Genomic DNA, 72,089 nt, shown 5'->3' on the forward strand with positions numbered 1-72,089 from the left:
TGCCTGGGGACAAAACAGCTCCACTTTCTCCTACCATAACCTTGGAAAAAGTTAATTCTCTAAGCCTCATTTGTAAAATGAAGACAACACATTTTCTTTAACATTGCTGTGAAGAGGCCAGGCGCGGTGGCTCACGACCGGATTGCTCAACGTCAGGAGTTCGAAACCAGCCTGAGCAAGAGCAAGACCCCAGTCTCTACTATAAATAGAAAGAAATTAATTGGCCAACTAATATGTATATAGGAAAAAAAAATTAGCCGGGCATGGTGGTGCATGCCTGTAGTCCCAGCTACTCAGGAGGCTGAGGCAGTAAGATTGCTTGAGCCCGGGAGTTTGAGGTTGCTGTGAGCTAGGCTGACGCCATGGCACTCACTCTAAAAAAAAAAGATTGCTAAGAAGATGCCTACAAAAAAGTCCATCTCATGCAAGCGATCAATCATCAGGACAAAATGCTTCCCAACAATCCCATTTTCGGGCACCCTTACTGTAATCCTTCTGTAGGGGCTCGCCCTCTGTGAGTAATCCCTCGTTTAAGGATTACTCTCGGTTCTTTAGTTCTTTAATCCTTTCCTTGGTCATTCGTCCCGTTAGCGACTGTGCGTCTCAACCGCTAGGACAGCGTTCAGAAGCCATTCTTGTTTTTCCCCGCCCCAACTCGCTCCAAACCCTTTTCCTTCAGCCTACCCCAGGTCTAAACTGTGTATCGAAGAGGCCCGATTCGTGCGAAATTTAAACATCACACTCCCTCGCCAGGGTCCGGATAACCAGAGAGACCCACAGTTAGAAGCTTTGCTATGGATTTTCGGTCTTGCCCACCCTTTGAGGAAGGAGAGGGCGGATCAGCCCCACCGCAGTCGTTCCCTGCAGCGCCAGCCGGGGCCGCGCGCAATGCAGCAAGTTGAATGAACGAAGGAATGAATGAATGAATGAATGGATGGGCTACGTCGGAGGCCGGGCCTCTGTTACGTCGCCCACCAGCGCGGGCGTGGCCGCGGCTCAGAGGCCTGCGGGCGCGGGGCCCCCACTCCCACCGTCGCGCGGCAGGCTCCGCCACGAGCGCCGGAGCTCCGCGCCGCTCCGCGCCGCCTCCCCCAAGTCCCTGCCCCGCTGCGGAGCGTCACTTCCGCCACCCCCGGCCGGGGTTGGGGCGGGGAGCGCGGGGGAGGGGGCCAGGTCCGAGGGAAGCCCGCCCGCCCGCGCCCGGACACCAGCCCGAGCAGGGACTACATTTCCCGAGGGGCCTCGGCGGCGGCGGCGGGCGCGGCAACGTCCCCCGGAAGTGGAGCCCGGGACTTCCACTCGTGCGTGAGGCGAGCGGAGCCGGAGACAAGACCAGAGGCCGAACTCGGGATCTGACAAGATGGCCGGGCTGCCCCGAAGGATCATCAAGGTAACCGCCCGGGCCGGCCTATGCCTCCCCGCTCTGCTCCCGTCGGCCCAGCGGGGCGGGCAGCGCGGCCCCTCTCTTCCTCCGGCCCGCGGCCCGCGCTGGGAGGCCCGAGGTGGCGCGGAGAGGGTCTGGCCGCGGTGAGGGAAGTCGGGTGCTGGGGAGGGGGCTCCGGGAGACTTCCGGCCGCGGCAGGGCAGCCCCGCGGCGGAGGCCGGGGGCTTCCAGGGGGCCGCCCCGCGGGCGGGGGGCAGGCCTGTTCCACGCGCCGGCGAGGGTGGGGCGGCGGGGCTGCGGGGCTCTGGTCTCGGGCGCGGGCCGGCCCGGGCCTCCGTGGCCTCTCAGACCACCCCCGGGCGGAGGTTGCGAGCGCGCGGGAATCGCAGCGGGGCCCGGACTCCAGGCGGAGGTTGCGGCCCGACACGGCCTCTCGGCCCGGGACTCGCCTCTCGGCCCAGGCGGGAGCGCGGAGGTGCGGCAGCCGCGGGTGCAGAATGAATGAATCGGGAGGGTGAGGCCGGGCGGGGCCCCGAGCCCCGGGAGGAGGCTCCGGGAGGGCCGCGCGTCCTGTCGCGGTCAGCACATGCTCGCCCCTGGCTGCGGGGTCCGGGACACGGGGGCTCGGCGTCAGGCTGCCCTCGCTTCCGTGATCTCCTCGCCTCTAAATGCGTTTCCGCGCGTTATCTCTGAGAAGTGATTTTACTCTGGTTGGCAAACTCTTTCAGCGCTGTTTCTGTTCCGAGGAAATAGTTTAGCACCGAGGTTGGGGGAGGGCCGCAGTTATGGGGATCTTGTGAAATCTTTTGCCTCTGGATTTTGTGCGCTGTAATTATTAAAACGTTCTTCGGCTCTCTCTGAATACTGTACTTTGACAGGTACATATGGAACCATGAAATTTTGGACCTTTTGATTTTGTAAAGTCTTTACATAATGTCGTCAGGTCTTCAGACGTGAGACGTTGCAGCCATGAAAACTAAACGTTAAAATTTTTTGTCAGTTCTTGTGGAAGAAATTCGTTAAACATTTTTGTTGTTCTCACGCCAGTTAAAGTGACTAAATTGCAGTATAATTTTGCTTGATAAAACCTGGTTAACGTGTATTTTTAATCTCGTTCTTCTAAAATTTGGGGGTATTTGCATACTAAGTAGAAGATCTGTTAGGCTTTGGAGGATGATGTATTGTGTAGTGCTTCATGCATTTGCAGTTAAATATATCTGAAATGGGAGGTGTCACCTGAAGGTGCTTGATTTGGAGAAATAAGACGTTTTTATAAGGTAGAAATTCTTAGAAATGAGGGAAGTAGAATAGATTTTCAGCGGGCACTGGAGTCTAATAATGTGAACTTTCGTAGGGCGAAATTTCTTGTGTTGTGGATTGTCTCCGATTCTGTCAAGGGAGGTTTAATTGTCCTAGACATTGGAATGTTCTTACAATGTGCTTTTAGTTGTTTAGTTATCACTGCAGTCACATGGCCCCCAATGATCATTTTTATTGAGACCTCTGTTGAATAATGAACAATGTGGGATGATAGAGCTGTATGTCAAATATCCTCTAGGTTTTTTTTTGTTACTCAGATTGTCGACTAAGTACTGTAATGCAAATTGACATCCCAAGATAATTCTCTAAAATACATAGTGAACTAAACATTATACATATATTTTTCCATTTTTGCTTGATTGTGAAGATATACACAGTAATATGAAAGCTTTGGATGGAAAAATAAATTCTATGGAACCCGTTTATAAATTTACAGAAATGCTTTAAGGGGATAATTTGAAGTCCTCATGATTCAATTCATTTGGCACACATTAATTTACAGTAGGCTTTTACATTTTACTACTTAAACTAAGACAGTGATAATGGGCTGTCATATATAATCTTAATTTTACAGTATCTTGTTGATAACATCTCTCTAATGAATGAATGGTACCTTTATTTGGGTTTTATTTTTTAAAAGTTAAAATTAGGTGGTTTTAGTTTGATGTTATTTATAGCTTAAAAGGGCTGTTTTCTCCAATCCTTAGCAAGGATTAAAAAAATTATAATTTTTAAGTGCCATACTTGTATTATGTAGGTTGTTCCATAATCAGTGAAAATGCTTATTTTTTTAATATCAGAATTTATTTAAAAAATTTTTCTGTCAACCACTGTACAGGTTGTATGTAGACTATCCTGAGGCGATAGGGACATAACCTTCTTTCACTGGACTGTTAATTTGTTTTATTTTTTGTGACCTTTGATTTCCAAAGGGTGAAATTTAATGTTTATTATCTTATCAGTGTTACATTCCAATCTAATGGAAATATTAAAATCAGGTGGCTTGATTGGGACAACTGTTAATATGATGCTTTCTACCTCACAGTGATCATTATTTACATTTACAGATTTCTTCAACCATTTGGTCCTTGCAGAAATTTTGTGAACTAGATAATATAAATCTAGAAACGGACTTAAAGGACTTTTCTAAGATCTTAAAACTGGCAAGAGGCAGAACTTGGTTCTTGACTGGTGTAACTTACCACAGTCTCTTGTTACTATGAAATGACATAATGTATGTACAAGTACCTTGACAACTGTAAATAATTATACAAATATAAGATGATTTTTTGAATTACTACTCACCCAATTTCTATCTCACTCAGATTCCCATATCCAATCCAATAGCAAATTCTGTAGACTCTACTTTCAAAATCTATATTAAATCAGACACATTTCCTCATCTCTATGACACCTCTGTTCAGTTCCATTTTGTTGCCTGGCCTGCTGTGTTAGCCTATTTTAGAGCAACAGCTAGGCATATCTTTTTAAAATATAGATCTTGTTATGCCCCTGCTAAAAACCCTACAGTGGAGGTTCTCAATCACACTTAGAGCAAAATCTTGTCTTTCTCCGTCCCTAGCTACAATGCTCTATGTGCATTTGGGATCTGCCTACCTCTGAGCTCATCTTATGCACTTCTTTCTTTGGGTCACTCCACCGCAGCTACACTGTTGGCTTTACTGTGCTCTGAACAATAAGTGGCTAGGCTTATTCCAGCCATAAGGCTTTCCTCCTGTTTGCTGCACTGCTTGCTTTGTCGTATTGTTCAGTTTGTGGCTCACAATTCATAACCTCAGAGAGGTCTACCTTAACCTCTGTGTAAACCAGTTTCCCTCCCCCACACTTTCTTTTATCCCATTATTCCCTTCTCTTCTGTATAGCACTTACTACTTCTCAGGGTTTATTTACTGTTTGTCTCTCTTCCCCACTTAAAGTTCCATGAAGGCAGGAACCCTTGGGTGACCCGGACATGGCTCATTAATCCTTGCACGTAGTAGACACTGAAGTATTAATTGAATGAACCCATGAGCCTTAATCTCTTTGGAAAAAAAGGTTGTTATTCTCCATCATTTGACATTGTTACTGCTTAGTATATTCTATCTGAACTGATATATTAGTTAAAAGTTAGTCTCTTCTACCCTTAAGTTCATTTAAAAAACACGTCAATCTTTTATATTGTTGACTAGGCAACACATATGTAGAGCACATTTGAAAGGCTCTAAAGGATACATAGAGAAAATTAAGACTACCCCTCATCTGTCCTTCAGCATGCTAGCACTCCTTAGACAACCACTATTTTTATTGTATATTCTTCCAGAAAGACCAGAGTGATTTAGTACATATACATTAGGCTGCTTTTCCTTTTCTTGCAACTGTTTTGATTCCCCCACCCTCCAACCACCAATACATGTTTGAGGTGACTTTTTTTTTTTTTTAAGAGCTAGGGTCTCACTAAATTGGCCAGGTTGGAGTGTGATCATAGCACATTTCCTATAGCCTGGGACTTCTGGGCTCAAGCAATCCTCCTGCCTTAGTTTCCCCATTGTGCCTGCTGTCTTTGACTCATTTTTTAAAAGGCTGGTTTGACGAACCTTGTGGCTAGGTTTTATTATAGCTAATTGCTTATTGATAACTTATATTGTTCCTAAAATTGTGCTGTACAAACAATGCCATAAAGAATAGTTTTGTATATATGACTTTTTGCACAAGTGTGAATGATACTCAGTCTTAGGATTTGATTTTACCAGAATTTTTAGTTTCCTTCTTCTGTCTTTTCTCTTGGGCCAAAGCTCTTTTAGTCTCTAAAAGTTACTGAACAGTTACTTTGTAACTTTAAGCAGAAAGGCTTAAAGTATCTCCAAAATGAGAGGTTCTCCCTAATCCTGTCATAAAGAAGAATCAGAGTTATTTTGGGGAGCAAATAAATCAGATGTGAGTTATGGCCTTGGTCAAAACCAAATCTATTTCAGTTTTACATGTTACATTGATATAGTGACATTCCTTTGCCTTTTCAAAATAGTCATGAAAATGATAAAATATAGTTACCCAAAGAGTTGATTTATTTGATTAAAACCTGCTGAGCCTGCTTATTTGATTAAAAGCCTGCTGAGATTAGGATTTCACTAATCTTTCCCAAAATTTACTTTTTATTTAGTGAGATTTAGTTTTAAATTCTTAAAAATCTAGTATTATATGATTTTGCATTGAGACTTGAGTTTACTTTTTGAAAAATATAGTTTAAAAAAATACTGGTATCGTTTTTTCCCATTGCTATTTAAAAGCCACTCATTTGGTAGGTATTCTAGTGCATAAGGTTTTTTGTTTTGGTTTGGTTTTTTAAGTAAGAAGTGATTTAGAAAACTCCCCAGTTTTTAAGCCCTGAAAATCTTTGGCTGATAATGGTTTTTCCCACTTAAAAAAGCATGAAAAACTTACTATGATGAAGAAGGACATTATTATGAAATGTAATTAAAATCACCTTTGGAAATAGATAAGCTTATATAGTAAGAATTTGACCAGAAGTAGTGTAGTTCTTATTTTTTTAACTTGTCCCATTTAAGAATTTTCTAACTACTTCCCAGGAAAATAAGCTGTATTTTTTTTACATATGACTTCTGGGGATTCTCATTCTTGCCAAGTTTATTTGTGGATTCCCTTGGTCTCCATGGGCTCCATCTTAAGAATCTCTTGGACTGCTTTTGGTAGTGATTAAACTTTCAGGCTATCAGGATACTGCTTTAATATACTGTGTACTGTTTTGATTTTGAAATGTGGACATAACTGAAAGTAAGTTAAAAATAGCAGCCAGTAGAGTATTATTTTTTAAGGTTGTCTGTGTCAGGCATTTCTTTCGGTCCAGATTGATCAGCTTCTATACGATAAAAATTTTTTGTCAAATTATCAAGCACTTAGTTTTCACCATTCTAGGTGATGATGAAATGTTACACATTTGCTTTGTTGAAGTTCAGAGTTTTTTTCACACATGTTGTGACCACTCTTATTGAGAAGCAGAGTTTTTTTTACACTTAGAGAACATCTGCTCTATCCTTTTCTCTCTCTGGTGAGGAATTTGTAGGTCGAAGTTGGATAGGCAGGATTCCTGACTAGAAATTTGATGTCTTCCATTTTTTTCCTACACCTTGTAGGATGGTTTACCTGTATGTAAATGGATTTAAGAAAAAAATAACTTATGCTACAGATCCAAGTTGTATAGGTTCTGAGCATACAACTTAAATCTGTTGTAATGAGTTTTGGATGCATATGCACTACAGAAATAAATAGAAATAAGGAAATGAGGACAGCAGCATCCAGCAAGGGATTTGAACATTACAGTTGCGGTATCACGGTTCTGATATAGGTGCCTAATTCTTATGTTATACGGTATTAGCTTTCTAAAAACAAAAAAGATCTGAGAGGTATAGTGTATGTAATTATGTTATATCAAGAAAAAGAATTTTTTTTAAGTGTGAAAAATGAGTTGGACTGTTTTTATTATAGTGTTGAAATTTTCTTTGCAAATGTAATGTATGAGGGCATCAGCATGAATAATATAAATTAGGAAATTAGCTAACTTCAGCTAAAATCTTAGCAACTTTTAATTTCTTTCCAAGTGAAGTGAACTCTGGCCTGGGGGTCTCCGATGGCAAAAACATGACTACATGGTTCAAAGAACTGGTTAAGAGATCTCAGAATCAGCAGAAAGAATTCTTAATTATTCATTCTTTAAACAGCAACATGACACCATTGGGTGCATTGTAGTATATTTGTTAAAATCCTGGATGCAGCCATTTTAAAATTCCCTAAGAGTACTAAGGCGTAGACATTTTTCTAATTCTGAATTGGCCAGTAACTCAGATGCTTCTAAATAGGATTCTGCTGTTATGTATGTATGTATTTAGGAGTTGGGTCTTGCTCTGTCACGCAGATTGGAGTGTTGATCAAAGCTCATAGTAGCTTTGAACTCCTGGGCTCAAGCGAGCCTTCTGCCTCAGCCTCCCAAGTAGCTGGGACTGCAGGCACGCGCCATCACACCTGGCTAGTTTTTAATTTTTTTTTTTTTTTGTGGAAATAGGGTCTTGTTATGTTGCCCTGGCTGGTCTAGAACTCCTGGCCTCAAACAGTCTTCCTGCCTCATCCTCCTAAAATGCTGGGATTACAGATGTGAACCACTGTGCGTGCCCACCCCAAATTCTGCTGTAATTTAAAGTACTATTCGACATTGGTTTCAGAATATAAGGTTGACATACATTGCTTTTTTAAAAAAATTGGCTATCTTATCTTCAGATTTTCAAACTCTACTTTAGTTTTCAACACCATCACATTGTGTCTATGTCAGTTCGGTTAGTTTGGGGTAAATGAATTTATATTTTCAAAGTCTTTTGAAAAATGCACAGTCTAGGAATTGAAGGCATTGTAGTTAAGAAAACACTAGGAAGAAATGTAACACTTGTTGTCTTTGTGTCATGAGACCACTGTTGATTTTTTAATTCTCTGAAACTTACTAAGCTTCTTTTATCGTTTATACTCAGGAAAAGTTATTTCAGTAAGTAGCTGTGTTTTTGGTGACTTGTAAGGAGACTAGATGAGGCAGCAGCAAATAGCTTTAGTAATCTAATAAGAGCCCACGGCCAAATTTCAATCTTCTATAACATCTTGATTTGTCTGCCTTTTTATTATCCATTTATGAGATATGTTTCAGTTTAATTAATTGGACATTTGTTGAATGCATAATATGTATTCAGCACTAAGACAGGTGAACATGATAAGCATCCCTGTCTAATGGAAAACACAGTCATGAAATAAGAAATTACAATGAGGTGTGTTTTAAAAGAGGAAATGCAGGGAATTTATCATAGTCTAAGGATGAAGGAAGGGTATCTGTCGAGGAAGTGTTTTTAAATTTGAAGATTAGGAGTTGGCAAGGCAAAGAGAAGGAGGGAGTGTTGAGTGAGTTTTGAGCAAATGGAATAGCAGGTATGAAAGCTGGAAGGAGAGAGAGAAAGCGTGCATGGCATATCCCAGAAATACAGTATGTGTGATGGATAATGCCTTGTATAATTATTATGGTCTCATCAATAATTTTTACTTATTAATTACTAGTTCAGAGAGTTGGCATCAAGAACTGTTGGGCAAACAAAGCATTTCTGGATTGTTAAATTCAGATTTCATCTGTGAATCATAATTACCAGAGTGCAGTATGACAAATATTCTTGAAGTGATGTTGGTCATACAGTTTTTATTATATAAAAATAAACATCTTTTATCGATGCTGTTATATGTACTGGGTACTCAGGTTCTAAGCATGTTATTAAATACATGAATTAAATTATTCTGACAGTAATTTCATGATATGGATATTAGTGTTATCCCTATTTTATAAATATGTGAATCTACACAAGGGGTTAGGTAATTTATAGAACTGTGATTTGAACCTGGGTATTCTGAGTCTATGGATTGTGGGTGCTTTAGATAGAATATGCCAGAACCTATCTGCCCCTAGATAATAACTGGCAATGCATATGTTTTTATTTCATTTGGACAAATGAAGTGGAAACATGTTCAAGAGCAAGATCTAAGTGCTTAGTAGCTTTCTTTCCTTTTTTTTTTTTTTTAATCAAAAGTCTCCTATTGTAGTTTATTCACAGGCACCAGACCCTGTTTAGTAATATAGTTCCACTTAAGATGGAATGCCTCTGGTCTGGATAGCATATTCCTCTCCTGCCCTTCTGTATCCTGGATTTGGGGAAGTTTGTGGTTTTGATGAGGAGAGACTAGAAAGCAGGAACTTCTCTATTTCCTGTTATTTCTTCCCAGAAAAATAGACAGTCTTGCATTGCTTTATGATGGGGGATACTTTTCTGAGAAGTACATCATTAAGCGATTTCACCATTGTGTGAACATCGTGTGTACTTACACAAACCTAGATGACATAGCCTACTACACGTCTAAGATATAGAACATAGTCTATTGCTCCTAGGTTACAAACTTGTATGGCGTGTTACCATGCTGAATATTGTAGGCAATTATAACACAGTGGTAAGCATTTGTGTATCTAAATATAAAAGGTATGGTAAAAATACAGTATAAAGGTAAAAAGTGGCGTACCTGTATAGGGCATTTATACCATGAATGGAACTTGCAGGACTGGAAGTTGCTCTGGGTGAGTCAGCAAGTGAATGTGAAGGCTTAGGCCATAGGACATTAGTGAACACTACTGTAGACTTTATATACACCGTACATTTAGGCTGCACTACACTTACATAAAATTATTTTTCTTCACTAAGGTAACCTAAGCTTATTATAGCTTTTTATAAACTTTTTAAACTTTTTGACTCTTGTCAAAACACAAACACATTGTTTAGCTGTACGAAAATATTCTTTATATCCTTATTCCATAAGCTTTTTACTGTTTTAGAAACTTTTTATTTTTTTACTTTTTAACCTGTTTTTGTGAAAAACTTGAGACACAAACACACATATTGACCTAGGCCTACACAGGGTCAGGATTATCAATTTCACTGATCCTTCCACTTCCACATCTTGTCCCACTGGAAGGTCTTCAGGGACAGTAACACACATGAGCTGTCCTCTCCTATGAGAACAGTATCTTCTTCTGGAGTACCTCCTAAAGGACCTGCCTGAGACTATTTTACAGTTAACTTTTAAAATATATAAGTAGAAGGAATATACTCTAAATTAATGGTAAAAAGTATGGTATAGTAAATACTTGGCAATAGGAATTTTTCAGCTCCATTATATTCTTATGGGACTACTGTCTCTCCTATATGGTTCTTCATTGACTGAAACTTTGATAGATGACATCTGACTGACTGTATTTGGGGTATCACTGAGTTGGACTGCAACCATTCCAATGCTAATTTTAAACAAAAACTTTTTTTTTTTACTCAGGAAGCTAAGATAGACCAGAATTATTTGGTACTCATTTTATATATTGAGTTTTGTGTTTTCAATTCAGGGAGGGTATTTGTGCCTGACTTAATTTCCTCACTCTGATTTGGGAGAGGATAAGTAAAAGTGTTTTTTCAATATAATTCCCTCTGTGTGAGCACATACAATTCTTGGTTTGGCTTTTTAAAAAAGTAATTTCTTTTCACAGTTGGTGGCACAGTGATTGATAGCTTTGAAGTTTGACGTTTCTTATCTTCTGCTATAAAAGAGCTATTCCCATTAAGTAACACTTTTTCAAATAAAGCACCCTGTCCTTACTGTTGTGATTCACATAAGACTTAAACTATAAGTGCTGCAAGCTCTATTCAGGTGCCTGCACTGACTGTGATTAGACAAGGAATACTTGGCCAAATCTTGCCTATTTTTTGTCAGAATCTTCTCCCAGGCCAGGGTGGTGGCGGCTCATGCCTGTAACCCTAGCATTCTGGGAGGCTCAGGTGGAAGGATTGCTTGAGCTGTCAAGACTAGCCTGAGCAAGAGTGAGACCTTGTCTCTACTAAAAATAGAAAAATTAGCCGGGCATCATAGTGTTCACCTATAGTCTGAGCTACTCAGGAGGCTGATGCAGGAGGATCACTTGAGCCCAGGAATTTGAGGTTGCAGTGAGCTATGATGATGCCACTGTACTCTGTCTCAAAAAAAAAAAAAAGAAAGAAAGAAAGAAAAGAAAAGAATCTTTTCCCAGTTTAGTTAGCAGAGATGCTGGAGTACAGGAACTACAAGATATTTTCTCTGAACACTTGTTTATAATCTGAGTGCTTAGTTCATGGTTGTGCGTTAGAGTTATCTGGGAGTGTTTATAAATTTAACATTGCCAGCCCAACACAGTTTTTTGTTTTAAGACCTCTGGATGATTTTAGTGTATACCTTGCAGATATAGCAGTCTTGTGTGTGTACTTGGCTTCAATGCAGAGATGGGTAGAATGTGGGTGGGGGACACAAGTAAAAGTATACAGCCAGTGCCAGCTTATGTGTAGAATATAAAGGCATCAGTGGGAACACCAAAAAGTGACAAGCTGCCTGGAGAAACCTTCAAGATTAGGGAAAGAGATTTTTAGAGGGTGACATTTGAGCTGAATTTTGAAGGATAAGTAGAAAAGTGGGGTAGGGGGAGTAGAATGTCATTCTAGGTTAGACAGACCAAACCTAGGGAGATATTTGAGTAGTGCTAAAACTGTAACATGAGTCAGCACGTCTGTGCTTGGACCATAGATACTTAGCTTCAAATGCAATCTGTTAACTTGAAAGTTTCTTTTCTTCAAAGTGTAGTTCTTGAATGCATATTTGTTACTAAAAATTCAGTCAATATGCTGACTATGTTATATACTAAAACATAGTCAAATAATAAATTATTTCTCCTTCACTTTCTTTTACTATTATAATGTCTAGTTCATAGGTAAAATGTTCAAATCTTCTGAGTATTTATTGAAGGAAAACCATTAACCTATACACTTTGGAAGGGTGAATTTGGGGGGTATAATTCACATACCATAAAATTTACTCTTTCAAAGTATATAAGTTAGTGGTTTATTTTAATATATTCACAGAGTAGTACAACCATTACTACTATCTAATTCCAGAAGATTTTCGTCACCCAAAAAGAAACCCTGTGCCCATTAGCAGTCATTCTCCACCCCTACTTCCTCCTTGGCAACCATTTATCTACTGTCTATCTTTATGGGTTTTCCTATTCAGCATACTTCCTATAAATGTGATCATATAATATGCAGCCTCTTCAGTCTGGCATCTTTCACTTAGCATGTTTTCAATTTTCATCCATATTGTGGCATGTATCAGTGCTTCATTCCATTGTAAATATTTTAGTTGAAGCTTCTTCTAAATATATTTTTTTCTAAATAAATATTTTTTAGAAATGACAGTGCTAAAGGGAAGCAGGGCAGAATTTTTAGGAAATAGGTAATTTGTATCAGCTCCCATAAAACTAGTCACATTTGTAGCCTGCACTACTATATAACATTTAAGAAATATCCTTCAGGCCTTATGAGCCATGATTTAAAAACAAAAAGTTTTCAGCGGTAGTAAATCTTTAAAGAGTAGATTTGATTGCTGGACACTATACGAAATTTGAGCCAATTCTAGTGAATAATGGGTAGAAATCAGATTTGGGTTTTATTCTTATCTCAAGGATTAAAAGACTGTGACCTAATTCCTATTTTAAAATTGGATGATTCTATGATCCAGTTGGACAGAGTTTAAAACAATGAGAGGTTGTGATCATATAATCCTAGAACTGATTTTCTCTTTTGGCTTTTAAACTGGCTCTTAGTTACCTCCAAAAAAAATGTACAAATGCTTTGAGCAGTAGCAGTAATCCACAATAAATGTATAGCTTTCCAGTATCACTAATAGGAAGGATTGTCTCGTATCTGCTATGATAGTTTTTAAGCCTTTAAGTGTTCATGTTCTCCTTGGGTTCAGACCATGGGCCATTTCTCCTTATATGTTCTGAACACACACATTCACTTACGGGCTTCAGTCCATATAGATCAGTGATTTCAAAACCTAGCCCTGAGTTTTAGTTCTCTCCAATTGCCTACTTTTTTTTTTTTTTTTTTTTTTTTTGGAGACAGTCTCTGTTTCATGGGCTAGAGTGGTATGGCATCAGCCTAGCTCACAGCAACCTCAAACTCCTGGGGTTAAGCAATCCTTCTGCCTCCCCCTCTCATGTAGCTGGGACTATAGGCATGTGCCACCATGCCCCGCTAATTTTTTCCATATATTTTTAGTTGTCTGGCTAATTTCTTTCTATTTTTAATAGAGACGAGGTCTTGCTTTTCCTCAGGCTGGCCAGTTGCCTACTATTAGTCTCCACTTACATGTCTTACAGACATTTTTAAATCAGCTTAGTTTTACAATGGAATGTATTCATTTTGCTATCTCCCTCTCTGGTGCATAAGCACTGCTAATTGTTCCTTCTCTTTATTAATTACATCACTGTTAACCCAGTTGCCTAAGATCCTTTCCCCTTCCTCCAAACTGTCTTTGTATGTGTGCTCATCCTCTCCTGTTTTTTTTTTTTTTTTTTTTTGGTAGGTGAGTAATCTCAGAATTCATCCCCTATCATTATTTATGCGTGCGCACACTTTTAATTTTCTACACTGACACATTCTAAAACACTAATGTGATCATGTGGCTCTCCATTGTATAGAATTGGTTCAAACTCTGTAACTTGGCATATAAGGTTTTTTCATTACCTGGCTCTTTCATCTTAATTATTTCATTGATATTTCCTTCCTTGTGTTCCCTCCCTCTGATACTGTTTATCAGTCAGAATGATGAATTTTCCAAATTCTGAATTATGCCATGGCTGGCTCTCTAGGAGAGGGAGTGATAATCAAGCTGGTTCTCTTAGAGTTAGATAAACTGCATATTGGACTAATGTGCTACAGGGATGTTGGATGATGTTCACAGGTACCCCAAGCAGACAAGAAGCTTAGAAGAAGCAAGACCCTTCTTGCAGTTTCCCTTTACTATTCCCTTATCTGCAGTTCAACAGAGATCTCCTGATAGAGTCCCACCTCCAGAATCATAGGTATAGAAGGAAAGTGAGAGGCATTAACTTTATATCTGACATACTACTTTCCCAGTATGGAGATTTTAAAGGTAGAAAACTGCCTGAACTAGCCCTATAATAGATAGGGAAGGGTAAGAAGCCCTTGAGATGGGACAGTACTTGACTTCAGTCCTGCAGAATTTTTTTTTGAGGATATTATTAAACACTTGTAATACACAAACTTGTTCCTTGTGGATCTAAGGCTGAAAGAATAAAATTTTAAATGAGAAGAAGTCTTGTAGTTCAAAAGCTGTGTATAAATTAAAAGCAAAATGATTGAATAGGTCAACATAAAAATGAATGATGGTACCCATCAGTTTCTAGAAAAAAATCAGTCATGAAAGAGGATATAATTAAGGATTTTTAGAACATGTAAATCAAGAATACGTGGAGATTGTTAAATATTTGTACTCTGTTCATGCCCTTCTTTTCTCTGTTACAGTGTTCTTGTATAAAAAATGGGATTTTTGTATATTGTGTTGTAAGGAGACACTGCATAGTGACAAATCTGATATTCTAACACACAAAAGATTTTTTTACCCCCAAACAATATTATAGCTATTAAGGTATGTGATAAAATGACCTAAAACATTAACGATTTGCTTTTATGTCACATTGTATAACAGAACATTAAATGAAAATACAGTAATCTCAATATACTTTGTTTTTAGTCAAATATGATTTAATTTATCCCTTTAAATTTTTAAAATTTTTAATTATTACAGGTGCATAGAATTAGGAATTTTATAAGGGATTTTTTTGTTTTGATTATGATTAGGGGAAAGATTTGCTCCCCTTGTTTCACTTTCAAAGTATATTTTTCATATACTGTAGAGAAATCTTTGTTCCAAATCAGTTGAACCTTTCTCCACTTTATTGGGGCAACCCTCAAATCTTGGGAACAACGGGACTGCCTGCTTTAAAACCAGGATGTTAAAGAAGAAAGGATTGGGGGAGAAAATGCCAAGGGAGATGCAAATGGTGTCTCAAGAGTTTACCCTTTCCTCTATCCTTGGTGACTCTTCTCTGCATCAGCTTCATGGATGCTTCTTGATATACTGTCAGAATAAATTAAGAAACACATTTTCTATTCTTAGCTCTGACACACATTTCAGTTATAAATCTTTGTTATTCCCCAAACATGGATGTAGAGATGTAAGGTATTTCTTGGTGCTGAGAATTCCAAGTTCTAGCTGTGGAAAATTGTGAAAAGAGCCCTTGACTGTAAAGTGGACTGTAGTCCATGCTTTGCCACTTGGTAGGTTTCTTTGCACGTTTCTGTAAAATATTTTCAGGGTTGTTCTGAGGATTAAATGAAACAATCTAGGTGAATATACAAGTCAATTTTTAGGATTAATCCTGGTTTCAATCCCCTTACCTTGGACTTCTAGTTAAATTTATCTAGGTTTCCGATTCATTGGCCCCTGAAAGTCCAGTGCTCTGCCTAGGATTTAACCAACTATCAAGTAGTTTAAGGTCTTGAAGTTGCCTTTTTTGTTCATGCATCTGGGATTGAATATGTTGTTAATCCAGACATTCTGCTTAGCTCTTTAAACAGTTTCTGTGAAAGAATCCACTACTTGTAAGCATTTTGTAAGTTGAGTGATTTTATTAAAGATTTAGGGGCTTATTTCCTAATTCTCTAGGGGAAAGCACTGTTTTAGGGAATGTAGGGATATGTGTATATATATGGTAGGAACACAGAATATGGGGCCAGATTTCCTGGGTTTGACTTCTAGCTTTGCCAGATATGAGCTTGGACAACCTTATTTGACCTCTCTGCTTCTTTATCTGATTAATATACTAATCTAGCCCTAGGGTGGTTGGAAGGATTAGAGTGTGAAGAACAGAGCCTAACATAGTACTGAGCCTTCTATGGTGCTGGTTATTACCATTTTCTGATTCTGCAAAGATGCTGCTTCACTGTTAACATAAAAGGAATGAACATCTTAGTGTGTGAAAAAATTGTTTGTCATTTATGTCCCACAAAATGAATAACATTAAACATAACTCTAAAGTGAAATATAGATTTTTTAAAGCACAGTGAATGCTCATATATAAACACTGGATGGGAAAATGGGATGTTTTGGGTAAATAATGCATTTCAATTTTATTAGAATTATCATATATGTCCTCTATTTTGCATGAGTTAGGCAATAAAGTTGATTTTTGTAGCTGCTAAATTGAAGTTTTATTCCTTAATCCAAAGTATTTAAGGTCTATACTGCATAACTCCAAGGGGTGTCATTCATGCAGACTATATATAGTCTGAATGGTCCTCTCCTGAAGCTGAGTGGTGTGGTAGCCCTGCTAACGGATGTTTTTTGGGAGGGAGACAACCCCTTAATAACTGAATGCTTCCTAATTTATCTCAGAGTTAGTATGCAGAGTGTGAAAAACTATTTTAATTTTTCCTGATGGTTTGGATTTTGGACAAAATTGTGTCAGTAGCACAATTAGGTTGAGAATATAAATGTGGATTGATTGTAACTTGCTTTTTGTTTGTCTCACTGAAAAATTCAACTGCTCTGCTTCCATCTGTTCTTGTCTGTCTTCCCTATTAATGGGTCGTCCTCAGGCATTGTTGTGATTGCTGCATTTGAAACCAGAAGTAACCTGAAAGAAAAACATTAAGTTAATTTCATATATATTTTTAATGAGCAAATGAAAAAAACTTGAGAAAAAAAGCAGGTGCCATTAGCAACAAATTTCTTCCTTATTTAGCTATTGAATATTGGCATAAATGTTGGGGATACAAAGTAAGCATATAGCAATAAGATTTAACCCATTCTAAAAATAAAAAAGTGTTCAGTCGATTTTAGTACTAGAGAGAATATTTTGAAATGTTCAAGGGACTTGGTTTTAGAAGTCTGGAGAGGTAAAGGATATGTATATGGTTGCATAGCAAATTGGTACAATTAAAATCGAAATTAAATTCAGGTGTGCTGGCTCTCAGCTTTTTTTTCCCTACTAGGTATACCAGGCTGCCTAGTTAAATTTAGCTCTCTAGTGTAAAATTAGCTCCCTCTTTTTGAAGCCTTTTAAACTTGGTAGAAATTCTTTGAGAGAGAAATTAGGTGATTTGTGTGTGCTCTCCTCTTTTGATCCCATTTAATCCCAAAGAGATATTTAGATTCTTAACCTCTTCAACCTTCCCTACCTCTGGTCTGTTAATGCTTTACCTTTTCTTCATTTCTTTCCCTATCTAGTTTAGACTTTGTATTTTTAGCAGGCAACGGAAACCAACTTTGGCTAGTTTAAGCAGAAATGATATTTATTAAGAATTACTAGGTACCTCACACAGTCTTCAGGAGGGCCAAAGGCAGTCAGGAACAAGCTTCAGAATTACACCGTGGTGGAGATGTCATTGTGTCAAACACACTCTGCAGTGTGTGCAGTGGGATTGCTGATGCCAAGTATAGGATGCTATCACTAGAACTCTTCCATTGCTGTCTTAGTGGTAACTACTGCTATTCTCTCCAGAATGCATTCTTCTTTCTTTGCTACCAGTGCACAGGTTTTGATTGAGCCTAAGTCACATACTTAGTTGCAAGAGAGTTAGGAAGTAAGACTTAAGCTTATACTGAGAGAGATAGGGATCCATAAAGGTGTGTGTGAGGCTGCTAATTGGTAAACAAGGATGTTTTAGCCTTGAGGTGGCCAGAAGGAATGCTGAATGCCCCTCTACAAACTTCATTTTGCTCTTAGTGCTGCTAGGTAGTCATTTTGTGTGACCATAGTTAAGTTTTTCTATTTTCTGCAACAGTTACTTCAAATTTTCATAGTCTTAAGCTCCCAACTTCAACATTATACTAAGCAAGGGGAGGTGAAAAGGAATTGTGAATGAATGGAGAAATTTTTACCATTGTTTAACAGACGCAGACAAATGGCTGAAATTACACATAAGGGCCTTAAATAAATTACCAACTTTAAATAACCATTTAAAATTTTAAGAAAGAAAAACCCGCAGTCTACATCATTTTTAATGTGTAAAAGCTGAATTCTTTTTGCCAGTTCATTGGTTTTTGCTAATACATCACTCATGATTTAGGTGTTCATCATTCAGAAGCAGGCTTTTAAAAAATTTCCCTAATTTTCATTCAAGAAATACAGAAAATCATCTACTTCACCTACTAAGTTACATACCAACTCCTAGAATCTAAAATATGCGGTGGGTTTGTTAATTAGTGCCTTAAGAAGCGACTATGGCACACAGCAGTCCCAATGACTAATCTAGGTCCTCTCTTTTTTCATTCAGGGTTCTGAGATATCAGTGTCAAATCATTCCTGAGACATGGAGTTCATTAAGACAGAAACACAGCTACATTATTCAAATCAGTGAAGTCTTATTTTTATTTTTTGAGTTGGTGATCAAGTGAGTTCAAACAATGAAGTGTTAGATCGTCCATCAAATCAGGAATCAGAGAAAATGGAGAGGCTTAGCTGCCAGGAATCTCCTAATTACAATGCTGAGTATTCAAAGGATATTTTTTTACCACCAAGAATTTGAGTGTTTTATGAAGGGGTGGTTGATACCATCTTTAGCTATAATGCCAATATTTGGAAATCTTTCCCAAAAAAGAGAAAAGGATGGAACTTTAAAGACTTTGATTTAAAGTTTTTATCCAGAAAACTTTTAAAATGTCGTTGGAAATAAACAGGAACATATCAGGCCCCTAATCTAGTCCTGCTGTTCATATAGTATCCTAACTCACACCTCCTGTACCTTCTTTGAGACCTTGACATACCAATTCTAAAATGGATCTTTCAAAGGCTGACTTATGTATACTTTATATAATATTAACAATGAAATAAACTGCCATGGACAAAGGGCCCTGTTATACTCTTCCAGTTAGCACAACAAAGTCAGGTACAAAATAAGCAATTAAGTATTTGTTAGTAAATTCAGAGGCACAAGAACATTTTAGAGCATAATAGTTTTATATGTAATATCAAAGATAGGCACGAGGGTTTGTCATATAATAGATAATTCCAGGCCAAAATGGTATATACCATAAAGCAAATAAAGCAAATTTTTCTACTTTATTTTAATGATACACTTTTTCAATTTCCAGTTCAAAAAGAAAAAAAATTTTTAAGTAACATAGCTAAATTTACCTTTTTCATGAAGCTCTTCATGATTGTGAAGGGCTGAAAATAGCCCTTCCTTAACTGCTGTGTTATTTCTGAACATTTGACCTTTACTGTTGATATAGTTTTATTTATTTTTTTTTATTTTATTTTTTTTCTTTTTAGGCCCATTCATGTACTTGTAGATATAGTTTTAAATGTCTTCATGTATAACATGGAGATTAAGAAAACAGGCCCTGAAGTCAGATTAAGGAGAGCCCAACAGCCTAGATTTGAATCTTGGCTCTGCCATTTGCTAGCTTTGGTTGGTTCCTCATTGTTACTGGAGCTTTTATTGATTTTCTGCATATCTTGGGTTAGTGCTTCATAATTGCATGTAGTCTCTGCTTTTATGGACCTTGCCGACTGGGGTAAGGGGGAATAAACACAGACTACAGTATAACCTGATGAATAATAATCCTAAAGTGGAAGTTACCAACAAACACAGCAGATTTAGTAATCCCTTTCATCAGCTCTGTGTGGTACCTTAAGCATGCAGGCATTTACTCACTAAACAAGCATTTATTTAGCACTTACCACCATTTGCTAGCTGGGGTTCCCATCTTCAAATAGTTTAGGATCTGACAAGTAAACCAGAGTTGCTGTGCTAGTTATAGTAAGCAGAGTGAGTGGTGGTCATGAACAGGAAACAACAGCCTGGTAATATATATACTTAGCCTTTCAGAAGTCGCTCTCACTCTCAAGTTTCCGTTCCATCTCACGGAACTTCTCAGAAATATTGATCTTGTTTTGGGTTGAGAGGGAAAATTAAGATGTAGAGATTTCTGCCCCAAGTCATCTGGTCACATCTCTTGACTTTTACTCCAAGTGGAATAGAAAGTACCTTCCTGCCTGTTTCCTATCAACCCAACTAGAAATACAGCTTTTCAACAACGAGATACCCTGGTTTAAAATATTCTCAGATTTAATCTTGATACTTGGAGCCTGTGAAATAGCTTCTGCCATTTTTCCTTCTCTGAATCTGCCATCCAAGAAATCTTGAGGTTTAAGTGTGTGAAAGTAGTAGAAGAAGACGGAAGGGGGGATGCCTTGAGAATCATTATTCTCATCTAACTTCAGGATGTTTTCAAGAAATTCTCATGGCCCCAGTTAGCCTATGTGGGGATTGTAAGCAGTTTAGTAGTAAGACAGGCACAAGAGACAGAAGCAGAAAGGAAATTAAAAAATCGCTTAGTTTTGCTTGGTTTGCTTTTATTGGTTTTCTTAAGCTATTTCCATTTTATTTGCTTTGGGGATCTAGATCAGGATAGGTCTTTTTCAAGGACAGGTTCAGATGGATGCTAACCTTGTTTTGACTTAGCTAGAGTAATCATATGGTGTAATTTGAAAATAGTGAACTTGGATAAAATAATTAACTTTTGTGAGCGTCAGTTTCATTTACAAAAGAAAGGATTTGAAATAAGTAGATGATGTCTTATGTCCACTAGGGGGTAGTGTGGACTGTAAAAGTTACAATTATTCCTCAGTGATTAGCCTTTGGTATAGTTGGCTTGTTTGAATTAATTTTTGTTTATCCACTTTTTTTTTTTTTTTTTTTTTTTTTGAGACAGAGTCTTGCTTTGTTGCCCAGGCTAGAGTGAGTGCCCTGGCCACAGCCTATCTCACAGCAACCTCAAACTCCTGGGCTCAAGCAATCCTACTGCCTCAGTCTCCCGAGTAGCTGGGACTACAGGCATGCGCCACCATGCCTGGGTAATTTTTTCTATATATATGTTAGTTGGCCAGTTAATTTCTTTCTATTTTTAGTAGAGATGGGGTCTCACTCTTGCTCAGGCTGATTTTGATCTCCTGACCTTGAGCAATCCACCCGCCTCAGCCTCCCAGAGTGCTAGGATTACAGGCGTGAGCCACCGCGCCCAGCCTGTATAGAACTTTTTGAGGGGGAAATAATGATGCTTTATAGTTTCTGTACAAAAATTTTATCCACTATATGAAATAAGTTAAAGTATTCTTAATGACCAAGTCAGTAACATCATTATAACATGATTATCTCATGTTTAACTGTCCTATGTGGTAGCTTCTATGTGTTAGCTACTAGCCCCGTGTAGTCAATTGAACAGTTGATAAAAAGTGGCTTGTTCAAGTTGGTATGTGCTGATATAAGGGCAATCTGGGGCTGTGACTCACCCCATTGATTGCAAGGGTTGATTTAGCTGATCTGGCTGGCTGGGTGGGTGTCCCCTTCCTCCCTCACTGCTCCATTTTATGTCCCTCCCCAGTTCGTGCTGGGTCATAGAGGAGGACCATTGGTAAAGGTATATTGAGTAGATGTGCTACCCTGCTAGAAACTCCAAATAAGCTCTCAAATTAGTATGTGCTATTATTATAAGTGTAAATTACACACTGAACATTGAAGACAATATGAAAAAAGTAAAATATATCATTGATAATTTTTATATTGATTACATGTTGAAACAATATTTTGAATATATTGGGTTAAGTAAAATATAAAATTTCAATTAATTGAAATTGATTTTACCCCCTTTTTAAACTTTTTCATGTGGTGGCTAGTAGAAAATTTTAAATTGCGTATGTGTCCTACATTATATTTCTGCTAGACAACACTACTGTAGAGAAAAGTACTCATTGGCCATTTTTATCTTGGTGTCCTCTAACTGGCCTTGTGATTTGTAAGGAAGTAGTGAAGTGAGGAAATTGAGCACAACTTTGGTTCTGTTTCTAATACCAGCTAAAATACAGTTTTATTATAATGAGATATTTCTAAAAATCATCACATCATGCAAAATCATGTAGTAAAATTCACAAGGTTTACAGATAAATTGAAGTTGGAGCATGCACTAAAAAACGTCCATAGGTGGTTAACATTTTAAAAATGGACACTTACAAATAGAGAGTAGACTTGCAGATTTCCTTAAGTAGTTTACAATTGTATACATAACGAAGAACTGACATTTGCTTTATTATAATAGTAATTCCAAAAAAGGAGCCCCTGTTTGTTAATATTTTTTAATCCATTAAAGACAAAGTGACAGAGGTTGGAGTAGACAGAGTAGGCATCGAAGCGTTTCTCAATCTTATAACGTTTTTGTGATAATGAAATTGGTGGAGTTACCAAATTATCAGACAGTTCTTAGTTAAGATGAGCTAAAAGATCTATATTTAGCATTATTAGTCATACATTTTGGTTTTGTGTTTCAGAGAATATTCTAAATGCAAAAAAGCTAATTATTGTAGACATGATGCATTGAGGATATACAGAACATAAAAGACTTTACATTTTTTCATGCTATGAACAAATTATTATTGAGCTTAAAAATGGGAAAAGTCCTGGTGAATAGAGATTAGTTGACAGAATGTCAAATGTAGTTTTCTGTAGTGTGATTCTGGGGTTTGCTCTTCAAGTCCCAATAGATGATCAGTTTGATGTGGTATTTGAAGTATTTGTGGCATGAACTATTATACTCGTTCTATTAGATGAGTTACCTTCCTTAAGACTTAATCTTGTTGCCATTTAAATCCATACCCTGCTCTTTTATGAACTTCCTTTTCTACTCTAGTAACCAATTTCCTGAGCACAGTCTACAGTACTTTCTGTTATGGATGGCCCTGAGCTCGTTCTATCTGGCATTCCTTGGGTTGCTTGTAAACATAGTAGGGTCATAAAATGTAACTAAGTGTTTTTCTGTTTGTTTTTTTTTTAAAAAAAAAAAACATTATTATTTAATAAACCTTAAGATTTTTCCTACGTTCTTTTGAGTTTCTTGTGTGAGCCTGTGGCCTTCATATGTGATCTTATTTGTGGAATACTTTTACAGTTCTTGTATTTGATATTCATAGTAACTCTGCATGAGAGGTAATATTAACTATATAGATGAGGAAGCTGAGGCTCAGAGCAATGTAAATCATTAATGTTTGCTCAGAAACAGAAGTGAAATAGTAGGAATTTGAGCCTTTTACTTCTTCAATTATATTATACCGTACTTCATTGTCTTTCTACTAAAGAATAGTATAAAACTAAAAGATATTTTAGAGTTAACCATGTGTTAAGTGTAGCAGGAATGATTTTTTTTCCTACCCAGGTTTTGTCTTTTTAGGGAAAAAAGTTGACATCAGTTTTCTGTGGGTAAGACTTTTTCAGATGCTAGCATCTGAGACTTGTTCCATTTGGTTTGGATTTCATTCTTTTTTCCTCTCACAATTTATGCTCTGGGTTTCTTTGGAAAATCAACACTGTTTAGTGAAATAATTATTCATCTGTTTGTTGTGTCAAAATCCATTAGAACTTGAGAGCATATAAAAACTTATTTCACAATGTTTTCCACACTTTAAGCTTATTCTAGAATGTGTTCTGATTAAATCTTATGATTGATCAGGTCACATGGCGTGCTTAATATGTACAATCTTTAGAAAGAATATCTGACATTTGAGGGTGAACTAAAGATGAGAAAGTGCATGCTATATCCATCTGTGCCAGTGTGTACTGGGAGTGATTTTGAAGCTATTTTGGGATATGCTCTTGGAGGCCCTTCTGGTAGCTTTTGGTAGCTTTAAATAGAGCTGCTACTACTTTGTGTTACGGGGTGGGGGCGGGGGGGGGTTGGGACTCTTGGACCCTGGCTCTCCTTTTTCCAGTCTCCCTCTATGGCTTCCAAAAAATATGAAGACCTAGGGTAAGACAAAAGAAGGACTGGAGATGAGGAGAGGCCAACATTCAAGGAATTTTATCATCCAGTTCTTTTCCCATTCCTCCACTCCTACTGTTCATCTTAATATTTTTACTTTTTTACCAACATGAAGACCAACTTCTTTTGTAGAGGACTTCTCAAGGTGAGAAGCTTCATTATTCTCTCTTGAGCTTTTTAGTGCTCTAACATTTTTTTAACTTTGAACTTATAGAAGAACATTTTGCTGAAAGTGGTTCACAGAACTTCAGTTTCTCATTTGCCCTTTTATTGCCATAATTAAAACAAAACAAACCAAAAATAAACAATAAACTAGCCTCAAATAAAAGTACCAAAGACATCAATTTAAATGGCCATGGATTTAACACATTTTGGGGAAGGATTATTGATTTTATCTACATCTCATGACTTTTTCAGTATATTACTGTGCTGAGAGAGAAATCTTATAGTATATGCACTGTAAGTTGTAGAATGAGACAATGTAGGATATATAATTTTTCTTAAGTGAAGGCAGTGTAACTAAAATATTCTCATCTTATTTTTCATACCTAAAAGCTTAAATCTAGTAGTGTTCTAAACTTTTTTTACAGATTCCCATTCAAAATGTTGAAGCATATTACTAAGAAACAGATTACATATACTGTTGTCAATTTGCATATTAAATATTAACATTTTCTGGCTAAAAGCAAATATAAGCTACACTGTTTCTTCCCATGATATGCACTTTCTGCTTTGAAAATAACCCTGCTTTAATGGTTTTAAAGATGAAATTCTCGTAGTTTATTCATAACGCCTCTCTCTTTTTTTATTTTTATTTTTGAGATGAAGTCTCACTCTGTCACCTGGACTAGAGTGCCATGGTGTCAGCCTAGCTCACTGCAACCTCAAATTCCTGGGTTCAAGCAATTTTCCTGTCTTAGCCTCCCAAGTAGCTGGGACTACAGGTGCATGCCACCACACCTGGCTAATTTTCCTATTTTTAGTAGAGATGGGGTCTTGCTCTTGCTCAGGCTAGTCTTGAACTCCTCAAGCGACCCTCTTGCCTCAGCCTCCCAGAGTGCTAGGATTACAGGCATAAGCCACGGTCCCCTCTCTTTATAATATCAAATAGATTCAGTGAGTATTTATGGAATACCTACTATGGTGCCAGGCACGTTCTAAATGCTGAGGGTACAGCAGTAAATAAAACAGACTCTGAGCTGTCCTCTGGAGTTTCCATTCGGAACAAAATAAGTGAGCTATGTAATGTGCTAGTAGTGTGGTGGAGATGAAGTGGGGGGGGCAGGGAGTGCGTGGGGCAGGATGCAACGTGGTTTGCAGTTATGGAGGCTTCACTGAGAAAATAAGTTTGAATGAAAATCTTAGAAGCTGAGGGAGCAAGCCATAGAGAAATTAGGGGAAGAAGAGCAAATGGAAAGCCCTTGAGGTGAGAGGATGCCTGCCAGGTTGAAGGAATTACAAGGAAGCTAATTTTTGACTGGACTAGACTGGGAGGGGTATTGGGGAAGAATAGCTGAAGATGAGTCACAGAGGTAGGTGGAGTGAGGGAATCGTATAGAGCCTCTTTTGGGGAGTCCATCAGAGGGATTTGACTTTTAAAGTATCTGTGGAAAATTGACCCAGAATGGGGAGCGGGGTAGAAAGGTCAAGCAGGGAGAACAGATTAGGAGGCTGTTACAGTGTGCCAGGTGAGAGCTGATGAGAGCAGTAGAATGGTGAGAAGCACCGAGTCATGGGTAGATTTTGAAGTTTTCCAAAATAAGTTGCTGACCAAGTTAGACGTGTGGCATACAGTAAGAGGTGAAGAGGCAAAGCATATGGGCACATGTGTAGGAAAAGCGTACAAATGCTACTGTGGGAGCTCATAGAAGTTTCATTTTCTCATGAAATAGGAAGCCGGGTGTCAGCCAAAAGTTAGGATGAACATTGGAAATGTTGGAGGTTTGAAGAGAAGGGAGAAAGAATGATAGAGTTATGTAGGAGAGAGGGAGAATGATGAAAAAGAGAAACTAATAGTATGATTGTTGGAAACATTAAGGGTCCCTTTTAGGTTAATTATTTATATAGACTAATCAGCATGGTTATATATATTTCCCTGGCCCTGTTTAGATGCCTAGGCTTGTTCTTATCTCCTCGTTCCATTATGTTTTTCAGAGGGGAGATTTTCAGTAGTTTTAAAAACTAATATTACCTTTTTTTTTTTTTTTTTTTGGAGACAGAGTCTTGCTTTGTTGTCCAGGCTAGAGTGAGTGCCGTGGCATCAGCCTAGCTCACAGCAACCTCAAACTCCTGGGCTCAAGCAATCCTCCTGCCTCAGCCTCCCGAGTAGCTGGGACTACAGGCATGCGCCACCATGCCCGGCTCATTTTTTCTATATATATATATTAGTTGGCCAATTAATTTCTTTCTATTTATAGTAGAGATGGGGGTCTCGCTCTTGCTCAGGCTGGTTCCGAACTCCTGACCTCGAGCAATCCGCCCACCTCGGCCTCCCAAAGTGCTAGGATTACAGGCATGAGCCACTGCACCTGGCTAATATTACCTTTTAAACAGCATGGTTTTGATTGAGTTTAGAGCAAGTTGCCTTACCAATGTGGTAATCATAGTGTTATTTTCTTTCTTTTACTTGAGTAAAAAAATCAGTTTCACTAACCTAATTTTATTATCAACATATTTGTAGCCAGACCGTATGATACCTTGTAAATATTTGTTGCATTTGCATTGGGCTGGTTATAATTATTTCAATGGTCCCTTTTCTTTTTAAATTTTGCATTTTATAAGCTAAATTAAAACCTATTGGAAGATTGGAGAGGTTCTCTTATGTCTAATTCCAAGAGATGAACTTTATAATTTTAATTTTTTTTGTCTAGCAGAATGACATTTGTTTCACAAATGTGTTTGTTTTTCTGTTGTAGGAAACCCAGCGTTTGCTGGCGGAACCCGTTCCTGGCATTAAAGCAGAACCAGATGAGAGCAACGCCCGTTATTTTCATGTGGTCATTGCTGGCCCCCAGGATTCCCCCTTTGAGGGAGGGACTTTTAAACTTGAACTATTCCTTCCAGAAGAATACCCAATGGCAGCTCCTAAAGTACGTTTCATGACCAAAATTTATCATCCTAATGTAGACAAGTTGGGAAGAATATGTTTAGATATTTTGAAAGGTAAGTGTTATCTTTATCATAATATGCTATTATTAAGATTTCTCCTTTTTCTTTAAAGCATTCCATATTTAAAATGTAAACATTGTAATCTTGCCTTTTACAAAGACCACAGAGGTCTGTGGGAGGGAAATGCAGCAGTTCTGGGCCTGTTTTTTCTTGCTTTATCATACTGGGCCTTTTGCCTTCATAGATAAATGGTCCCCAGCACTGCAGATCCGCACAGTTCTGCTATCAATCCAGGCTTTGTTAAGTGCTCCCAATCCAGATGATCCGTTAGCAAATGATGTAGCGGAGCAGTGGAAGACCAACGAAGCCCAAGCCATAGAAACAGGTATTTTATATTCATTCTCCTTCATCCTACTTCTACTTTTGAAAACAAATTTATGCCACCATTTTTAAAACTTTTAAAAAACTCTTGACAGGGAAAAGAAAAAAAATGTATTATAATAAATCAGATCCTGCATATAGTATGTAAATGCCTCTTAACAAAAGATGTTCAAGCTCCATTGTGGCCTGCTGTTGGACCCCCAGATTTAAAAACAACCTATAATTAGGAGATCTTCTTGGATTCTTTTTATAGCTACACCTGATTTAACAGGTACCAAGTGTCTACCATTCTTCTAGCAGCATACTGGAAAACTTTTGAACTCTTTTGACCTGTTTTTTTTAATCTGTATGCAGAGGTTTGTAGCTAGAGAGTTTGGAATTAGCAAGCTTCTTCCTGCTACAGATTTTAATAAAATTAGTAGGGAGCATTAAATATCTAGAAATGAAGGGGGCAATTCTTCATCTTGTTGAATTTTGTAGAACTTCTGAATTTCACTGTAGTGTTGGTAATTAGATATAGAGACAATTTTTCGTCCCTAATCCAATTTATAGAAAATGTCATGAATTTAAAAGATTACAGTGTGACATTTCCATAATTAACTTAATAGTGTTTGCTGTTTATAGTTTGGAAAATAACATATTGAACTAAGTAAAATAATAATTACATGTTTGTTTTTGTCTACAGCTAGAGCATGGACTAGGCTATATGCCATGAATAATATTTAAATCGATCCGATCATCAAGTGTGCATCACTTCTCCTGTTCTGCCAAGACTTCTTCCTTTTTTGTTTGCATTTAATGGACACAGTCTTAGAAACATTACAGAATAAAAGCCCAGACATCTTCAGTCCTTTGGTGATTAAATGCACATTAGCAAATCTATGTCTTGTCCTGATTCACTGTTGTAAAGCATGAGCAGAGGCTAGAAGTATCATCTGGATTGTTGCGAAACGTTTAAAAGCAGGGGCACCTCTCTGTTTTTATTCATTTCCCCCATCATGGTTTAAGTATAAAGCACTGTGAATGAAGGTAGTTGTCAGGGTTAGCTGCAGGGGTGTGGGTGTTTTTCTTTATTTTATTTTTTTTTTTGAGGGGGGAGGTAGTTTTAATTTTATGAGCTCCTTCCCCCCTTTTTATGGTGATCTAATTGCATTGGTTAAAAGCAGCTAACCAGTTCTTTAGAATATGCTCTCTAGCCAAGTCTAACTTTATTTAGACGCTATAGATGGACAAGCTTGATTGTTTGAACCAAAATGGGAACATTAAACAAACATCACAGCCCTCACTAATAACATTGTGACTTTGCTGTCGAGTGTAGATTTCTCCCTTCAAAACAAAAAAAAAAAGCTTGTGACCATTTTGTATGGCTTGTCTGGAAACTTCTGTAAATCTTATGTTTTAGTAAAATATTTTTTGTTATTCTACTTTGCCTTTGTACAGTTTATTTTACTGTGTTTATTTCATTTTCCCAATGTGACAATCGTATTTAAAAATTAAAACTCTGATGAAACATTCTGTTTTGGTCTTCACCATCTGACAAATTGAATAGCAAGAGGTGGATTTTGCCAGTTTCTTTTCACTGATGCAGATTTGTGTTAAGATATTAGTGAATGGAGTATTCATAAACTGGCCCTGAGCATGCATAAAGCATCAGTATCTGAACTTTTTTTACCTCTTAGAAATTTGAAATAAATGTGTCTGTGTTGTCCTATTAGACGATCATTGGTGTCTTGCCACAATGTTTGAAAATTACTGTATAGGACAGTCATAACAAAAAAAGCAGTTATGACCGACATGTAAGGACTTTCACATGTGCCACATTTTTGCCTCAAATTTGGGTTATGATCTTTTTCTTGGTTCTTGTCTGAAAATTTCATGTGTAACCATTGGTGTCTGTTACCAGGAAAGACTGATCTGATAAATAATTCGGGGTTTGCTGAGGCATTTGTAAGTCTTCCTTATAAATCTGATGAGCAAATCTCAAGCAACCAGTTTGCATTAAGTGTCCAGAAAGGTTTCTTCCTTTGAGAGCATCAAATCCTCAGTTAATGATTCTTGCTTTCACCTCTCTAGTATTTTCTGTGGGAGCTCCTTTTATTCTTTAATTTGGTATTCAGTAATTTTTTTCTTCATTGACAGAGTTCCTCCCCTCACAAAACTGTTCTTTCCCATCTCTCTCCATATCTAATGCCTGATTCTTGTTATTTTTAAGTCATAAATGTAGCCAGTCATAAATATGTAAATGTTAACCTTCAGGTTGGAACCTTTGTCTCTTGCAGTTTAAGGTAACGGATATTGTAGCCCATCTGAATTTTCCTCATTCTTATTCTCATAATTCTGGAGTTTCTTCAGAATGTGGTGTATTTTATTGTGCTCCTATGTAAGATGAAGAATTATCTATTAAAATTACATTTTCAACATACAAAAGCTTTTGATGACTGGTAACTGGTATCCTTCCAAATAAATGCATTGCTTGGTAACAAACGTTAGTTTAATTCAGAATAAAATTGTTAATAACCCTAATATTGTAAATTTTAAAACTAATAACAGCAATTGTCATTTATAATAATTCTTGGGCTATTTAAAGGGCTCAAGCTAAGGAAGTGGGATCTCATGGACTTCAAGCAGTTAAATAAAGGTCAACATTATTTACTGTAAGTAACATTGCTCATGGTTATAGCTAGTATCACATAATAATTTATAAGCTATGAAATTCCAGATTGAGGCTGGACACGGCTCATGCCTATAATCCTAGCACTCTGGGAGGCCCAGGCGGGAGGATTGCTTGAGCTCAGGAGTTTGAGACCAGCCTGAGCAAGAACGAGACCCTCGTCTCTACAAAATATTGAAAAACTAGCCAGGTATAGTGGCACATGCCTGTATTCCCAGCTACTCAGAAGGCTGAGGCAGGAGAATCACTTGAGTCCAGGCGTTTGAGGTTGCAGTGAGATATGCCACTGTACTCTAGGAGACAGAGACTGAGAGTAGCTAACCCTAACCCTCACTAAGTGGAATTTCAGATTAAAATCTGTTGCACACACTACAAAAAATATGTCTGATGTCTGCTGAGTTATGAGTTTTAGAAGTACAGAACTGGAATTTTTCAAATTCCACTGTTTCAAATGTAGTGAACTCCTAATTTCACAGCATCACAATTCCTTTGCAGTTTTGATATGGGTCCTCATTGTTTTGGTAAGACTCGCTTTCTCAACCAGTGGGATGAAACAAGAACCAGTGGGTTGACTGAGCTTTCTTAGAACTTACAGCAGAGGTTGAAAACTGGCAGCTTCATTTGGCCTGTGGGCCTGTTTTCCTTGGCCCATACAGTGTAGTTGGTTAAAACATTTGAATTTGATGCCAGTATTTTTAAAAATTGGGAGTTTCATGTGAAAGTCTGTTATTCTGATAACTTTTGGATGATTTGAGGATCTGGCAACAGTGAATCTGACTCACCTTTGTGCATGGGAGGAGCTGAGCAGCAGCTATCCTAACAAGAGCCATGTCATTTTCCTCTTACCCAGTTACTTGCCAGTTGGCTAGAGACCCTTCCCAGGCCTGCTCTTGTATGCCTTTGATTTTATAGTCCCTGAGCTAAAGGAGACGATTTATTTTTCAAATAACAAGTGTTTAGTATGTACCTCTTGCTTGTTGGGGATCATTAGGTAAATGAATGGTACAGGGCTTTTTCTTGGGGACTTAATAGTCTGATGGGGCAGAGGGCACACAAATAGTCACAACTCTTTCATGGAGAAGGGAAGTACTTGGAGAGGCTGCTCTGGAATCAAGCCAGATGAACACCTCCAGGCAGAGGGAACAAGCAGCATGTGCAAAGCCCTGGGAGAGAAGAAAAGAATCTGAACGTGTTGATAAGTGGCCTCTTGAGTATCAACTCTGCCCATTCATTTGAGGGCTGTTCTGAAATCCTGAGGTGTTGATATGAGCTTTATGTTGTTTGATTATTTTGTTTTGTTGTAGTCTACTTTGCTTCCACAGATCACAAACTTATCCTCAGGTCTTCTCAAAGGCTACCTAATAAGATCTTAGATCTGAAGTACAATCATCTCATTATCCATGAAGGATTGGTTCCAGGACCTCTCTTGGATATCAAAATCTGCAGATGCTCAAGTATCTGATACAAAATGGTATAATATTTGCATATAACCTATGCACATCCTCCTGTATAATTTAAGTCATGTCTAGATTGCTTATAATACCTAATACAATGTAAATGCTATGTAAATAATTGTTACACTATATTGTTTAGGGAATCATGACCAAAAAAAAAAAAAAATACGTGTTCATTTTTCCCAAGTATTTTCTATCTGTGTTTGATTGAACCCATAGATGCAGAACCTACAGGTAAGAAGCCAAGAAGAGGGGGGCCAGGCGCGGTGGCTCACGCCTGTAATCCTAGCTCTCTGGGAGGCCGAGGCGGGCGGATTGCTCGAGGTCAGGAGTTCAAAACCAGCCTGAGCAAGAGCGAGACCCCGTCTCTACTATAAATACAAAGAAATTAATTGGCCAACTGATATATATATAAAAAATTAGCCGGGCATCGTGGCACATGCCTGTAGTCCCAGCTACTCGGGAGGCTGAGGCAGTAGGATCGCTTGAGCCCAGGAGTTTGAGGTTGCTGTGAGCTAGGCTGACCCCACGGCACTCACTCTAGCCTGGACAACAAAGCGAGACTCTGTCTCAAAAAAAAAAAAAAAGAAGCCAAGAAGGGCCACCTTATATAGACAATTTTTCCATGAATTGGGGGGTGGGGGAGTGAGAAGCTCTGCTGCCCAGTCCCTAAAGGTCACGGGCTGGTATCACTCTGTGGCCCAGGGCTTGGGGACTGCAGGTATATGGAACTTAAACTTTGCTCTAGAGCAAGAGCTACTTGTAAAACAATCTCAGAAGTAGCATTTAAAAATAAGATTAAATACAAGTAAGTATATATATTAATAAAAGCCACAGGTGCAATGGTTTAGCCTTGTTTTAAGGAGAATGAGAAAGGAAATCTTGTGTCCTACAAGACATAAACACAATTGAGTGGAACTAAATGGTGCAATAGAATGATAGGAATTGATTTTATTTTTCTATTTAATGGTTTAGGAATCTTTTGGCTACTCTGTCCACATCAGGTTTTGTTACAGTAGCAAAGGTTTAAAGTTGCAACCTTATCTAGAAAAGCTGCCCCCCCCAAAGATAAAATACCATGATAATAGGGTGCCTAATTCATCAGTCCATTTGAGAAATATATTATTTCATTGAAAATGTGTACTTTTGAGTTGGAGGCAACATTTATTTAGCTCTGCCTATCTTAAGGGGTTATATGAGAGTAACAAAAGCAAAACATTCATTGAGTTTAATAATTTGAGAGGTATAAATAAAAGTCTAATCCACCACCTGAACTGGTGATACTTTGTCTAGTTCCTTATCTATACACTCACCTCTGTACTAGTTACCATTTCAACATCGAAGTTGGAAATTGTATTTGTTCCAAGAGTTGGCTTTGCTCTAGCTTTATGGTACACATTGGGCAGCGTCTCGCTGGCTGCCAAACTGGGAGCTGGATTAAAATTGTTCCTATTAAGTGTGGAACTCAAAATAAAGAGTTTGGGTCCTCCCCACAACTTCATCTTTGCCACCCTTGAGCTGATCTCATTTCATTAGTACCTGCTGGTGTGGACTGGATACTGAGCCAGCAAGCCTCTACTGGAGTGACATAATTTTTGTTTCTGATGGATTGCAGAAGAAGCCTTTAGTAACGGCCTGAATATTTACCCCCTTTAATTGTTTCTTATAGCAGAGCATCAACTGAAATCTTGGAAAAGTGCATTTTTGTCCTTGTTAAGGAGCTTAAGGACATTTTTCTTCTGCAAATCATTGTATCTATGGGACAATGTTTTAGAAATTAGAGAAGATTGACCTCATGTGCTTACTTATAGAATAGCATATCGCCCCCTCCCCTTTTTTAACAGACTCATCATTCTCACCTATCACATAACTGCTTTTTAAATAGTTCCGTGATCTAAATTAGTAAATCCCAGTACTTAAGTTTCATTATAACCTAGTAAATTTACAAAGTCTTCTGGTTTAAGCTTAAGAGTAGACTATTCAAGACTTATTCAGACCTGGCAAAGGATAGGTCGTGGTTGCACTGGATTTGAAGCTGGTGCTGTTTTCCTTAAGTTTTAAGAGGAAGCAGTAGGACTATGAGTAACCAAGGGAGAAGAGCCAAATTCTTGCAATTCATGTTTATTTCTTCTATTTTAGTCTTTGTGGGTCATAGGTCTGTTTCAACTACTCACTTCTGCCAGTGTAGTGAGAAAGCATCCATAGACAATTTAAACAAATGGGCATACTGTGTTCTGTTACTTTTCACCATCAGAAATATTTTCAACCACCGAAAATGTAAAAAGCATTCTGAATTTGTGAGCTGGATTGGGCCTGTAGGCTATAGTCCCCCAACCCCTCCTTTGGCAGTAATTTCTGCTCTTGTTAGGACCAAATGAGCGTCCCCTCCCCACCCTCTCAAAAGTAATACATTACTGTCACTCATAAAGATTAGAGAAAAGGTTTGTGGTAATTTTGCTTTTTCCCTTTCTTCATATATACGTATTTTGGTAAATTATGTACAAATTGAGCGTATAGCAAGTCCAGTTTTTTTCACATTGAGATTAACATTTTCACATTGATAATTTCTCAAAACATTTTTAAAATTAGTCCTTTAAAAAAAAGTCCGAAGTTTGCACAAGCTCCTTTTAAAAAGTGACCTTTGTTAAGCCTTTTCGGTGTTATGCAAATATGTGCACAAAATGCTGTATGTAGTGTTTTTTCAATCATAGTCATAATTTAGTCCCATTTGTACATAAAATTGATACCAGTTTCATAAATTCTACAACACATCTCTGACCATATTTTGGTTGTGCAATTTGTCCAAATATTTGTTGACTATATTCCCGGAAGTGTAATTGTTAAGGAAAGGGTTATACATGCATTTTAAATGTTGGCAGGTCATAACTCAGTTGCTCTCCAAATGGTTCTATCAGTTTACACATCATTTTACCTGAATGTTTTTAATGACTGTAATATTATGTGGGTATATTACCAGTTAACCATCACCCTTTTGCTGCTGGTGGGCATTTTATTGCCATGGCTTCCATTCTGTTTATGTTGGGGCATAAACTTTTGTCCATGTTCCTGAGGAATTCCTAGTATAACTACTTGGTCAACTTGGTATACATTGATGTCCAAATAAATGTAGCTACGACAAAGTATTTCACTAACTTATTAAGGAATGAATAAGTAAAAATGAAGAAAACCAGGAAGAATTACCATACTTTTACGAATGTCCAACGCTGCTGTTTGATAAGCACCAAAAATATGATTGGAGAGAGTGGTAATTCACATATTGAGAGGTGTTTGTCAGATGTTACAAAATGCAGAAGTGTTACTTTAGGGATGGCAATTTGTTCAAATCACATTAAAGTAGAGGAATTAAAGCTAAATGCTATGTTTTGTTAACGTAGGCTTTAGGGGCCTTCTCATCTTTCAGATAGAATTTAGCTAGTGGCACCAGTCAGGAAGGTCTTAAAAAATGACGGGGAGAGGAAGTAGCACCTTTGTAGAGGGTGATATTTTTTAAAGAAATTATTGCTTTTGAAGATGGTGTAAGTCTGTACAATAAAAAAAGACCTACATGCATCACCTCTCTCTACACCACTAGAAATAGGCTCCTTGGGGTCAGAAACTTGCTGTGTAGTCAAGAGCTCTTGATCGGGCTGGGCGAGGTGGCTCACGCCTGTAATCCTAGCACTCTGGGAGGCCAAGGCGGGAGGATCGCTTGAGCTCAGGAGTTGAGACCAGCCTGAACAAGAGGGAGACACCATCTCTACTAAAAATAGAAATTGGCTGCACAACTAAAAACATAGAAAAAATTAGCCGGGCATGGTGGCACATGCCTATAGTCCCACCTACTAGGGAGGGTGAGGCAGGAGGGTCGCTTAAGCCCAGGAGTTTGGGGTAGCTGTGAGCTAGGCTGACACCATGGCACTCTAGCCTGGGTAACAGAGCGAGACTCAAAAAAGAGCTCTTGATCATTAAAATAATTTTAACACCTCAATCAGGGAGGGGAGAAGAGCAATAAATAAGACAACCACGTGCTACAGCAGCTGTCCCCAACTTTTTGGGCGCCAAAGACCAGTTTTGTGGGAGACAATTTTTTCACGTTGTGGGGGAAGGGATGCAGAATGAAGGCAGTGATGGGGAGTGGCTGTAATACCGTGCAGCTGGGTTCTTAAATTTCATGGAAAACATTTTTTCCGTGGATGGAAAAGTGGCACTACGCTCAGGTGGTGATGCGCAGCCCAGTTCCTAACAGGCCATGGACCAGCACGGGCTGCAGTGCTATGCCATTACCCAGGCAACAAGATGGAAAATATCCATCAGGACAGAACTGACATCTTAGTGGTAGACAGTTCCTTTTAACCCAGCAATTCCACTAGTAATTATAAATTATCATAAATGAAGCATACAGTTGTACTGCTCGTAAGAGATGTGTGCGATTATCAACGGGAGTGCAGTAAAATTACTTTAGAATGCCAGACAGGTTTTCACTCAGAGGATGAATGCAGTTAGGTTGAATGTTTGAACATGGTACAAAAATAACCCATGGTTGAGGAAGTAATGCACTGAAAGGTATAGCTCTCCCCTGGATATTTACTTTAAATACACATTCCAAGTCAAAATCATGTATCTTACCCAAATTTTCAGAAAGCTGATTATTTACAAATCTGTTTAGAAAAAAAGAAACACCAAGATCATTTATTTCAATTTTTATTTGATATTTCCAAATATAAAAAAAGTCAAGATTCTTACACCAATTATCTCAAATGAGACCATGCAAAGCAATTCAGTGTGTGTACAACAATAATTTTTCCCCTTAGGTTCTGCTGCTTTATACAACGGTGTGAACGACAACATTGGATGGCATCTGCCTGGTTGGAAAATGTCATCTCTTTACAAAAAACAACATGCAAGACAGTTTCTACTTTGTCTGCTAGTCAATTCACAATAACAACTTATTTTCTTTTTTTATTTAGGAGGCACATGGAACTGAAAAATTTAGCTGCCCAATTTTATTCAACTACCCCACCAAAAAAAAAAAAATCACATACGACAGTCCCAACACTCTGCAAACTTTGGAGGGTTGAGATAGTAGACACTATTTGTTATCTTTAGTAGATTCAACTATTTAGAGCCTGGTAATATTGGCTTTTTCTCTTAACAGAAATCTCCTTAGGGTCTCTCCTCTATAATTTTGTTAGACTGGGTTCCAGAAGAATAGTGAAGAACCCCTCACATGAAAATTTGAAGTGTGGAAACTGTTCTGTTGCATTATACAAATTTTTGCTAGTTGCATAGACTAAAGACAGTTGGTTTGCTAAATGGCACTGAATTAAATCCTGACCCAAGTGGCACTATTCAGTCCAAATGTTTCTGACCAAAGAAAATTATACAATATTTATAGGCTAACTTTTACGAGATGGTTGACATTAATACTGTACATATTTTACATGTCAAATACATAGTCCAAGATTTTATAAAATAAGTTCATGCATTATTACCTCTAAGAATATCATGTACAAGATAACCCCTCCCCCCCACCAGTTCCTGTGACAGCATTTCAGGTGGAAGCAGTCTTATATACAAAAACAATCCAGTTTCTCTGCTGTGTTAAAGTATATAATTTAAAGAAATTTCAGAGATTACTGACAAAAAATCTTACTCCATTGAAGATAGAAAGTGTCAATTTGTGGGATTTAAAATGTTTCCTTTTTAAAAAACACCCAGAATACATAACTTCTGTACAAAGAAAAATACAAAAATTCTGGATGATCATGTTTGATCACACTACATAATTTAGAATGAAATGTCACTGGTTTAAAAGGTTTTCTACTTTACCCATTCCTTTGACAGCATTAATTTGTGCACTAACATTTATATTTAGCTCAGCTGCACTTATGGCACAAGATCTCATTTCCAAAATGGCACCAATTTTCCTTAAGTGTAACAGCACTCTATTTTTAGCAGCAATTATATTTTTAAAGGTTAACAATTTGTAGAACAAATGTTTTAATTATACTTATTTTCTACTTTATACTCACCAGTTACAATATTTACAAAAGGCTAAAGTCTACACAAAAAATGATCCTTCACTCTCCCTAACCCCACATCTCAGTCAAAGGTTTTTCCACCCACCTCACTGGGGAAGTAGGAGTTTCAGACAAGGTACCTATGTGTTTTAGATGGGATTCTTGATTTTAAGTGAGTATAAAGCCAAGTATAAGACAAAATAATTCTTAGATTAGGTATAATTCCAATGCCCCAAAAGTTAGTTATGTGATAAATAGTACCTATTGACAACCTAGAAGAGATGAGACATTCTAAGGTGCCCTAACAATCTTACATCTGTAACAGCTGAACAGCAAGAAGGCCATTGTACTCAACTGTGCTGCAGTCATCTTTGACTGGCATTTAAGGTTAGACTCCACTCCTGTGGTTACCGGTAAACATGGGACTTTAACTCTAGAGGTGTCGCTAAATTTAAAAACTGCAAATATGTTTTAAAAGCAATTTACATTGAGGGAAATATGGTTCTAAGGTATTCTGTGTAAAGAGATTAAAGATAACGGGGGACCTGGCAACTGAGCATGCTAATTCCGTCGATACAATGTTCATGGTAAGGTGTATTCACTACATGCATTTTGCTAACAATATTTCCCCCCAAAATTCACCAACTCTGTAGAGCTACAGGGGCAATAGCCATCATCATGTAGCTAGTGACATAATACTATTTGTGAAAATTCAGACAAATGAGTTGACAAATTCCCAAAAATAGCAAATTAAATCCTTTGTCAAAATAGTTACTGGATCATACATAAATAGCCCAAATCTGTGATTTAGGAATTAAAATTGTGATCATATAAATCATGTTTGGGGATGAATGGATTCCCTTAATATCAAGAATATTTTTCATTAATTCCCACCATAGAAGGATTTGTTGAATGTTAATACTGTGAATGAGAAAATTTGAGGGGAAAGAAAATATACCTACAAATAATTTGATCTGACAAACCAGGCTGATATCAAAAAGACAAAAAAACTGATAAAATGCTGTGAAAAAAACAACCAAAACAACATTGGGGGGGGGGAGGGGGGCTCAGTTAAGGCATCTAAAAAAAAATTCCACGTGGCTTTGGCTTATTAAAATATTTTACACTATTTTTTAAAAGAAGATTTGAAATCATCTGAAAAACATGCAAATTGTTTGAAAACCTTGCATGGCAAATTCAGACAGTTTGCAAGCGTCATTCAGATGTTCGCAGAAGAAAACAAAGAAGCCTCTCCCCATGAGACTGCACGTGGGAGACGTCTTCCCGGTTCTTTCTATCTTATGCTGGATGGCAACCCCGAGGTCTGTGCAGCAGTTACAAACAAGGCATTGCTATCTGGAAGGGAAGGGACCATGGAATTGCCATTGGTTGGGGAACAGCCCAGCTTTAGCTTTTCCAGATACTCTGCATGTACAGGTTTGTGACACTGGAGAATTTTGATTGCATCTTCTACTTTGAACCATTCTCTCTTCCTTCCTAGAGAATAGTATGACATTGGTTACTATATATAAAGTCAATTTTCAAAGTAAGCCATACCCTCAACATTCACTCCCCCCGCAAAATAACTTAGGCAACAATATGCTGGGGAAGAATTTTAAGGTAATTCAAATGTGGAGATACAAATTCATCTTCCCTTCTCTAAAAAGATTTAAGATAAAAATAATTTAAAATGAAACTGGATACAAGAATACAAGTAACTTGAATTAAGAAAATTCAGATAGCAAAAAGAACAGGAGCTTACCGATATTAACAGAATCTTCCCAATCTTCTAATATTTCAGTGACTGTAAGAACATACACGTATGTTCTGTGCTTTCGGTCTTGGTTCTGCTTGAATATAAAAAGAAATGCATTTTAATCCACAGGAACAAGCCTTGGGCCCATTTGAGGGAAAAATAAGCAGTTCTGGCATACTGTTGATTAGTATAGTATACTTCCCAGTACAGGCAAGTATACTCTAGCGTAGTACAGCACATAAGGAAGATTATGCAGGACAAAACATTTACAAGATAAAAGACTGGAATTGCACCTTCATCACCACCAATGGTGAAATTAGCTCCTGATGCTAAGCTTTAAAAACAGTTTTGACTTCCATATACTTGACATTATTTTCACAATGACAATCTAAAGATTTGGATGTAATCTATATTAAAAGAACTGTATTCCTGTAGTTTTTATTCTAAATCCTACTTCCCGGGGCTAATCCTAACCACCTCTCAATGCTATGGAAAAACTGTTTCCTTCAGGACCCAGTTCCTTTAGAGCCTTGGTCTCCAGCCCCCAGGCCGCGGACTGGTGGTACTGGTCCACAGCTTGCTAGAAACTGGGCCGCACAGGAGGAGGTGAATGGAGGACCAGCTAGCTGAAGCTTCATCTGTGTTTACAGCTGCTCCCCATGGCTAAGCTCCTCCCCCAAATCCCCCATCCATGGAACCTGGTCTCTGGTGCCAAAAAAGTTGGGGTCCACTGCTTTAGAACACTCCTCTTATAGGTGTATCAAGATTTGCATAAAGCACAGCCCTGCTAATCTAGACTAGGTCTGTTCAATTTTGGCCATAATTGGACTACTCAGGATAAAAGATTTTTTAAAGAGACATAGCTTCAATTACTCTGGGGTGAGGCCCACCAAAAAAAGTATTGCTATTTTAAAAGCTCCTAGATGAAAACTAGGCACATCTAGGGTTGAAGAGAATACCTGGGTAGGTGCATTTTGGAATAGTATTTTAGTACTATATGCTCAAACCCAATTTTCCCCATGTTAAAATTGGCACCTCGTCTTGTCCCTAGATTAAAATTACATCCAGATTGGCCTGAAGATAAAGGGGCCACCTTCGTCCTGCTTTAACTTAGCCCTGTTTGCTGTGGTCAGACTTTAGAAGATTAATATGATTTTTTTTTATCACAAATAACCACTCACACAGTATATTATGCCTGGGAAGAAATAAAAACAGCAAGAGAGGCATCCATCTGTCATTATTTTAAAGAATAAGCTGTCTTATTTCTATGTCTGGTGAATTAATATTTATTATGCTATGTTCAAATTCACTGGGGTGAATGGGTGGGGCACTCTAATTTTCTTTTATATTTCCTAAAGGGAAAGGTACATCAATAATTTCTGTGAAGTAGCATTTGGAAAAGCACTTAATGCTGTTAACGTCCCATATTACATAAGCTTTCTTTACAATATGAGAAGTTTTCTTCAAAAACCTTCTGCATATTGACAAATGTGTTATCTGCACCACAATATCTGAATCACAGAAAACCTCAATGTTTTTTCCAGTTTAACCAGGAGATGGTGCTATTTAACCGGGAAACCAAGTGCTGAATTGTGGAAAACTTAAAACGTAAATAAAGGGCTTTTATTCTGAACAATTGTACTCTGATGAGAGTTATCAATTTTTCCACGTGTTGTAGCATTGGGATTTTTTTTTCTGAATTCCTAAAGACTTAAAAATAAAATGTATATGGTTCTACAGAAAGACTGAGCTAACCCTTAAATAGTATCTTGAAAAAAGGAAAGTCACCATGTTTCTGGTATATATCTAGGTCTGACTCTCAGATGAAAATGTTTTTAAGTAGCGTGGGTCTCAGAAACCTACCTCCTTTCTCCTTACTTTCCATGGAATGCCCATCACTTGCAAATTCCCTCCTTGCAAATTCCACTCTGGCTTTAGTAGTAAGAGATTGTATGAAAGAATTTTATTCTTTTGGCATCTATGCCATGTATCTGAGTTTTGTACCTTCATACGGTCCTTTAAGGATAAAGAGATTATGTATATCATCTGATGTTATGCACTTAGGCAATGGGTACATTTCCAGACAGAATCCAAGAGCCCACATGGAGTATTCAAAGTATACTCCATAAGGTATACTTTCAAGACACTACCTCCTAAAAGTCTACACTACACCTAAACCATATAAATGAACTAAGAGATAAATCTTTTACTGCCAAACAGAATTACTACCATAATAATGCTGTATAAAATTGAGGCTATATGAATAAGTTAAGTGGCTTTTAACTTACCTCTTTTCCTAATCTTTTTACTGACTTGCCTACTTCTAGTTTTAGAGATATGTCTATGGTTTAGGCTACTGCCAGATTATTTGGCTGGTTAGCAAGAAATCATTAATTCTATTGTTAGCAAAATGTGGATTACTTTTGTAACTCACCTCAAATATGCCCAGGAGTCTTCCTAATTTTCCTTTAACTCCAGCCTATTAAAAAAGATTTAAAGATGAAATGTAAAATGTTCCCCCTTTTATAACAATTTATAGAAAGTTATATTCTGGCTATTTCAAGTTTTAAATCTAAACACAATACAAATCACTACCCTCCTGCTTCTGTGAGGTTTGACTGCCAACATTCATAACCTGTGTTTTGCTATAAAACATGGCTTCAGTTGTCCCACATGCAACTTCCTGTTGGATCAGACTGTCATTTATTTTATAAGAAGTGGCAAAGACTGATCAAAAATTAGACTTCCTACCAATTTGGGACAAACTTCCTGAATGAAAACAGACTTTTCTGTGGAAACAAATAGCCTATCCCCCTTTCTTATAGACTTGCCTTCCCCCTTCCTTGTCACATGGCTCTGGGGGGACAGTTCTTTCTCTGTGCTCCCCCTCTGCAGAGTCCTCACACTCACACCCAGCCCTGTGACAGACTGACTGCAGCGTCACATCTCCAGGGAACCTTTCCTACTACGCACCAAAGCCCAGTGAGAGAGCTTTAGTCTTCACTTCCCGTTTAACTCAGAACTGCTGGTTCAATGACTTTTTGTGGCACTTATGTTCTGTTTTGCCTGTGAGTAAAAGCAACTTGTATCTATTAGTGACTGTAAAAAGACACCCAGGCCATGTGTGCTTTTGTGCCTGAGTATATGGCACATTTTACTGAACTTTAAGACAAAACAGGGAAGATAAAAGCAATTTTCTTCGTGTTCATTTGAAAAAGAATTATGGCACAAGATTAATGTTTCTGTGCACCCTTGTTGAATGTTAATGCAAACCCTGCTCTGAGGCAAGACCATCATGTTATACATCGATCATTGATCAAATAATAAATCTGATCGACAGAAGTTGGATGCTATACAATTCTGTGGAGACTTCCACATTGATTTTATCTTTGTTATTTTTTCATTTTAGTTCACCTATAGCTGCAATACATTTATTTATTTTTTTTTTGAGACAGAGTCTCCCTTTGTTGCCCAGGCTACAGTGAGTGCCATGACATCAGCCTGGCTCACAGCAACCTCAAACTCCCGGGCTCAAGCAATCCTGCTGCCTCAGCCTCCTGAGTAGCTGGGACTACAGGCATGCACCACCGTGCCTGGCTAATTTTTTGTATATATATTAGTTGGCCAATTAATTTCTTTCTATTTATAGTAGAGACAGGGTCTTGCTCTTTTGCTCAGGCTGGTTTCGAACTCCTGACCTCGAGCAATCTGCCCGCCTAGGCCTCCCAGAGTGCTAGGATTACAGGCCATGAGCCACCTCGCCCGGCCAATACATTGATTTTAAATATTTTTCTAGCAGGTAAAATAAACCTTATCTGCTTAACAAAATGCTAGCTACAGTCACATGCTTAAAAATGTTGCATGAGGCAATAAAAAAGCACTTTTGTTCACCTGCCTTTTGTTCTTCTTGCCTTTCCTCAGCGTTATGTAGCAAATGCCTTGTTCATAAACCTTACACAGATGCTTCTCCTGTGTAACTCTAAAATACAGTTTGTATTAAAGGAAAAAACTACTATTCATCTTACCTCCTCATAAACTTCCCTCACGGCAGCCCCGCCAGGTTCCTCCTCGGGCTCCATTCCTCCTCCTGGGACAATCCACTGGTCTGGGTACCGACTGCTACTCACTAACAGCACCTGGAAGACCAAGCATACAAGTATAAACATAGACTTCCAGCCTGAGAGGCACTAGGAATATAAACAACACTCTCAAACCTTTGCAAGTTTGTGCCTCTATTCTAGATTAATCCATTTTTAAATGTCATTAAAATTGTTAGGGGTACGTGTTATACCACAAAAAAAACCCAACTGACATCCTTTGTAAACATCTTTCTGAAACCAGAACTCAATATTAACATGGTCACATTATTAAATCATTCTGTATCTAATAAAATAATTTGAACTACCAGATTCAATTAGTAAAACTGCAATTCTCAGATACTAATAAAAGATAAAAAAGCAAAGACTTGGGTTTATTAGCCCTAGAGCTAGCTATACACAGAGGTTTGTGATCACACCAGTTTCTTTAGGTATAGAATCCTCCAAATTTAAGGATGTAAAACCATAGGCAGTTCACCCTGTTTCCTCACCTATGAACTGTAGGAATACTTTACAAGATAATAGATGCTGCTGAGAAGGAAACAGGAAAATGCAGGTAGGTAAAGCCAATATGAGGTACAAAGAGTGCTTGCTATTTTTATGCTTATGATTAGGTGTAAAGAGGCACCCTTCATATTTTCAACCTATATAAACGAGCAGAAGTCACCCCACTTTTGTAACAGGCATCTATAATTTATGATCTAGAACAGGGTTGGCAAGCTACAGCTCACCGCCTGTTTCTGTGCAGACTGTGAGCCAAAAATGGTTTTTCTATTTTTACAATATGTGAAATCCAAATTTCAGTGTTCATAGATAAAATTTTATTTAGAATCTAGACACACTCATTCATTTTTACATAATGAATATGGTTGCTTTAGTGGTACAGCAGCAGATTGAGCACCTGTGACAGAGACTGTGTGGCCCTCAATGCTTAAAATATTTGGCCCTTTCATTTGGAAAAGTCTTTGGACCCCTGATCAAGAACACCATTAAGCTTCAGGTGTGCAAACCATTTTAAAAAGCCATTATATTATCATAGACAAGTATCCTAGAGATTAACGATTTAACAGTACCTAAAACAGGTAGTATATATACCCATCTCATAAATGAAATTGTAGGTTGTTAGGTTGAAATTTACTCAATTAAAAAAATAAAGCTATGATAGACAACCAAATGATATTTATGAAGGTAGCAGGTATATTAACCAACAAAAATATTTCCAAAATTATCTTAGTATATTGCCTTTAAGTAAATTTAAATAGTTCTCCCTAGAAAAACACATCAAGTTTAGAATGAAGTTTTAATCCCCAGTGTGGGTACTGATTTTTTTTTTTTACATGCATGTCAGCATTCCTGCCCAGCTCCCTCCCCACTGCCAGAGGAACCGAGGGCCCTTAACAGTCTATGGCCAGCACAGGTGTCCTCTCTTACCTCTTGAGGTAAGCTGCCAGGAACTCAACCTTTCCCAAGTGGCAAGTTTTAGACGACAGCAGTTCAGCAACTCCCAACTTTCTCCCAAAGCCCCAACATGCTGAGGTGGAAGAGAATTCCTATTTAGGCATATAACTCCCCCATTAGAAAAGCAGCACATCTTTGCTTATGGACACACCATCACCTAATAGCAGCGATCGATTAATGCTAAAGAGGTCACCATTGTTCCTCATTCTTGATCTGGACAGGACTCTACTGCTTCCATCAGCATCCTTCCTTCCAGCCAATAACTGGCAGAACTGTGGCAAATCTAGCTAAGCACCAAAATTAACCTACCAATTGACAAAGCCTCATGCTAAATACTAACCGCTGTCTTTGAAGGTCAAGTCCAAATATAGCAATTTTGGCAAAATAAAATGAAATATAGGACAACCTTAAATTGAAGCTTTCTTAAGTATTAGCAAAACTAGCTAATGCTTAAGTTGGGACTAAAAAGTGAAAAAAAAAAAAAAAGTATTACCAAATAGGGCTTAAGCATAAAAATCAGAAACTAAAGAGCCAGAGTAAGCAAATCTACCAAGTATCAGAAAATTCAGCTTTGAACTTGAAGGTGTAACTTTACAGAAGATCATGATCAAGATGTGTTTCATTCCTTATTAACAAGCATGGGTTAATAAGCTACCTTTCAGTGCATCATTTCCTTGCTTGTTCAGAAAAGTATTAATAACTACCCTTGTCTCATTGTTGTGTGTTAATGAGTATAAAACACCTCAGGCCCTGGCTAGCACTAACTGTTGGCTCTTAACAGTCCTTCCACTCTCCCCCCAATGGTGTTGAATCAGCTTACCAATAATTAGGCTCATTCCTAAATTATGCCAGTTGTACTTGTTTTATGATTACTGAGAATGATGAAATGAGGACAGAAAGAAATGTATCAAAAAATTCTGCAAAGATTCACTGAAAGTGGACTATTAAAAACTGCTGTCAAATTAAACACAGATGAAACTACTATAAAAGATTAGAAAGGGGTCTGGATGAGTCCTAGCACTCTGGGAGGCCGAGGTGAGAGGAAAATTGCTTGAGGTCTGGTAGTTCGAGACCAGCCCAAGCAAGAGCAAGACCCTCTCTGTACCCAAAATAGAAGACTTAGTTGGGTTATGGCGTGTGCCAGTAGTCCTGGGACCTCAAACTCCTGGGAGCTGCCTGGGAGGCTGAGGTAGGAAGATCACTTGAGCCTAGGAGTTTGAGGTTGCTGTGAGATAAGATGACACCGCTGCACTCTAGCCAGGGTGACAGAGCAAGACGATGTCTCAAAAAAAAAAAGGAGAAAGAAGATTGGAAAAGGGCAGTAAATAGCAAGTGCTGGACCTGATTGCAGTTGGAAACCTCTGTCCGGTCACTAGGTATGGGTTAACCTGGGTTAACCTAGGGATAACCTGGTTTCTATTGCCTAGATGAAATTCTTATTACACAAATCTATGGTCTCTAAGCAACTTCCTTGATTTCCTTCATAATGGGACAGGATAGCATTACACAATTCTATGGTCTCTAAGCAACTTCCTTGACTTCCTTTATAATGGGACAGGATAGTGCAGGTGGCTAGCCACCTGAAAAGGACATCCTCACATAGTTAAATAGGGATTTTCAAAATCATCCATATTCAAAATGTTTTAATTCTGAAAAATGAATTCAAGCTGTCACATATCAGTGACTATTATGTTCCCAATTCTCCAAGACAGTCTGTAAGACCTGAATTACATAAGATTAATAATGTTGAAAAATCTGTTGGTATAATCTATGTCTGCTTTTCTGAACTAATATTTAAGCTTCAGATTTAAAATTTAAAACCAAACCTTTCTCTATAGGATATCAACACATAACTAAACCTTTCTTCCAAGTCATGGAACCCATCCATGGTTCAACATTTCCCCTTCATAAATTACTTTAGGCAGCCTTATGAAAACAGATTTACACAAATTTTGGACAGCTGATTTAGGCTAATCCAAGAATTTCATGCAAGAATCCCTTGACATTCCAAAAAGATTAAATGTGATTGAACCATTAACTTCCAATGGTTAAAAAAAAAAAGATCACTTTATATAAGTAATTATTGTCTATGGTATAAAACTGCTATCTAAACTACCAGCTTAAGAAGCGAGATTTGTTAATGTCCATCATTTGGTGATGGGAGTTTTAAAAACCAGCGGTGTTTCATTAAGCACTTGCCTACTCATCTCAATTGGCAATCCTGCAGTCTGTCCTAAACTCTGCTATTTTTGGACTTTTCATGCTTTTGAGGCTCTAGAGCTGTATTGTCTAACCTAACAGCCACTAGCATCATATGGCTATTTATTGAACAACACTTATCTAACAACATCTTAAAGATATATCCTTTTCAGACCATGTAAAACATGTAAGTTATTTATCCACTTTTAATTCCCATGCAAAAGATTACCACTTTAAAGCTCTTCCAAAAGAAAACCAGAATCATGACAACAGGCTAGCAGGAAAGAAGTGTACACGGCATCCAAACTAAACCCACTCACTTTTGTCTTTACAGTCTTCGCAGGGGTCCTCAAACTTTTTAAACAGGGGGCCAGTTCACTGTCCCTCAGACAGTTGGAGAGTGCGCACTGTGGGCCTGGGACAAGTTGGCTGCTAAGCAGGACATGCAGTAGTTGCACAAACACCACCCGGTGGGCCGGATAAATGTGCTAGGCAGCCCGCATGTGGCCCGCTGGCCGTAGTTTTGAGGACGCCTGCTCTAGAGGGACAGAGGATAGACTAACTCCTGCCAAACAAATAACTCAGCATAAACTCTCCAGCTCAAGGAGAAAAGCTGCTGATTATGCTCCATATTTACTAACTTTGTGATACTGAACAAGGTAAAAAGATATTGAATATAGGTCTTTCCCTCAATGAGTTCACATTCTTAGAGGTGGGATAGAAGACTAAAGTCACACAGTAGGCTCAATATTTTGTGGCTGAAGAAAGAGCAAGAAAATATAGATCTAAATATTAATAAATCCATACTGGCAACAGATCAATATAAACTTTGGACAAGTGATTTAGCCTAATCCAATAATTTATCATCCAAGAGTCCTTTGACATCCCAAAAAGATTAAATTTGACCAAACCATTAACTTCAAATATATTTTTCCAAAAAATGATCACTTTAAATGAGTACTTAGTACCTGTGGTATAGGAATGATTGGGCATCTAAACTACTAGTTTAAGAGCTCTGATACACAGGTCATGCTGCAGATTTGAACATCAGGTACTTGCCTATTCATCTCAAGTGCTTCACTAGGCAGTTCAAAGGAGGGCAAGGCCATTATTTAGGATAAGGAGAAAGGTGATGATTAATTAAGCAAGAACTGAGGGATGTGCACTCCACAGACCGGGGAATAGATAAGCACAGGTCTGCCCGGGTGGAAGAGATGGATCTGAACTGCATTCAGAGACAAGGATAATTAAAACCAACCTTACACTCCTTCCCTCAATAAAAATGAGTGAACCGAGTTTTTTAACTCCAGGCCAGCTAGTGGGACAGCAAGGCAATCCCACGATTATCTGGTGTGGGTCATGCACATGAGAAAAGGCTATGGGAAGCACAGAGATTGCCCCCAGCCCTGGACTGATACAAATGATGAAAAGTTGCTATCACGTTGGATACAGTGTTTATATTTTAGTTAGGCAGACAACAGAAGACAAAATGACTGTTTTGAGTAGGGGGTTGAGATTAAGATGAACACACGTGACTCAGAATTTTCTAAGCACCCCCACACTTGCTTTATTTCAGAGGGTTGCTAACACAGCAGTAAGATCACAAATATAAAAGCCAACTTTACTCTTACACAGCATTTTATAGTGCTCAGTGTTATGGCTACTATGACCATTTTTCTCTCTGGGAAAGGATTTCATCAAGCTAAACAGCCTAGGATTAGAAAAGAGCAAATGCCGAGTCAACCTGCTCAAGGCTTCTTGGGCGAGGCTCTGGGTAAAATTAAATATATAATTTAAAAAGAAGAGCAAACGGGGACAGTGGTGGTGAGCTGCACTGAAGTGTGGCACACTGTCACTCCAGACTATCAAGAATGCGAGTAAAAAAAAATAAGGCTTTTCTGTTGAAGTCACTTGGAATTTGCTGAAGATGAAAAACCACCAATCTAGACTTTTCTGGACTACATTTTTTTTAAAGAACTACTATACTAAGGTAGTTCAGCTTTAAGAATAGTTTGTTTTTGTGAAACAGAGTCTCACTCTGTTGCCTGGGCTAGAGTGCCATGGAGTCAACCTAGCTCACAGCAACCTCAAACTCCTGGGCTCAAGTGATCCTATTGCCTCAGCCTCTCGAGTAGCTGGGACTACAGGCATGTGCCACCACGCCCTGCTAATTTTTTCTATATATTTTTAGTTGGCCAATTAATTTCTTTCTATTTTTAGTAGAGTCAGGGTCTCACTCTTGCTCAGGCTGGTTTTGAACTCTTGACCTTGAGCGTTTCTCCCACCTTGGCCACCCAGAGTGCTAAGATTACAGGCATGACAAATAGTTTTGTATAAAGCAAATAAAAGATTTGATTAACTGTAGTTTTCCAATATCAACAGACACAACACACCTTTCTGTTTCTATAAATTTCAAGTGCTCCAAAAAAAAAAAAAATTGAGACTGATGAAAATGTTTGGAATAGCCAAGAATGAAAACTTTCTTACATGAATTTTTTGGGATACTAGCACTGAGCACAGTAAGTGTTTTTACTGGGAACCTATGTTTTTGGCTTCATTATACCTCTTCTACTAAAATTCCATGGGCATCATGAACTATTACTATCTTCCATACATGTAGAAATCTAAGACGGAGCCTCAGCACAATTTATTCTAAGGGCAAATTTTTTTTGGTTTGTTTTGGTGAAGCCATTTACTGAATCACAGCAACAGCAACCTCAATGTTTGTTTTTCTTACAATAATATTGATTTCAGATAATAGGTAGCTGGTCCTGAGCCCCTCCCACACACACTGGAAGAATCTAAATCTACAGAACCATATTCCCAAGCATTATTATTCCATACCCCCTAAAAGTACACTAACAGCTTCCTTAACATTTCTAAAACATCCTCAAATCTACTAGATCTGTAATATAGTTATCATGCCAATTAATGCTCTAAAAATATTACTGCAGTAATAAAGACAGACTATAAAAGCTCATTCAGTTAAGAACATACTCCACCAGGTGACAGCCATGCATGGTCATTCACAGATTTTAAATTCCTTTACAACTACCTTTCTGAGTACATTAGATTTTCTGTACCCATCAAGATGGCACTCTGTCACTTTGGTGATAAGATGACAAAGATAAAAGTAGACATTCAACCTTCCAGACAAACCAGGGCTGAGATCCAAGGAAAGACTCATAAAAAGGAGGCTACTCATCCCACCAGGTTGCAAATTTCAAGTGCTGAATCACAAAATTCAGAATTGAATAACACTCAAATCCTAAAGCCAAAGCTGTAAGATTGGGGTGAAAAGTGAAGACACTTCTTCCTACTCTATTCAATGTGACCTTCTTTCTTCACCTAAACATTCCTTCTACTGCATTATTGAACCTTATTCCCTCTTCCCACACATCAGACAACTATCAGAATAAAACACCATTCATCTGGCATTACTGAAACAGTCATTTCTCACACTTGCCTTTTCCCAGATACCTAATGTTATTTAGAAGTATCTACCACTTTAAGTATGGATCATGTATTGACAAGCTTCAACTTGGAACCAGCCCTGAGTCTTACTGGACAAAACTTTGGGAACTGGAATGATCTACTGTATTGACTCTACACCCTGTTGGGTGCAACAGGCCCACCACACTGGGGAAGTTTAACAGTGTGCAAACTAAAAAATGTGTTCAAGGTCTATGCAATGCAATTATGCCTTCAGAGGCTGGAGGTACATGAGATCCTTAATCCTCTCTACCGAGTGACCTCAAATTGCCATTTGTGGTTTCAGCTTTTACCCTTAAAACTGCTATTGGTCATTGCCTGCCACCAGGAACAACTAACCATCATAGACACCACTTCTGTTCCAGGGTAGGGAAGTAGGGGAGCCATTCAGAGAACCTCTCACATGATCCCTAAATCTAAGAATAAAGAGTTTCATTTTGTATACTGTAGCTATTTATTACAGAAGCTGTTTTTGGGTTGCTTTTCTTCCCACATTATCATGACTCAGGACATCATGAATGGTTATAGTTAACGTACCTCTATTATAGTTAACTGTTTCATAGGAATTTAGCCAAAATTAGGCCAGTGGCATTATTAAGAACACCCACTATGCACAGACATTTTAAAAGATCACAGATTAAAAGAATGGTTATGATACATGCTAATAGCTACCTACTGCTTTCATTAAGCAAATCAGTTGGCCTGGACTACAGAGGCACCGAGAACCAGAAATAACAGTTCCTTCTGCTAAACTATGTTCAAACTAAATTAAATTATATGGGATTGGTAGCTAAAAGTACCATCAATAATGTGGAAAGTCAGGTTGATCATGTTTTCTCCAAGCACGTAGATGTTTTAAGTTTGGTATAGCTTTTTCACAATTAGAGAAAGCCTTGAGATATACCAAGATCCTAGGAAAAAAACAGATGGAAATTCTACAGAAGTGCCTTCCTTTGATGAAGCAGCTGGTTTAATGGCCTAAGAAAACCGTCTTTAGGTCTGACAGAGCTGGAGGTACAGATGAAGAGGTAAGTGACATATCCCTGTATTTTAAAAGGCTGCCTTTGGATAGTAATCAATTTTGATGAAAGTGGTCTCCATTTGAAGCAAATATGTTCAAGGATTTAAATCTCTGAAGAGCTATGAACTCCAGACTATACATCTTAAAAGGGTGGACTACTGATTCTAGGTGTAAGAATGCTAGTGGAGATTTAACTAATATTTCTTACTAGGATTGTTATTGTTTATCAGAGCTCTGGTTTTGGAGTTCTAGGTTTTGAGACTCTCCCTTTCCCATCAAGTCTTAGTCTTACTGCATGATTTTGTAGAACTCGGGATTGTTCAGGAATATATACTCGGCATTCTAGCAGACCATCTGTACAAGATATGGCCCCTGGCTCAGGGAGCTTAAAAGCTAATTAGAGTGTTGGGTCCTATGCAAGAGCAGTGGTCAGTTCTTCAGACTGATTTGTCAAAATGCCTCTCTTGCAACTGTGCTGGATTCCACTCAGGATCAAGTCATTTCTTTTTCTTTGCTTTTCTTTTTTTGGGGGACAAAGTCTCACTCTGTTGACTGGGCTAGAGTGCCTTGGCGTCCGTAAGTCTAGCTCATAGCAACCTCAAACTCCTGGGCTCAAGCGATCTTCCTGCCTTAGCCTCCTGAGTAGCTGGGACTACAGGCATGTGCAACCATGCCCGACTAATTTTTTCTATATATTTTTAGTTAGCCAATTACTTTCTTTCTATTTTTAGTAGAGACGGGGTCTCACTCTTGCTTAGGCTGGTCTCGAACTCCTGACCCTGAGCGGTCCTCCCACCTTCGGCCTCTCAGAGTGCTAGGATTACAGCCGTGAGCCACCACGCCCGGCCAGGATCAAGTAATTTCTATTTCTCCTCTTAGCAGTCTATACTATTTTGCTGCCAGATCACTCTCTCAAGCATGAATAAATCTAAAATGTAAATGTTCTTTGTTCAAAACCAAGAGTTCTCTTCTTGCCTAGCAACTTCTCAGCCTTACATTTAAGGTGTTTTATGTTTTTCAACTATCAATTGTTCTATGCTATCCTAACCTGCAGCCCAACAAGACCACAGTCCCAAGATTTGCTCTATTTGGGATGCTTGGTCCCTTCTTTATCTGCTATTGAAATCCACCTCCATATGACTCACATTGGATCTAATGTCAAAAGCATCTGACAGCACTTTTCCCTTACTTTATTTCCCTTTATGTCAGTCATTTGCCCAACCTCCCACTACAGATGTGTTCCTCAGGAGCTGAGACTTCACCTTTGCATCCCCTATTCAAACTACCATATAAGCAAATATGTTCAACGGAACCCATTTCTGGTCACTCATTTGTAAAAGTATTGTCATCTTTCGCTGCACAAGAACAGTACCCCAGCTACTCTATATGGCACAATTATTTGTGGACTTGTCTGGAAGCCAAACTGCCAAAAGTGAGTGTGGTTCGCCACAGAAATAACCAGTTGGGGGGTGGGGTCAAATAAACAAAAAGATTTAGAAACAAAGGACTAGGGCTCTGAAAAGATCTTGCCAGCTTTGGTGACCTTGGAACCAGTTACTTCTGTTACCTAATTTCTCTCTCTATAAATGCTAATACTTACCCCACAGGGCAGAAAAAGATCAGAAAAAATACAAAGCCACCTCGGAAAAAAAATGTTAGAACCTTCTTTCCTAGAATAACCTGTTCTAAAGGACTTTCTGAGAACTTCTGGGAAAGCCAGATGGAAGCACCACATAGCTTCTTGGGGTCAGAGGGAAGTTACTTTCACTTCAATTTATATCTCTAAACATTCATCTTCAAACCAAACATATTTTTAAATCTCTTAAACAAGATCCCCAGGTATTGTTAACCCATTAGAGGGAAACATTTCTCATCTATTAGCTAAAGACAGGTGGGTTAAGGCTGGTTTCTATCCAATCCGGGGAAGGCTGGCGATATAATTTCACAGAATGGAAACAAATTCATAGCAAAACAGTAAGATGTCCAGGAAAGCTAATAGAGTTTATTCTGTAATTATCTTATAACAGAGCCTAACTATATACAACCACAGACATGAAGACTCTGAAAGAGCCAAACCAGATGTTAAAGCTGGCTGTACATTTTAGATTTCCAGAATCATCCCTCAGATCACATCCTCTAACAAGCTGATTCACTGGGATTCTCAACCTACAGTTTATCAGATTTAAAGTTTTACACAATGGAGTTTGCTAATATATTCTCCAAATCTTACTTCATCTTATCTAACGGCACTAAGTCTCTTGACTCAACTAGAGGCTATGAAAGTATTTATTAGAGCATAAACAATTCCCGAGCACAAAAATAATCCAGTTATCTGCTAAAGTAATTCTTGATGTTCCTGTCAGACATAGGTTTACACCATACACACAACAAAGATCACTTCAATTTCCTTCCACCCCACCCCCATTTTTCCCTAGGGATTTACATTTTTACAAAACTTGAATTCCAAGTTCACATATGGCAAGACTTTACAGTCACCACTTACAGAAAGGCTTCCAAGTTCAGCCTCACAAAAAAATCTCACTCATTCAACAAACAATGAGCATCCAATTGTGATGGGCTGGGCCCTGTGCCAAGAGCCCAGCATCAGGAGTAAGGATTAGACCCTAAATACTGACTCTACTATTTCCTAATTGTACCATTCGGGCAAAGTATTTATGCTCCACAACTGTCTCATCTATAAAAATGGTAACAACCAGCACTACCTCCAAGTGTTAAAAGGATTAAATGTAACAAACTTTCTTCTGGCAGTGCCTAGCACCTTATAAGCACTCAACTAAGAATATGATTATACAATGATGAGTAAGTCAAACAAGATCCTTGACCTATCTTGATCACTTCAGGCTATTATATTTTTATATTCCAAGTTTGCTTTGCCCTAATGTAGCCCTTCACTTTATTAATTTTGTATGTTAAAAACCTTTCCCTCAGTAGTTTCTAGCTCTCCTAAGTAGACCTATGTCAAAGACAGACACTGTTTCTCTGGAAACTCCTTCAGGAATAGGTCTAACACTTAAAGGCCCCAACTAAGCACAGATCAGCTAACCTAAAGGGCTTTCTTAAAAAAAAAAAAAAAAGGCAAAACAATAGTTTGAAAAGTACAATTTTGAAGCACTTGGTTTTTGTTAACATGAACAACTATGCCACCGAATGTATACTGTCATACTCATCATAACTGCAGGGACTAGCTGGAAGGAAGCCATTAAATTCCCATCTCCAGCTTTAGCTTAGTACTTTATTAGACACAATTAGTTATGGAAACAGAATTCAGAATGTTAATTTTTCCTTGTTTAATCATTTTAGGAGTGGCAATGCTAAAATATTTTCATTATCTACCAAATGACTACTATTGCCCTAAGCACATTTAAAAGTGAGCCATCTTTTATTTAAACAAATGTAACTGAAATAAGTAAAAACTGCTCTCCAAGGAAACCCCAGGGGTCTCACTCTCAACCTGATGCAAATGGGTAAATTACACAAGATTGACTGCTCTTAGAACTAGAAAGCCTGCTCCTCTCCAGATGTCTAGAGAAACAGCAAAGAAGCTCTCATAAACATGCTGAAAGCAGAGATTACCGTCTGAAATGGCAACTTTGTCCATCTCTCTAGTCCACCTCCTCCCCTTTGGCGTTACTGCATTCTTCACAAACCATCCTCATGCATTCAGAAAACTTTAAAAAGGCTGTTTTGAAAAAAAGTGAAGCGCAGGCCGGGCGCGGTGGCTCACGCCTGTAATCCTAGCACTCTGGGAGGCCGAGGCTGGTGGATCGTTAGAGCTCAGGAGTTCGAGACCAGCCTGAGCAAGAGCGAGACCCCGTTTCTACTAAAATATAGAAAAAATTAGCCGGGCATGGTGGCACAAGCCTGCAGTCCCAGCTACTCTGGAGGCTGAGGCAGGAGGATCGCTTGAGCCCAGGAGTTTGAGGTTGCTGTGAGCCAGGCTGACGCCAGGGAACTCTAGCCCGGGCAACAGAGTGAGACTCTGTCGCAAAAAAAAAAAAAAAAAAAAAAAGAAAAAGAAAAAATGGAGCGCAATTATACCAACTGCTAGTGGGGTAACAGAGCCACTTAAAAAGGTGAAATTGACAAAACTAGACCGAAGGGTTATTTTAAAGCACGAGGACTGTCCGCTACTCCACCAACACGCTTAGCCTTAATCCGGGCCCGAAAACTGCCGTAATACGGAAGGAAAACGCAGAAGAGGCAGAAGGGCCCGGGCTGCAACACACTCACGCCATTTCCACCCTGTGTGTGAGCGCTCGAGGCTTATCCGGCTTCAAACTCAATTCGCACGTCAAGATGGTGACTCCCGCTAGGCGCCACTCGCTCGGCCCGGGACCCTGCGGGGGCCGGCGGCATGCCGGCCTCGAGTCCTCACGAGGGCCCGACGGAGAGAGGGCCGGGCGAGCCCTTTGTCTCCGCTCCCAAGCCCAGCAAGGCAGGAAGGGGGCGGGCGGGCGGCGGGGGCTCGGGCCGGCGGGCGGCGGGGAGGGACCGGGGGAGCAGCGCCGGCCCCGGCGCCCCGGGAGGGCGGGCAGCGTGCGCGCCGCGTCTCACCTCGTCCTCCTGCTCGCTCCGGAAGCACAGGCACGCCGCCCGCTTCTTGAAGCCCTCGCGGTCGTACGTCCGCGTCTGGTTGGGCTTGAACTTCATCATAGAGGCGGGTTCTCGCTGCTCCGACCGCCGCCGCGGGGGCCCGGCCGCCGCCACCCCGCCGGGAGTGGGGCGAGGGCGAGGCTCGGCGCAGGGACGCTGGGGCGCCGGTCGGCGCGGGGAGGCGCGGCGAGGCCGACCGGTCGGTTCCCGCAGCCGGCGGCTGCTCGGACGCGGTGCGGGACGGGAGCGCGGGTCACTGGAGCCCGGGAGCCGGGATGGAAGCGCCGCCTCTGCCCCGCCGTGCGCCGCTCTCCATGGAGCCCGCCGCCCGCTCGCCTCCGCTCCCTCCGGCCGCTGCCGCCAGGGGAAGAGCGAGGCTCGAGGCTCGCGCCGCGCGGAGACAGTTGCGAGGAGCCCGCGCCCTGAGCAGCAGCGCCGCGCCGGCTACGCGCCACCCCCTCCGCCCCTATTTAAGTGGGGCCCGCGCGCGGCCCGCCCCAGCCGCGCACGCGCGCCCCACGGCGCCTGCGCGCCGAGACCGTTGCGGTGGGGGCGGGGCCTCGGCCGCCCGGTGGGCGGGGCCGCGCGCTCCCGGGCTTGCGTTCGCCGGGGCCTCGGGGCTGGTGCTCCGGCAGAGCGAGGAGTGACCGTGCCCGGAGGAATGCCCCTCCCTCCCTGCTTATACCCTCGACTTTTCCCCGGGGGGGCCCTACATACCTTGTACGAGAGGGGCTCTAACTGCATAAATCCTCTGCAAAGTTGCACCCTGGTCAGGAAATGACAGGAGGCATTGCCACGATTGCGGAGACCTCACGGTGACCGTACACCTGTCCAGAATTCGCCTGTGTAGCGCGGGGAGGGGAAGGGGAAGGCTCAGAAAGGTTAAGACATTGGTTAGGGGATTTTTCTTTTCTTTCTCTGTTTTCTCGGATGAGGAAAGACAAATTTCCTTTTCCTTTTTTTTTTTTTTTTGAATCTTTAGTTGGGGGGTGGCTTGTGTTCTTTCAAGAGTCGGCTCAGGCTTACGCATTTCTTCCACCCTGTCTATAACATTCCTCGTTTTGTCCCACCGTCCGGAATGTATTCATTAGTGCTGGCAATGGCTAGTAGTTGCTAAGTGGTTTCTGTGTGTATCTCAAGCTAAGGAACAGGCACAGCTGGGCCACAACACTAAACATAATGGAATTTCTGCTATCTGGGAGGCTACAGTCGCTTGGGGGCTTGGGGTGGACAGCCTCTACATTTCAGAGGGTTATAGAATGGTCAGTGTTAAGGAAGCTCAAGAGAACCACCAACCCACCCCCATCCTGCCCTTTCGCAGAGGCCCAGGCTGCTTGGATCCTGGCACAGCCGTTTGTTGGTTTGTTTTTCATTCCTGGAAGGCCTACTGTGTGCCAGGCAATGGCATCTAACAAAACCAGGTAGTCCCTGGCCCTCCAGGAACTTAAGACAGCTCAGAGCAGATGGTCAAATATTAAACAACCACTCAATACAGATAAAACTGCATATGTGGTGAGGTCTAAGGTGGTAGAGGGTTTCAGAGAGAGGTTTAACCAGATCTGCAAGTCAGAAAATCTTCCTGGAGGCAGCAGCGCCAGGGGCTGAGGGCTGAAGGAGGAGCTAAGTAAAGCCAGAGCAGACGAACTTTCAAGGCCAAGGGAACTGGGATTTATGCAAAACACAATGGGGGAGGGAGTGAGAAGAGTTCTAAGAAATGGAAGAAAAAGGCCAAGTGAGGCTGCAGCTGGGGAGGGAAGCTGGGCCACCTCTGGCTAAGGGGGCTGTGAGTTCTGACCACTGAGAAGCTGGAGGGCCTTGGAGAGTTCAGAGCAGGGCACTGGTCTCTTCTTTCTAGACTCTGACCTCACTTAGATTTGGGGCTGCTACATCTAACTCGTCTTCTTACCCCTAGAGCCTAGCAGTTGCAAGTTTGTAAGAATGAGTTAATGTTGAATAAATGATTTAAGGAGTAAGGCTTCACCACAGTTGGAAATCTCATCAAGGGCTGGGCACTGTGGCTCACAACTATAATCCTAGCATTCTGGGAGACTGAGGCAGGAGGATTGTTGAAGTCTGTTGAAGCCACTTGAAAGTTTAACTATTTCCAGAATTTACAAACATGAGCAGTACTGCATCTAGCTAGGAACTCCAATATGGCTAATACATGATTATTATTTTTAGATAATTGGTTCACATTGACAAAGCGATTAAACTCACTGTGGGCTTTTAAAATGACAAAGAAGATTCCATTTCCTATGCTCAAAACCCTTCAAAGATCTGGCTTTTAGGGTGTAGCAGCTCATGCCTATAATCCCAGCACTTTGGGAGGCCAAGGCCGGAGGAGGATTACTGGAGCCCAGGAGTTTGAGACCAGCCTGAGCAATAGCAAGACCCAGTCTTAAAAAAAAAAGAAGATCTGGCTTTTAGTTGGTGCTTAATAAACCCTAGTTGATTGAATGTTGGTCTACTCAGGTCTTTCCCTCATTCCTCCCCTCGTGTATGTATGAATTACATACACGAGGGGAGGAATGAATCAGAATTAACTGAGAAGGAAAGGGGAAGATGCCTAGAACCGAATTGCTGAAGGGATGTAAAACAGCAGCCCAAAACCAGTGAGTGTGAACCGCTTGATTCAGCATTCAGGACACTAACCTGGGTCAAAAAATCTTGGCTCTAGGACCCACATGTACCACTTACTATATTTATATATATGTACCAATTACTACTATTTATATTTGCTTCGTCTCTGAGGCTTGGCTTTCTACACCTCTCAAATGAGTGTAATATGATTTATGGCATCTTGCACAAGACTTAACTAAGATACCACAGTGAGTCTGAAAGTAACACTGTAAAGCATTGAAAGTAATGTAAGATATCATTAACAAGGAAATTTCCACTGGGCATTTCTCCTCTTCCCTTTCCTCAAAGAGTAGAAGAATAATTGAGAGGGCTACAGATTTAACATTATAGAGGGGTCTTAATTTTTTTTTAAAGCTGCAATGAATTATTTAAACTGAAGAATGACTTGATAATATAAATAACCACCTCACCACCACCCCCATACTTTATTTATTTATTTGGGTTTTTTTGCAATTATTTGAGAGAAACCTAACAGAAAAGAAAACTTGTCTAAAATAAGAGACTAGAGAAAGGCCAAATTACAATGCTAGGTCTTTATGTTCCTGTGTCGGTTCCTCAGTAACAGCGTGCGCTGCCCCAGACCAAAGCTCCCTGCTTAGTATTTAACACGCATTATGCATCTGAAATGCGCTTAGGCACTGTTCACAGCTTAGATCATGTCCAGCTAGATCACAGTTGAGATAGACGCAGGCTTGTTTTTCCTCTGCAGAGCCAGTAAGGACTGGGCTACACTGGCTGGTTCACTTGGGGATCAGAGTCCAATTTCAGATTATTCTCTGTTTAGTTCACTTACCACAGTATTGTCTTACCTAGGACTTACTGTGCGCAGAGCCATTTCTTATATTATTTCCAGATATTTCTAACTTTCAGGGGGAAACAGTGTGTGATATTGGCTGTATAGGGTAACACCCCCCCCACGCCCCACACACATGCCACCCTTGGTCCTTTAACAACGGTAGCAGAGTGTTTTGGAAGAGACAGGATCCTCTGCAATGTACAGCATTTGTAGCCTTTTCTTGTAACTGACTCAGAATGTTACCATAAAGGAAGTTCCGTCTCAAGGTAAAACTGGAGACAATGACAAACAATCCCTTTCTGTGTCTTTCTAATGATCATAATAGCTATTCTTTATTGAATGTTAACCAGTGCTGGTTACACTGATCTCATTTGAATGATCCCAGCAGCGGCCTTAAGAGGCAGCTGCTGTTCATTGTTCCCATTTTACAGGCTAAAAAAAGGGGCAGCCTTCTCTCATTGATGCCCAAGTTCTTACCTCCTGCACTGTGTTGCTGTGAGCCTGTCCTACTGCTTCTATTACATGGTAATTATTATGTTGTATGTTAGCTGTATGCTAACACAAGGGTTTCTGTTAATTTTTAAATGAAAAAGGAACTTCTTTTTATAAAGTGGGATCCAGAATAGAAGCTTTTAAGGTGAGAAAAGGAAGTGCAATTCTTAATTAAAATTTCATTTAGTCTAAAGTGAATTTTTCTTCTTTCACATACGACAAGAATGGAGTAAGCAAACAGAAAATTAAAAAGCTTTAAGTGAAAGTAAAGCTTTAGGATTAAAAATCCTAAAAAGGACTAATCAATGTGACCAGCATTTGCAAAACATTGACAGGAAACTTTTTGGTTTGACTGTTTATAAACCTCTTTTTCATTGAAATAAAAAGATGATCTTTCAGATTGACAACTTATTTCCATTTTCTTGATTCCTGTGTACTGCAGAGCGTTTGTTTCATAAGCATCATGTTTATATACAGTTCTCTGCGGCTAATGAATATGTTTACTACAAGTGCAAGACTTCCTTCTTTATCATTGAGGGAAAGGTATATGCCAAGTAGTTATCTCCTCCTAAAGGCATGACTTGACATTTTCACTGCTTTCGTCAGGCCAGCATTTCGAACTCCTGCTTCATCAGGAAGTGGTGGGTTTAGCTACATAACAATTCTTCACTTTTTTTATTTGATGGTAAGGGCTTAAAAAAGGGGAATGTTTGCCCATAAGAGGTATGTTAATCATTGGAGTATATGGACCTTGTTTTGATCTAGATTCAAATAAACAAACTAAAACATTTTTTTAAAGGACATTTATAGGACAATGAGGGAATGTGAACACTGAATACTTGATGATGTTATGCAACTATTGTTGCTTTTGGGGCAGTTTGTGGTGATGTTTTTTTAAAAAAATCCTTACCTTTTAGAGATATATACTAAAATATTTGCAGCTGAAAGGATATGATGTCTGAGACTTTCTTCAAAAATATCTAGGTTGTTGCGGGCAGGGAAAATGGGAGTTTGGAGGAAGCTAGATTGCCCGTTAGTTGATTATTGTTAAAGTTGAGATATGGCTACATACAGGTGCATTCTATTTATGTTTTGTATATCTTTGAAATTTTCTATAATAAAATTGTTTCTAAAAATTAAGTTGTAAACCATTAGGAAAATTGGGGAGAGGAAGAAGAAGACAGAAAGGAGGAGAAGGGGCTGGCCATGGTGGCTCACACCTATAATCCTAGCATTCTGGGCAGCTGACATGGGCGGTATTGCTTGGGGTCAGAAGTTCAAGACCAGCCAACAACAGTGAGACCCTGTCTCTACTAAAAATAGAAAGAAATTGGCTGGGCAACTAAAAAATTAAATAGAAAAAATTATCTGATCATGATAACACACACCTGTAGTCCCAACTACTCAGGAGGCTGAGGCAGGAGGATCCCTTGAGCCTAGGAGTTTGAGATTGCTGTGAGCTATGATGACGCCACAGCATCCTTGCCTAGGCAAGAGAGCAAGACTCTGTCTCAAAAAATAAATAAATAAAAAGAAAGGAAAAGACCTAGCTCTCTGGGAGGCTGAGGCGGCGGATTGCTTAAGGTCAGGAGTTCAAAACCAGCCTGAGCAAGAGTGAGACCCCGTCTCTACTATAAGTAGAAACAAATGAATTGGCCAACTAATATATATAGAAAAAGTTACCTGGGCATAGTGGCACATGCCTGTAGTCCCAGCTCCTCGGGAGGCTGAGGCAGGAGGATTGCTTGAGCCCAGGAGTTTGAGGTTGCTGTGAGCTAGGCTGACGCCAAGGCACTCACTCTAGCCTGGGCAACAAAGTGATACTCTGTCTCAAAAAAAAAAAAAAAAAAGAAAAAAAGAAAGAAAGGAAAAGAGAAGGAGATGTTCCATATTTTATGTAGACATGGAAATAAATCTTCATACTATTAGAATGTAAGGTTTTGATATAAGTATTTAGAATCTAGAATGGCTGTTTACAAACTTATTTGATCAAACATAGAAAAGAACCACATAAGTTCATTAATGGTTCTAGATATCTTAGATTACCTCTTTCTCCCATCTATCTAAAAGGTGAAAGGAAGGTATTCATTGGCAGGTATAAAAATTGATCATAGATTATATAAATGTGCATTGTTTTTGTGATTGTTTTTACACTATATGTTACTACCAGCAGAAGTCCTTCAAAAGGGGCCTCCAAGAGATCATGAACCTCTTGAAATTGTATGTGAACTTTTATGTTTGTGTACAGATAAACATGTTTTGCAGGGATCAATTCATAGCTTTCATAATATTTTCAAGGAACCCCTCAAAAGGATTAAGAACGATGGCCCTAAATGAACCCAACTGTAAATCCCACACAAGGGCAATAGGAGTGTGGATCTGTCCTTAGGAAGTTAGAGTCAAAGTTGAAATCAGGTGACGTCGTTAGATGATCCAAGTGCAGGGTTCAAGAATAAGATATAATCATGAGCTGGTCATAAGCTTGTAAATCAGAATCCACATGGACAGACAGAAACAATGTCTGGCACTGGGAGAGAGGAGCAGAAAGAACACAAGGAAGCCGGTCTGAGTAAATACCTGTTACTTGAAAAAGAATTGATTTTAGACTTGGGTAAGACAAGTTTTACTTATATATTCCAGTATGAGTTAATGTGTCTGATGTCTCAGATAGCTCCCAAATAATAACTTTATTCTTCCCAAGAGGTTTTTCCACATCCTGTAACCAATCTACAAGAGATTCAAGAATGATGGACTCTTGCTTGCTAGTATTTACTTACTCCAATTCACTACATTTATGCAATTGTGTCTGGAGCATCAACATTTTTAGAGAACGAGCGCACACATACACACACACACACGTATTATTCTTTGTCACATAATAATGTTTGCAACCATGTCATACAAATGTAGATTATTGTAAGGTCTCTATGTTCACAAAAATAATAATAACATTTAATTTTACAATTCAGAGAATAAGAACAATTTCTTTCAAAGATTGGATAGTTAGTGGGACTCATTCTCATGGAACATTGGATGAATTTATTTCTTTAAGCTCAATACAAACATTATGGCAAGCATTGTGAAGGATACAAAAGAACTGAAAGACAGTTCTTAACCTGAAGACACTTGCAGTCTTTTGGATAAACATGAAACAATGTAAGGCAGAACAACAGTATAAAGTGTTAAACTAAATACTGTCAAGTGCCAACTTGGAACCACATTCATAGGCTAGTTGAGGTTTCTTGGAAACGACTTTTCAACAACAGTAACACACATGCATGTACACACATACACACACACATCCCTTTCATTAAAGTAGCTTTCAATATTCATTTTCCTTCCCAATTAAAAAAAAATCAATAATCCATTAAAGTGTGATATAAAGTAGACTTGTTGTGTTTCCATGGTATATTCTCAAAGAATCTTCTACATTATAGCTTTATAGAAATGTCACATTATTTAAAAAGGAAAAAAAATAAAATAAAAAATAAAAATTAAAAAAAAAAAAAAAGGAAAACATCCCTACACAGAAGCATTTTATATAGGTAAATTTTTCAGGCTGAGCCTTTGTATACCTACTCATTTTTTAAAAAGCATTGTTTTATCCTATTTGATGGAATTTGGTAATGTCAACATAAATATTCACTTATTTAAACTGCACATAGTGTAGATTTTTCTACATTTAAGAAACACATGTGTTTCCCAGTTTTGTTTGCCATTTAAATATCAACCAGTTTTTCAAATAGATTATTTCATGTAAAGATTCCTCTTTATTTCTTTTAAATATTTGGAAAAAATGAGTGCTCAAATTATCTTTGATTCCTACTTCTAGGTGGGTTAAATAGATATGAAATTTTAAAAATCCACATCTGGAGAAACTTAAGAGATGCTGTAAGATAGATGAGGTTGAGGTATGCTTGAAGAAAATATGCAGGGTTTATATTGCCAGATTTGAAACTGAAGTATAAAACTATTTTAAGCTATCTGATTGCAGAAGCACAAGCTGTGTTTCCATGGCCTCTCTAACAATGCCATCTGTCAAAGCCACGATGACAGTCTAGTCTGGTAGGGAACAGCACACTGGGCCAATAGACAAGGCACCTGGGTTCTTGTGGCAGTGCCTTTACTCTCTTCATCTGTTTTCCTCTCTGAAATGGAAGTGATAACATCTGCCTTACCCATCTCTCAGAATTTTGTGAAGACAAAGTGTGATAAATAATTGGAAACACTTTGGGCAAAACATTTAGAACAAATCAAACTCTCAAGATAGCTTTCTAGGAAAAATAATTGCAGTGAAAATCAAATGGATAATATAGCATTTTTGTCTTCCCCAGATTACTACAAAAGTTCAGAAAAATGGGGTTTTTAGGGAGACTCTGAATTCGATATCATTTTAAAAGGATACTCACAGCGGTGATTCCAGCCAATTGAATTCTGTAAAATAACAACATCTGGCTGGCCAGTCTGTTGCTGGCAAAATCCAAATAGCATAGAAAAAGGTGAATGATTTGGTAAAAAGACACTTAGAGTAGGTAGGAGATTACTGTTAGCAAATAGTTTTCTAAGTCCTTTGTTTAAGACAGTGTTCCAGGCCCAGAGTGTTGGCTCATGCCTATAATCCTAGCACTCTGGGAGGCCGAGGTGGGAGGATCGCTCAAGGTTAGGAATTCGAAACCAGCCTGAGGAAGAGTGAGACTCTACTAAAAATAGAAAGAAATTAATTGGCCAACTAAAAATATATAGAAAAAATTAGCCAGGCATGGTGGCACATGCCTGTAGTCCCAGCTACTGGGCAGGCTGAGGCAGGAGGATCGCTTGAGCCCAGGAATTTGAGGTTGCTGTGAGCTAGGCTGACGCCATGGCACTCACTCTAGCCCACGCAATGGAGTGAGACTCTGACTCAAAAAAAAAAAAAGAACAATGTTCTACCTGGAATTTATGGATTTGTGGTAAGCTTACCAGAGTCCAGTTACCAACAAAGGCAACTATGAGCCGGGCGAAGTGGCTCACGCCTGTAATCCTAGCACTCTGGGAGGCTGAGGTGGGCAGTTTGCTCGAGGTCAGGAGTTTGAAACCAGCCTGAGCAAGAGTGAGACCCCATCTCTACTATAAATAGAAAGAAATGAATTGGCCAACTAATACATATGTAGAAAAAATTAGCCGGGCATGGTGGTGCATACCTGTAGTCCCAGCTACTTGGGAGGCTGAGGCAGTAGGATTGCTTGAGCCCAGGAGTGTGAGGTTGCTGTGAGCTAGGCTGACGCCATGGCACTCACTCTAGCCTGGGCAACAAAGTTAGACTCTGTCTCAAAAAAAAAAAAAAAAAAAAAAAAAAAGGCAACAATGAGAGGCAAACTCTGATGGGTGCCACATAATAGCCTATGTTTTTTCTCTTTTCCCAGCTTTGTGTCTCTATACCATCTCTTATATATTTATCCTCCTTGTTAAGACTCCTCTCATCCTCCAAGGCCTTTCTAGAGCAAGTCCAAACTTCAAGTCAACGTGGGCTTTAGAACTATATTATTCTTGAGGAAATTTCAGGGTTTTGTTCATAATTCAGTTATATGGTACCTGTTTTCTTGGCTAAAGGAAACCAGTGTTTAAAATACTTCCCAACTACTGCTGCCTATACCTTTTTTGATGAGTTCTTTTTTACTCATTGCTGGTATTGAGAGCTTTTAAAAGATTGAAATCCATATTATTATCTGAAATATGGTTAGTTAAAAACTAAATGCCTAGTGGTAGAAAAATGATTCTATAAATTACAATGTATCTAATTCAAGGAGGACTGTGTAGCTATAAATAACAATGCTCAAAGCCAGGCATGGTGCTGTCCTGCCTGTAATCCCAGCCCCCCTGAGGCTGAGGAGGGAACATTGCTTGAGTCCAGGAATTCGGGACTAGCCTGGGCACAGTGAGTCTCTGTCTCAAAAAAAACAAAAACAAAAACAAAAGCAAAACCAAAAGCAACAACAAAAATCCAACAATGCTTATGTAGTTTCTGAAAACAAGGCAAAAGCTTGTTACAATGTCAGTTTTTTAAATACAAAAGGTTGTAAATACAATATAGTCACAACTGTTTAAAGATGCTAATAAAATAATTGAAAAAATAGTTACTAATATTTATCTTTGGATAAACTGTAGAGGTTTTTTCCCTCTATACTTTCCTGTATTTTTCAATTTTTCTATCATGAACATGTTCATTTTTATTAAAATATGGTTTTCTTTGTGTTCTTTTCAGTCAGATATTAAATGAATTGCTTTTAGATTGGTTAATGAGAACAAAAACACTTATAATCTCAACAATAATGATAAATAAATATATATAGATATATATAATATTCTGGGAGGAACTGGTGTACAACGAATGAGTTCACGCCAGACCACTCAACTTTAAGTTAAACCAGAGCTCAGCCTGTTAGTGTACAAGTGTGAAGTGGGGAGGTTACTGCAGCTTTGTGGTGAACTTCATTTCACCTCAGCCACTATAAGCAGAGAGCCTTCGAAAGCCCCATGAAGGCCCACCCCTTCATCCTTCCCATTCCGACTTCCTATTTTATTTCCATACTTCCTTGATGGCTTAAATCAATGGATAGGAAGGGAGGGGGAAAAAATGAGGCAGGTCAAACTTAAAGGTATAGGAAAGATTCTTTTTTTTTTTTTTTTTGTCGTACTTCCATCCCTGCAGGCAGAAGAGATCTTTTGGACAAGTTCTGAGAAATAGAACTATTTCATGTAGCTGAGAACTCAACTACTTCAGCCAATGGAGCTTGTGACCCAGCAGTGAGAGTGGAGTTGAGTTTCCTTTTATTTCTCAGAGTGATTTTTTTAAAAGGCCCTGGAGCATGTAACAGCTTCTTTCTTTTTTTTTAACAACTAAAATTTAATGATAATGATTCATATACCTTGTTAACATTTTATGAACTTGATCAAAGCCTAATGCAGCTTTTCTGGCATAAGATTGTTGCAATATCATATTCAATAAAAGGTTTAGTGAAGTGACCAAAGGCTGGCTAAGGACATAGGGCAGCCCATATTTGGAGGTCCTCCTAATATCTCTACTAGCTCTCCAAGGAACTCCCCCCAATTTTTAAAAAGTAAAATTTGTATTTTGAGATGCAAACAATATTTTATCAATCATTTAAAATGTTAGGGAGGAAAACTGTCTCTAGCCTTTGTTGTTTATTTTGTAACATACAATTTGTGCCATTATAAGGCAAGTCCCCTAAATACTACTTGCAGGGAAGAAAAATAAATATTTGCAAACTTGGAAAGAAAAACAATAACAAATACATGTCCAGGGTACAACTCTCCCTGGGGCTCCATGAAAGCTGGCAGAGGAGGTCTTGAAATGAGAGTTTCTAGGCAAGGTAGGGAAAGAAGGAGAGGGGCCCAGACAGGGAAGATCATGTTCAAAGGCATCACTATGTGAAAAAAAACAAACAACCTTCAGGAAAATGAAGGCTGCTTGTGGAGGGTAGCTGGAGACAAGGCTAGAGGAACAGGCATCAGCCACATCACAGACTTAGATTCAGCCTAAGGAGTCTGGACTCTATTGTGTGGACTAGGAATATTAAAGTGACCTCAGAAAGAGTTTCACTAGGTGGACCAGCACAGCTGTTTTTAAATAGTTTCAGATTTGAGCGCCTCCAGGTGGGACAGGTCTTCTCCAAGTTCATGCAGCCTCCTACTTTGCTATATTAAACCCCGTGGCCTCACACATGTAAGTGCCTGGTAGTGAAAGCATTTCACGTTGTCTCAAGAACCAGTGGGAACATAACTGAGAGCCATAGAAAGACTGGCAGAGGCCAGTGGCATGATCAGATTTGCAATTTAGAAAGGTTGTTCGGGCAGCAAAGTGGAAAATAGGTTTTGTGACAGTTGGCAGCACAAACAAGAGGAAAGGGCTGATCAGAAAGATATTTAGAAGATAGAATCTATAGGACTTGGCAACTGATCTTATGTGGAAGATGAAGAAAAAGGAAGTCTAAAATTGCTTCTAGGTTCTTGCTCTGGTAAAGGGGGCGATTGGTTGTCATTCCCTGAGATGTGGGCTTTGCAAAAGACTTAGCAGGGTGGGGGCAAGGAAAGGGTGAGATTAGGTCATTTGGATGACCCTGTGTGACATTTTTGTCAAGCTGTCCAGTGGGCTAGAGATACAGATCCCTTGGATATTTGGCTCCACTCTGGCCCAGATTGTTGTTGGAGGTGAGCTTCTCTTACAACTATTTGTAAACCAGCTTCTTTGGCTGTATTCCAAGGACAAGGCAGATTTCTGTTCTCACTTATTCCCATGTACCTCAGTTCTCAGTTTGTATCCATCCTGCAGGGGTTTTAAGGAGGAGGAGTGTAATTATGTTTTATCTTCTTGTTGCCATTCCCTCTCTCCCTCACCCTTCAACTGACTGTCCCAGGGTTGTTTGGACCATGGCTGTTAGTAGGTAATTGTGCCCGCATGGTTAACCACCCAACAGCCTGTGCTGAGATTCGTGGCTGCATGTGAACATGAGCTGCCACCAGCGTGAGGTGGCAGACACCCAGCCTTGGCTGTGAGCATACCTGGCATAGAAGGCTTCCCTGTCACATGAAGACCGGCTGACTTCCCTGTAATAGGCGGCCGGGGGGGGGGGGTGGGGGGGGGCTCGGCCTGGGCTGCATGTGGGGTTGGAATTGATGGCAAAACCATTCTTAGAAGCTTGGCAGGACACATGCACAGGAACAGCTACTTCTCAGCCCCAAAAGCGTTTGCATTGCCTTCAGGAATTTGAAGCTTTTCGCTCTAGGCCCGAGAGGGATTTCAGCTCTAGAAATAAAATCTACTTCAAGCATGCCTGAAAATGATCAAATTCTTGGTTTAACTTTGGCGTTTGGAGCTGTCTGAAAGAATAAAACAAATGACCAGTAAGTGCCTATAATGAGTGACCTCCACAAGGTATGGGACCACATTGGTAGCCCTCCATGGAACCTCAGAGCAGCTGCAGGATGCTTTGGGTAATCTACATACTACCCTTCGATGTGGTGAGAGGGAATGTCTAGATTAAGGACAAGAGAAGCTTGTTGAAACCTATTTGGATAAATTTGTATATTTATGTTTATTTTAATTGTTACAAGGCTTTGTTGAGACAAGTTAGGGGAAAAAAGCAAAAAAAAAAAAAAATACAAAACTACAAGCCCACCCCCTCCAACCCTCTCTGCTATGGTTTGAATGTGTCCCCCAAAGTTCATGTGCTGTAAACCTGGTGCCCAATACAGTGGTGTTGAGAAGTGGGGCCTAATGGGAGGTGTTTAGAGTCATGGAGGCGGATCCCTCATCAATAGATTAAGCCATTATTGTAGGAGTGGGTTCCTTATAAAAGGATGAGTTCTGCCCCCTCTCGCTCTCTCACTCTCTCTCTCTCTATTGCCTTTCTGCCATGTTATGACACAGCAAGAAGGCCCTTGCCAGATGCTGGCAGAGCTGTGAGCCAATACATTTCTGTTTATTATAAATTACCCAGACTGTGGGAGTCTCTCACAGTAGCACGAAACAGGCTAAGATGCTCTCCAAATCTTTTCTCTGTGTACAGATAGAAACATTGTTTTTATTATAAAATTGAGATCGCGTACACTTGCAGATTTTGTATCTTATTTAAATTAGATACAATTGACAGGCTGGGCCCAGTGGCTCCCGCCTGTAATCCTAGCACTCTGGGAGGCCAAGGCGGGAGTATAGTTTGAGCTCAGGAGTTGGAGACCAGCCTGAGCAAGAGTGAGACCCCGTTTCTACTAAAAATAGAAAGAAATTAGACTGACAACTAAAAATATATAGAAAAAATTAGACAGGCCTGGTGGTGAATGCCTGTAATCCCAGCTACTCAGGAGGCTGAGGCAGAAGGATTGCTTGAGCCTAGGAGTTTGAGGTTGCTGTGAGCTAGGCTGATGCCATGGCACTCTAGCCTGGGCAACAGAGTGAGACACTAAAAAAAAAAAAAAAGACATAATTGACATAAAATGGAACTAATAGATCTTAAGTGACCATCATGATGAATTTTGGAAAACGTATACCCATCCTGTTGTCGCACCTCCCACAAGCCATATGCCAAGAATGTCATATTAGAACATCTCATCACTCCAGAAAGTTCCCTTGCTTCTCTTTCCAAATCAGCCTTACTTTCCTTCCACCCTCCTGGGCAACCATTGTTTTGATATCTATTACTACATATTGTTTTACCAGATCTTTAACTTCATGTAAATAGAAACATACAGTTACATAGAATTTTGTAAAACAAAACTGTAACAAAAAAAAAGGAAGAATTTTGTAATCTGTTTTAAACCTAGTAACATATGTATACAATTTCAATTTCAATAATATTTATCCATAACATCACCTTCAGTGAAAAAATAATATTGCTTTTTATACATGCACTGCACCATATTTATTTATTTAACCAATTCCTATTGATGGAGATTTTGATTTCCTTTGTTCTCTCCCTTCCTCTCTCCCTTCCTTCCTCCCTTCCCTCCTATTACAAATAACCCTGTTATCGACATTATTATAGGTAAATCTTTGCACATGAAGTTTCATTGTTTCTGTAGGTTACATTGCTAGAAGTGAGGTTGTTATGTCGAATAAATTCACATCTTAAGAGATGTTGGCAAATGGTCCCTAGAAAGATTGCCATGGTTTATTTCTTAATATTGTCAAAACACCATATAAATTAGCTGGGCATGGTGGCATGCACCTGTAGTACCAGCTACTTGGGAGGCTGAGGCAAGAGAATCACTTGAGCCCAGGAGTTTGAGGTTGCAGTGAGCTATGATCACAACACTGCACTCTAGCCTGGCCATGCAGCAAGACCCTGTCTCAAAAAACAAAAACACAAAACCAAAAAACACCACATAAGCTTGTTTCCTCATATCATGACCAACATTGGGAGTTGGGGTGGGGGGAGAAGTCTCTGACCTTAGTCAATTTCATAGTTTATAATATGGTATCTCATTTTAATCTGTATTTTTTTGATTTTTTAATGAGGTTGAACACTTTTTCTTCTGAGGAAAAATTTATTTTGTCATTTTACAGTGGAAATAGATGGCCTGTTATTTGAAAAAAAACAAAACTTTCCAAATGATCAGTAAACTGGTTATGGAAAAAAGTGATCCTATTAAGAATGGGAGGATAAAAAATAAACAATGTAAAAACCCACAAGCTGAACTTTCTGTCTCTGTTATTTTTAGCTGATGGCCTTATCCTATAATCTTGACTTTTGAATAGTTTTTGCTTTTTAGGCAATGCTTTTATTTTCAATTGCTTTTAAAAAGGTTTTCTCCTTCTACTTCAGAGGAAAAATAAATTCAGTTTTGGAGGACTAGGTTTTTAAATAAAAATTTATCCACCAAGGATATTTTAAAAATAAATATTCCTTTGATATTTTAAGAAAGATTAAGGGGGTGGAGCATGGCGGATCATGCCTGTAATCCTAGCACTGTGGGAGGCTGGGGTGGGGGGAGAATTGCTTGAGGTCAGGCATTTGAGACCAGCCTTAGCAACATAGGAAGACCCCATCTCTACAAAAAATAGAAAAAATTAGCCAGGTGTGGTGGTCCCAGCACCTGTAGTCCCAGCTACTCAGGAGGCCCAGGCAGAAGGATTGCTTGAGCCCAGGAGTTTGAGGTTGCTGTGAGCTATGATGGCACCACTGTACTCTAGCTGGAACAATGGAGCAGAGACCGTGTCTCAAAATAAATAAATAAATAAATAAATGAGAAAGAAAGATTAAGGGAGAGCCAAATAGCCAGCATCCAGACAGTCAATTGCTTTTGGCCATGTGGACTAGCAGCAAAGTGAGGTTTGAAAACATCCCAATCTTT

The 72,089-nt window shown here is 39.2% G+C and overlaps 2 protein-coding genes across 5 annotated transcripts; one reads left to right on the forward strand and one right to left on the reverse strand.

The window, feature by feature from the left end:
• The first annotated feature begins 996 nt into the window (after nucleotides 1-996).
• Nucleotides 997-28,410, forward strand: UBE2N (ubiquitin conjugating enzyme E2 N). The gene is made up of 4 exons (XM_012775260.2): nucleotides 997-1,390; nucleotides 26,959-27,205; nucleotides 27,396-27,536; nucleotides 28,218-28,410. Exons 1-4 carry the CDS (start codon nucleotides 1,361-1,363, stop codon nucleotides 28,256-28,258), a joined length of 459 nt encoding a protein of 152 aa, XP_012630714.1. The 5' UTR covers nucleotides 997-1,360; the 3' UTR covers nucleotides 28,259-28,410.
• Nucleotides 28,411-36,342: 7,932 nt separating this feature from the next.
• NUDT4 (nudix hydrolase 4) lies at nucleotides 36,343-56,783 on the reverse strand. 4 transcript variants are annotated; one of them, XM_012775256.3, is made up of 5 exons: nucleotides 56,276-56,783; nucleotides 43,459-43,569; nucleotides 41,868-41,912; nucleotides 39,440-39,524; nucleotides 36,343-39,174 (listed from the first exon to the last, which is right to left on the reverse strand). In XM_012775256.3, exons 1-5 carry the CDS (start codon nucleotides 56,372-56,374, stop codon nucleotides 38,972-38,974), a joined length of 543 nt encoding a protein of 180 aa, XP_012630710.1. In that variant the 5' UTR covers nucleotides 56,375-56,783; the 3' UTR covers nucleotides 36,343-38,971. The 4 variants fall into 4 exon arrangements, with proteins under 4 accessions (XP_012630710.1, XP_012630709.1, XP_075863222.1 ...); XM_012775255.3 differs by having other exon boundaries at nucleotides 39,440-39,527; XM_076007107.1 differs by lacking the exon at nucleotides 56,276-56,783 and adding an exon at nucleotides 55,952-56,128 and having other exon boundaries at nucleotides 39,440-39,527.
• Between the last annotated feature and the right edge of the window lie 15,306 nt (nucleotides 56,784-72,089).

This window comes from Microcebus murinus, chromosome 10 (genome assembly GCF_040939455.1).
Source record: "Microcebus murinus isolate Inina chromosome 10, M.murinus_Inina_mat1.0, whole genome shotgun sequence".
NCBI lineage: Eukaryota > Metazoa > Chordata > Mammalia > Primates > Cheirogaleidae > Microcebus > Microcebus murinus.

Bases quoted from the DNA above. Each gene is read 5' to 3' on its own strand.
- UBE2N (XM_012775260.2), top strand. From the start codon at position 1,361: ATGGCCGGGCTGCCCCGAAGGATCATCAAG. The intron at 27,206-27,395 runs GTAAGTGTTATC...TTGCCTTCATAG, and splicing joins ATGTTTAGATATTTTGAAAG to ATAAATGGTCCCCAGCACTG. The intron at 27,537-28,217 runs GTATTTTATATT...TTTTGTCTACAG, and splicing joins AGCCCAAGCCATAGAAACAG to CTAGAGCATGGACTAGGCTA.
- NUDT4 (XM_012775255.3), bottom strand. From the start codon at position 56,374: ATGATGAAGTTCAAGCCCAACCAGACGCGGACGTACGACCGCGAGGGC. The intron at 41,913-43,458 runs GTAAGATGAATA...CTTTTTTAATAG, and splicing joins TGAGGGAAGTTTATGAGGAG to GCTGGAGTTAAAGGAAAATT. The intron at 39,528-41,867 runs GTGAGTTACAAA...TTTATATTCAAG, and splicing joins GACTCCTGGGCATATTTGAG to CAGAACCAAGACCGAAAGCA.